We start from the raw sequence: 72,089 nt of genomic DNA, 5'->3' as shown, positions 1-72,089 counted from the left end.
TGATCTTGCCATGTGCTCAAACTCATACTGCCACGATTTTAGGCTAGATGACGTATGCATAATACTTTAAAGTAGGTAAGATGCTTGTGATTACATATAAAAGGCTACGCCGTGACTGACTGACTCATCGTCGTCCAGCGCAAACCACCAACGACAGGAACATGAGATTTCGATTATCTGCTGAATGTACTCCCATGCCTGTTTTCCTCTACAGTTTTTACCCTCTGCAGCTCCCTCTACTACCATGGAACCTATTATCTGATGTCTTAACTGATGTCCTACCATTCTGTTCCTCCCCATTGTCATGTTTCCTATATATTTCTACACTCCTGGAAATGGAAAAAAGAACACATTGACACCGGTGTGTCAGACCCACCATACTTGCTCCGGACACTGCGAGAGGGATGTACAAGCAATGATCACACGCACGGCACAGCGGACACACCACGAACCGCGGTGTTGGCCGTCGAATGGCGCTAGCTGCGCAGCATTTGTGCACCGCCGCCGTCAGTGTCAGCCAGTTTGCCGTGGCATACGGAGCTCCATCGCAGTCTTTAACACTGGTAGCATGCCGCGACAGCGTGGACGTGAACCGTATGTGCAGTTGACGGACTTCGAGCGAGGGCGTATAGTGGACATGCGGGAGGCCGGGTGGACGTACCGCCGAATTGCTCAACACGTGGGGCATGAGGTCTCCACAGTACATCGATGTTGTCGCCAGTGGTCGGCGGAAGGTGCACGTGCCCATCGACCTGGGACCGGACCGCAGCGACGCACGGATGCACGCCAAGACCGTAGGATCCTACGCAGTGCCGTAGGGGACCGCACCGCCACTTCCCAGCAAATTAGGGACCCTGTTGCTCCTGGGGTATCGGCGAGGACCATTCGCAACCGTCTCCATGAAGCTGGGCTACGGTCCCGCACACCGTTAGACCGTCTTCCACTCACGCCCCAACATCGTGCAGCCCGCCTCCAGTGGTGTCGCGACAGGCGTGAATGGAGGGACGAATGGAGACGTGTCGTCTTCAGCGATGAGAGTCGCTTCTGCCTTGGTGCCAATGATGGTCGTATGCGTGTTTGGCGCCGTGCAAGTGAGCGCCACAATCAGGACTGCATACGACCGAGGCACACAGGGCCAACACCCGGCATCATGGTGTGGGGAGCGATCTCCTACACTGGCCGTACACCACTGGTGATCGTCGAGGGGACACTGAATAGTGCACGGTACATCCAAACCGTCATCGAACCCATCGTTCTACCATTCCTAGACCGGCAAGGGAACTTGCTGTTCCAACAGGACAATGCACGTCCGCATGTATCCCGTGCCACCCAACGTGCTCTAGAAGGTGTAAGTCAACTACCCTGGCCAGCAAGATCTCCGGATCTGTCCCCCATTGAGCATGTTTGGGACTGGATGAAGCGTCGTCTCACGCGGTCTGCACGTCCAGCACGAACGCTGGTCCAACTGAGGCGCCAGGTGGAAATGGCATGGCAAGCCGTTCCACAGGACTACATCCAGCATCTCTACAATCGTCTCCATGGGAGAATAGCAGCCTGCATTGCTGCGAAAGGTGGATATACACTGTACTAGTGCCGACATTGTGCATGCTCTGTTGCCTGTGTCTATGTGCCTGTGGTTCTGTCAGTGTGATCATGTGATGTATCTGACCCCAGGAATGTGTCAATAAAGTTTCCCCTTCCTGGGACAATGAATTCACGGTGTTCTTATTTCAATTTCCAGGAGTGTATATATTTACTCACAGTCCATTATTTATACTCATTAGGCTGTTCATTCCATCAGCTGATCCTGTAATTCTTCTTCTTATACTGTACGTAACTTTCAAGAGTAGATATCTCGAAATTCCACTCCAAAGGAAGTGAAACAGGAGACAAAAAGTTTTTGGAAAATATGTTGCTATTAAGGAAATTCTGTAGCTAGAACTGCAAAAATTAGTATTTGGTTTCTTGGTCAGAAACAAAAGAAAACATATTCCAATATTTTTGGAAGTGCAATTCCTAATGGAGTGAAATTGTGGGTGAAAGTAAATCGGTCTTAAAGAGGAATTAAAGCACTTTCGAAACTACTTCTATGAAAACAGATATTTGATTCCTCAGTTAGAAATGAAAAAGTGCACGTTTCAACGTCTCAGAAAATTCAACGGCTGTGGCGGTGAAATACGGAATGGATAGTCTTATGAAAATATTTAATTATGAAACCGTATTTGGCATCTGAACATCTGTATTTGGATTTTCGGTTCGGAGTAAAAGAAGTATGTGTTGCAGTGTTTTTGGAATTTCAGCCAATGAGGGAGTGAAATAGGCGATAAAACTTTTTATGAAATTATTTGATTATATTGAAACAGAGGACGCTGATATTTCACCATAGGCAAAATTGAAACTGGGATTTTTCGAAATCCACCCGTAACGGAGTGAAATGGATTAAAAACCTTTAAGGTAATATTTCGTTATGTTTAAATATTTGTAAAGCTAAATTGGTTAAAATTATTATTTGACATATTGTTGGATGGCAGTTTCTAATGAAATATCACTACAAAAACCCAGAAGATGGGATTAACTAAATCTTTGAACGCCAGCTACTACGAGAATGCCTTTATGGGAGAAGTAAGTACATTTGGAAAAGACCATGATTCTTTGACTTCAGTTAACGTTGAAAGTTTACAAGGTATTGAGATTTGTGGACTAAATCAAAGAAAGTTGTTCAACAGTTACCATAAATCGGCGCTGTCAGAAGAGCACAGAAAAGAAACGGAAACTAGGTACCTTTTGCTTCAGAGCAGATTTGGTCGCTTTCCTATCTCTAGCCTGCCTAGTCCTAGCTTGCTTTCCGACTCGGATAATTTCCTTGTTGACTGGATGTCAAAATATCAAAATATAAGCTGCCTTTCTTCGTTTCATAGGATTTTGACATTCAACAACATCATGATCAAATATTTCTCTTAGCACATTGCCTTCAATTACTTCGAGATGAAACACGACACTTTAGACATCAACTCTCCCTGAAAATGAGTCAGAACAGCGACTTTAAGTTCGTTCGCCTTTCCCGCGATTGATACCTTCCCATGCCACCTGCGGCAGCTCCTGACCTGCAGCAACAAATTGCCCCTCCTCTCCTCTCTCGAACAGCTATTTCCCTACTGTCGCACCTCAGCACCTCGATCTTCCATCACCTCAACGAGAACCATTTGGCAATTTTCTGGGAGCCGTCGTTCGCGCAATCCTACGCCAGCGGACACAAATGTATCTTCCCTCGAGTTGTCTTTTATTCATTCCAGACACGTGCCTACATTCACTTATTCTTTGCTCTCCTCTTCTCCTTTGTTCGACTGACCAGTAGCAAATAAATATTCGTGGAGACGTAATTTCTTCAGCTCTTCTGTATAATCATGTCCCTTCAGAGAAGTTACCGACAACTTAATGTTTCATATTACATAAAAGTATTTTACAGATTCACGTTACCTCCCATACCCTGAAAGTCAATTATATCAACCAATATTATGCTAGGCCCTTGCCTGTCTCTTCTTCCGTGCACAAGTAATATAATGAATCTTCTCCATAACTAAATTGAATTTTCTCATTTCTTATCTGTTTCCACGAATTTCCCTCTACCAATGTTCCATCCGTTGTGCAGCTGCCAACTTTAATAATCCCTTTGGATCTTAACACGTGCAACAAATTATCCTTCCTTTTAGTACGTTTTTTTTACATACTATTATTTCTTCATTACCTTCTCATTCACATCAAAGCAGTTGACTGCTGTTCTAGAAGAAAGATCTTATTCACATCTTTTACAATACATCTGTCTATTATGGCTGAGTCAGCGTTGTAGCTGTGCTTTGCCATATCGGTGTTTGTACACGTGAAGGTAATATTGAGAGATATTCTATAATTTTTCTGTTGTTTTTCCATCTAATAAGCAGTTACTGTTCTGATCCGACGCACAGGCGCGTAATCGAGTGTTTCCATCATCATCAAAGAAATGGTGGTGATGAAGATCACTTGAGAAACCCAGATTAAAACTATGAAATGTTTTTGACGATGTATTAAAAGTTTGTTACTTAAAATGTTCTCAATTTTGGGCGTAGTTCCTACCTAGATGATTCAGTTTCATGCAACGTGTTAGCAGTAAGAACATTCCAACTCTGAAGCGTGATTACTGTAAAATTTCCGTGTATACTTGTCGTGCGTCCTTCATTTTACTCAAAGTATCTGCCTCCCAGAAACTGTTTAGCACCACAAAATATATGAAACTGAGAGGACACCATATATGGCATACCACTACATCCTGAATTACGTTACTTTTCGCACTGTCAAAGAACCTTTACGGGATAGTGATTTTCTTTGCAATCTCGTTTGACGTACTTTTCCAACTTGTTGATCCGTGCACCTCCTTAGTGTTCATCACTACTATCGTGAATTATACTCTCTGCAAGATTTGCGATAAGAATCCCAATTTGTCTGATTGACTGTTCCGTCGTTTCTTGGTAGAATATTTTGAACATTATCAATAAAAAAAGAATACCGGTGTACTACTCTATTGTAATATATTACATCTGTGTTGTGTGTATTATCACTCATAATTCCTATTTCTGTATCTGAAAACAGTGGAAGTACATTTTCCAGCATATGAAATCAACTTTGTCACTTATTTGGTTAAGTTTCGCAGGCTTTCACTTCTGTTTTGATTCCTGTGTCTTTTCTGATATGAAGTAGTAGACCTACGACTCACAGTTATCAATCTGCGCACAAAATTACCTGATAATATTTCTGAAAGGTTCCAAAGTTTGTTCATCAATTCGATTTTGTATTTGCTTTATGGCCAGCACACCACAAATGCGGCACTCGAACACACATATCTCCCTCGAAGTTAGTTCTTCTTCTAATAGCATCAGTTAATTGATGTGTCTCTAATCTTCATCCCATAAAATTTTATGCACTTCGTTATGTCTTCATTTCGGATGGCAGTTCTCGTACTACCTTAAGATCTGCCGCTTCCAAGGAAACTACAACTACGTATCAACTCAAATTTCAATTTCTTAATTATTAAAAATGTAAGAGAGACTCAGTAAATGTTCTCAAAAATTATAAACTCGTTGAAATTAATCGACTAAACATAAAGTTCCGCTAGTTGCAAGAGGAACGATGTTCTTCACGGTACTGCAATTTATCACACACAGTAGTACTACTTTCGGAGACATCCATTCAAGAGGAAGTTTGGTGTTTATTGTTGCGCAACATGCATCAAAATATCGAAACATAGTTTCATGAATACTGACGGTCTCGCTGCCCCAAAGAAGAAACCTTTCACGTTGCCAAAGAGTCGAGTGTATCTGTGCTATGGTGCAACTGAGTGTCACAATGGATTCCACTGGCCTTGAATTTGAAAGGACCTGCGCCAAGTTCACATCTGACCATTCATAGATATCCTAAATCGCTTAAAGCAAACCCCGGTGTGGTTTCTTCTATAGGAGATCGTCGATTGTCTTCCGTATCTGATCTCGTGCTGCTTCACCGATGACAAGACCGCTGACGATACATCTACGCCTACAGGTCTACTCCGCAGCTGACATCAAACAGAGGCGGAGGGGGTTATCGGCTCACTGTCTCACTGTTTCTCTACCGTTCCACCCTCAAAGTTCGCGAGGGAAAACAAACATTTAAATATATATATATATATATATATATGAACATTTAAACATTTCCATTAGAACCCTAATATTTCTTATTTTGTTTCGATGATCATTTCTTCCTATGTATATTGGCGTTCACGAAATATTTTCGCATTCGGCGGAGAAAATTTGTGAAGGATATTTTGTTAATTTCTCACCGCAGAAGTCTTTGTTTTAGTGCCTGCCACTCCAGCGTACTTATCATATACGTGACACTCTCTCACCTATGACACAAAACAAGATGCCGTTCTTTGAACATGTTCTATATCATCCATCATCCTTTTTGGTATGGATCTCATACAGTGCAACACTATTCCAGGTGAGGACGGAGACGCGTACTATGCAGCCTCTTAAGTAGAACTGCTGCATCTTCTGAGAGTTCTGCCAATAAAACGCTATGTTTGGTACGTCTTCTCCACAACATTTTCTGTGTGATCGTTCCAGTTTAAGTTGTTGGTGATTGTAAGACTATTGGAATTATGTAACTTGTAGTGTAAGCGAAATTTAGCTGATTTCTTTTAGTACTTACGTGGATGATTTCACGCTTTCATTATTCAGAGTCAAATGCTATTTTGCGAACCATGCAGATATCTTACCTAATGCATTTTGCAATTAGTTTTGATCTATAATGACTTTACTAGACGGTAAATAACAGCATCATCTGCAAATAGTCTAGGGGGTGGGGGGTAACGTTTATGTACGTTAGGAACAGCAGATGACATGTAACACTTCCTTGGGGAGCAAAAGAAATTACTTCCGTATTTCTTGATGAGTTCCCAGTGATACAAAAATGGCTCTAAGCACTACAGGACTTCATATCTGAGGTCATTTGACCCCTAGACTTAGAACTACTCAAACCTAACTAAGCTGCGACCGTAGTAGCAGCGGGATTCCGGACTGAAACGCCTAGAACAGCTCGGTCACAGCTGCCGGCTTCCCATTGAAGACTTCCAATCGTCCTACCTTGATGTCTAGAGCCCGTTAACTACTTCGGCTACTTATGAAGAACCGTGCAGAACACGTACTAAAAACAAATTACGCATTTTTTACGCGTGTTTTTCGATATCGTTTGTTCCGTCCATTAAATGAGCATGTCATATATATGAAAACAATGTTAAACACCTAACAGCAGAAGCACTGGTATCCCAGGTTTTTTCCTCACTAAAGGTGCCCTCACTGTTTCTGTACGGGAGAGGTAATGAAGTTTCAGTTATGATCCAAATAAAATCAAGCAGCGACCATGAAACTGTGTGATGATGATACTCTTTCGCTACAAATTCACCGTACAGAACGAATGATGTTTCACTAACCATGGATAGTTTGACGGAGACCTTGAATGTAAAAATCTGTAATTTGACTGTTCAGGAAACTTTCCATCTCAAAAATCGTCGTATCTTTGTTATCCTGAAGAAAACATGACATGCAGTCGTTTCTCCATCTAAGGACAGTGGAGGAAGTCACTGGGTGCTGCGTCAGTTAAGAGGGTGAGGCAAAACTCTATAATCCAAAGAAGCGGCATGTGTGATTGTATCCAGTGCAAGACAACCTGGGTATTTTTCTGCGACGCCTAGTCTCGAATGCCTCCTGTAAGTTCATCAATAGAGTTACGCAGAATGCTTCGGTGACAGTTTGGTGCATACAAGCATAATCTGTTAACACCATACCATGGCAGCCCCGAGAAACACACAGCTACAGCTAGCCCAATATAGGTTCGTTATAAATTGTCTTCGGAAGTCGTGAATCCACATGCTTCGAATGAGAGTAAACAGTCGCGGAACCCATAAGGCCTAGAGCCTTCTCATTTTAAAATATCGTGCAAGATGTTGAAAACTGATCCATGATTGACTTTCACCTTTTACACTATCATCTTTGTTACGATACGCCGGTCTTCGAGAAACGGGTCTTCGAGTCCTGGAGCTGCCCTGGGTCTCAACTCGTCTCGTGATTCCTATTAATTGATAGTGAGATGTTCTGCCACTTCGTAATTCACCAGTCAGGTTGTTTTTACCAAATTGGAAGCATCTGCGTCACCTGAACAGTGCGTCGTGTTATGGTCCACTGCGACACATTGCTGCCGTGCACTTTCACTTACTCAGCGAAATTTCTCTCCTTCAATTGCATAAATCAAGTTATTGTAAGATAATGAATCTTATCAATGGACTGTGCCATGTGGTGTAGGCTCCTCTAACGTCATGCTACTATGATTCAGGGGCTTCAGTGTATTTCACAAATCAAATACGAAACATGAGGGTTTTAGATTCCATTCTGGGCACACAGACGTATTTTTCGTTGTTTCTAAAAACGTTTTTAAATAAATATCGAATGGTTCCTTTGACCTGGCCAACGATCAGTTATTACCTTGTTTCACTGTGGTCGTCAACAAAGTCAAACACTCTACAGTGGGGTATCAACAAATAGGTTCTCCATAGGGAGGAATGTGGTCGTGAGGGTGACCACGTTGAAAAATAAGTATGTGGATCTGAAGAACAGAAACGTAGAATGTTAGTAACATTTGTTTTATTTAAAAAGTTTTAAAGGTTTTCACATATACATCAGAACCTTTAGTTTTTAGCAAGTCCCCGTATATTCAAAAAGTTTCAGCCTGGAAGCGTTCGTTCCTTCTGATGCAACGTCTTTACATTATTATTAATGAAGATTTAACGGAACATGATGTCAAGCTGTGAAAAGCCGTCGTGGTTGTACTATTAGATTAACAAAGGTTCTGTCACAGACCGATGTTAATTCTTTCAATTATTCGTTTAAGGAACTAAATAAATGTCTCCATTCTCATCAAACTGTTGAGGAAAACTGTTAACATTTCCGATCTTAGAATGAGATGTCATCTAGGATAACTCAATCCAGGAAAATAAATTTAGGAAAATAACTTTAAATTTGTGTTCCTCTTTCAGCTTTTCTCTGTAGTTTAATCTGTATAAAGGCGCTAGATGAAATATTATTCTACTGAAGCAATTTCAGATGCTACTTAAGCATAAACACTACAGCCACGAAAGTCTGACTTACCCATTTTAACATTTATTTTACACTAATGAAACGCAGAATTTCGGGTGGGAAACTTACTGATGTATCTTGTTAATAAAAATTATAGCGTAATTTTGAACTGAATCAAGTTTGGGCAAATTATGCGAAACTGAATTTTTATGTTTGAGATCAAGTACAACTGCATGCGAAAGCCATCATATAAACACCTGAAGTAATAGATTCCGTTTCACTGCACATGCTATAAATAATATCGCTATTTTTTTTCATTTGAAGAAGCGTGTGTTCGTTTCCATCATTAAAAATATCTCATGATTTTAGTTTATTGATTTACATTGGGAATAAAAGGTTTCAGGGAAAATTCTCACTCTCAAATGCGTTTTTGATTATGGAAAGACAGAGTTGTGTTTCTTGCTGTGTGTGATGTTGTCCATTTTTCTGGTAATGCTACTTTAACGTAACAGGCGTTCATTTTTCTGTAATGACACAAGTTTTCTTGTAGTTACGAGGAAATGGTAATGTATTTTGTATTTACTCTTCTTGAGAGCCCTGGTTCGCAAAATCTTGTGATAGATCGGCAGGCTCCAGGTTAATTATTGTTTTAATCGACCACACTGAACGAAAATAAAATCACAAGCAAATGAGACACAGAGATTTAACGATATCAATCGTTAACTTCCTGCGACAAAATATTGTTTGTTTTCTGATTCATGTTGTCGTACATGTTTCAGTACTGAACGAGAATAAAATCATAAACAAAACAGTTATAGGGATTTCGTGATACCAGTTGTTAACTTCCTGCAACAAAATAATGTTTCTTTTCCGATTCATGTTTCAGTTTTTGTTTAATTAGTGTTGGCAGCATAAGTGATATTTTATTTTATTTCTTTACAAAATTTAAATGAATACAAAGTGTGAATCAGGCAAGTTTTGTAACTTAGTATCTATTGCCTAGATACTATCTATTTTCTAGACACTTCTGTCGGTTGAATATAATATTAAACTACTTTTTAATTTCCTGTAACCGAGTATTTGGTTCATCTACAGAGCTATACTATGTCCCAAAAGGAACGTCGAAGTCCCATGAGATGATAAAAATTGTTGTTTGAAGCATTCTACCCAGAATTGTTTTCGAAGTGAAACATATATATTGTGTATTACAATTTTATTTTGCACCGCACTATTTCTACCTTTCTCATTTACCTTTCTTTGTTGCGTGTTTTCTGATACGTTTAAAAGTAATTAATTTAATTATACAAATTTACAGAAAACTGTTACTTTCACTTCTTGGGGAAGATGTTAATTGAACAATTACGGATTGTCCATTGTTTACACAGAATGCAGTGCACTTCTATAGTGATGGACCACATAAAAGTACGAAATAATAACACTTTTTGTTGCTAGTACTTGATCATAATAAACCCACTGTTTGGATAAAAAGTCAGTTAGTGTTATTGCTGTTTGATTTTTTAGTTACTGATGTTGAATAAACGCGAGCATACAGGTAGAATCTTTTGAGACGAGTTAGTAGGCAGTATCACAGAAGTGGTTGTCCTCATCAAATGTTATAAAGATGCAACATATGTTCACTTGAGGACACATAAAGGGAGAACTCACAGGCTTCCAAATTTTGGTCAGCTGATAAACAAGCGTGAAAAGTTATTAAAAATTTGTAAACTATCCAATACAAATAACAAAAAAACAATTTGAAATAATTTAGAAATAACGATCAAATGTTTCGTGAAATGATTTATCTAAAAGTAGAACAATACAGATTAAAGTAAAATTTGATGCGCCTTTGAATGATACTCGAAATCATCTATAGATGTTTGAAAATAGAATTTCTTTGTAAAACGATGTACTAAAATATTTAAAGTCCCAAACAAAGAAACGCAGCAACTGGAACAACCGTACGTCAGTTGTGTAGAAACAGTAGAATTGGCAGTTCCACTGGAACTGCTCTGTGATTTACGGCTCCAGTTTATTCTGTTTTCTATATTCATAGTTTTTTATCGAGAAAAGTGAGTGACCCCGTCAACACTTCCATTTCCTGTTATTTGAAGGATTCTCTGTTGCAGAAAGGACTCTGTACTGAAAAATGTTTCAGCGTGGAAAGTTTTTAGAACTCTACCAGGGCCCTGGCATTTAGCAGAAAAGAAACGAGCTCTAAGTTTGGTCGAATCTCAAACATCCGCACTGATAGTATGATGTGAATACAAAAGGTAAAACAAGCATTCTGACAGAAAGAAATCAGTACTTACCTAAACGTATGTTTAAGTGTTAAGGGGTTGAATCGGCTGCCAGAGAAGTAGTTATTGGGGTGCATCCATAAACAACCAACTGTCGACTCAAAACCAGATAGACGAACTAGGCGCAATTTAATAGCAGTGAATGAACTAATTCATAAAACTTCAGTGGTTCCTAAAGTATCGAATGGCTCTCAGAATCGCCTATACAAAATTAGGTAGACATTTGAGATAAGCGTTGTTGTCACAAGTAACTACTAAGAAGTGAATGACCCAAAGCTCTTTACAAAGAAAATAACTTAATAAGTCACAAGAACATCTCACGGTAAGATGGAAGGGTAGCAGGCTGGTCGCAGGTGTGACAGTTAAAAGTAGGTGCAACATGTAATGAAGTGTATATTACTCATATTTATACATAAAATAAAATAAACATGCATCATACTAACGTATTCTAAAACTGTGTATTCATATGGCACACATAGGGCGTCAACCTTTGCTAGGACGGTGGTGATCAGGCGGACTGTGGCTCGTTTTAATCCTCACGAATGAGAAATATTACACCACCACAGTTTTGGCAACAAATTATTCTGTGCTAATATCCCGAGTAAAATCTCAAGCTCTCAGCAATTTGTTTTGGAATGATACAATTGACGGATAGGGTTGTTAAATATGACGAATTCTTTGGCAGCATTCGAATGGGAATTTGACATGCTCGCAGTGAGTTGCATTGATTAATTTCTTTCCATTTGATGCAGTACCGATCACCTGAGAACGGGTCCACTAACCAAACACTGCATTTCTTCGATTTAGGTAAACATTGATAATGTGAATTCTCCTTATTCATGAGGCACATATTTTTGTCTTCTGTGATATCATTAGGGAATAGCTTCGTATGTGACAACCTGGAATCTTCATTACTTGCCCGAAGAAAAGCTTTCCTTGGACTAAACTGTCGTTACGTTAGAGTCAGTAAAACCCAGGTGTGAAATCTTAAACATAGCTCAGAATTGATGAAAACGCAATATTAACTCATCTACATCTACTTCTGCGTATATACTCTGCAAGCCACCATATGATGTGTGGTGGAGGGTACCATGTACCACTACTAGTCGCTTTTTTTCTTGTTCCACTCGCAAACCGAGCGAGGGAAAACCAACTGCCTATATTCCTCCGTATGAGCCATAATTTCTCGTATCTTATCTTCTTGGTCCTTATGCGGAATGTATATTGGCGGCAGCAGAACCATTTGGCAATAAGTTTCTCTAAATTCTGGCTTTCTTGTCGGTCTGTTTGGTAAGAGTGGGAGTGGAAGTTAAAAAGGTTTGACGACATCTAACGATGTGTGGAATACGTGAGACATTTGTACACACAGGCGAAGCTGTATGTAGGAAGCTGTTGTATATACGTAAATAATTATTTAAATAAGAAATGTTATCTCAGAAAAATGTTTAAACTCGACTGAGAAATTTACACAAGCAAGTCTAAGAAACAGAAAATTATTTTTTACATGAGGGTAAGTGTTGAACACAACATGTTTTTAATTCAGAAAAAAGTATAATATAATTTCTACTAGCCCCACGCAGGTTTATAACCTCAAATAGGTAGCTTTGAAAAATTATACTTGTAATTTTTTTAAAGCTATAACAATACATGTATGATCTATAACGAAAACTTTGGAGTGCATTCAATACATAATAATTAAAAATTTTTAAGATGATCTGTACGGGTTATAAATTTGTGTGGTACTAGGAGATTTGATTTTATATTTTCGATTCCGTTACTTTGTAGACCGTTACACTGAGAGTACGATAGAAATAGTTTTCTCTCAGCATCACGTGGATCTTCAAACAGCTGTATAAGTTGTTATGAAATAATGAAATGTGTTGTTTTAGACATTCGGTATTTGTATAGGATGTAAGAACCAAACTAAAGGGGCAGGATTTTTTTCATACGGGTGATTATTGGCCATTATGAACTTCGGATATAAGTGACACCATAGATCACCGGACAGCACAACGTCTGTCGTAAGTTGTTGGTATTACTTACTATAAATTTATTGTGACTGTTTACTGTAATGAGGAATGACTAGATAGACAATGATGTACCTTGAGAGCAGTTTGATGTAATATTTGCGCTGCCTATAATTTTGTTTATAGTGAGACAGCAACTTACTTAAAGGCAACCCAGTAGTTGTAAGAATGTGCGACCAATTGTATAATATGGTTCCAGTGTTTGGAGTCCTTATCAGTCAGGCGAAACAACACACGTTGAACAAATTCAGATACGTGCTGCTACGATAGGTATAGCCCGTACGAATGTCTCACACAAATACTCGGGGAGCTTACATCGGAATCATTGGAAAACAACGTTGTTCTCTCTATCGGTACGAAACATCAAATGAACAGGAGATCTACGTCATTAGTGCGAAGTACCTTCAGCCATTCACTGTGAAATGATTGCGAAGTATACATTTAGATACATTTGTAACGTGGTAGTGAGTTACTCGTCGTTAGCAGGAAGGCAGTTATTGTTTACAGTTTACGATTATCTGCAGGTGCTACCTGTGCGTGTCCACTAGATCAGGTAAGGAAACTGCTTCCATAATAAGGGATACATTAATGTTATCTGAACGGTGATTTTACATAAATAACGTTTTTAAATAGCATCTTGTTTGTGAGTTACCACCCACAACTCACTTCCTAGTTAATTAGCTTACTTATGGACGTATCTGTGATGACGACAGGCAGGGCGGAACAAGTGTGGCGGAAGTGGCAAGTGGGAATAAGGAGTGAGAAGGCTAGAGAGCACAATGCGCAGACTACGTAAATATGTCCTTACACGAAGAGCTGTGAGTCCCTACAAGCTACTGCAGTCGATATCCCGCAACGCCTCTGCCTCACTTTGCCTTCGTGAATGTGAGCAAAGGTTGTTTGGAAAGAAGCTGTAAGAGCCGACACCGTAAGTCGCACACAGCAGACAAACACTTTCAGCAGCAGCTGTCCTAACAGCGCCAGAGTAACTCGCGCAAAGCTGCGACAGATCCCATTACTTCCGACAGCTTTAGTCCGGGAAATTCCTGTTTGTTCTCCGTCACGCAGCCAGCCGCGGCTCTAGCCGCTTTCGCCTTCGCCTTTCTCCCGCGATCGTCTAGCGGCGCCACACGACGGCTAAAACTTCACCTGCTGCAGCGGGTGTCACGCCTGTTGTCTCGTACAACACAGGGTTTACAAGACGGTAGGGCCTTTCTAGTAACCACTTCTCCAGACGTTATGTCCTGTAAGAATACTTTCACTGCACTATCTCACATACACACTCGCACACACACATTGCATTATATGATGTATATACAAAATATTTGAAATTGTTTGCCACAAAAACTGTTACCTCACAATCCATGATTAAGAGAATCAAAGAAGATTACATTACACGAGTGGGCAAACCACAGGCAATTCTTACTGATAACGCAACGACTTTCACGAGCCACAGATGGAAGAGCTTTTTTGTATATATATATATATATATATATATATATAAAACGCAACTGTAAAACAGTTGCGTTTTTTCCTCTATTTCTCGCGTTGGCGAGTCCTCAGATTCGTCCTGTTGGGATTGGATACCCATATATATATATATATGTATATATACATACAAAAAAGATTTTTTGGTTTTACAGTTGCGTTTTTTCCTCTATTTCTCGCGTTGGCGAGTCCTCAGATTCGTCCTGTTGGGATATATATATAAAACAAAAAATTTTTGTAGTAGTTAAGAATATCACCTAGTATAGCACTTCTTCAAGATTTAGAGCAGAGCTGAATTTTTTCATAGAGATCTATGTAGATGTATGTAAAAGTGTAAAAGGTACTGTTCACTATCCGCATGAACCAAGGAAAGTCAGTGAACAGTAGGGGGCGGTGTAGTGGAACAGACCCCTCCCCACTGACGCAAATGACGGAAAAGGAAAATGTTTTTTTTTATTCAAATGAAATTACGCAATTAATTATTTAAATTATCATTTTTGTAAATTAATATTGAAATAAATAAATAAATTTTCTTGTAAACGCGATCTTTGGTCGGAAGTAGCGAAGACAAGGCATTGCTATCTCTGACCAAAGAGGTGCAGTAGCGTTGTTAGACGTCCGCCAGTCGAGAGCAGCGGCAGTTGCAATTAAGATCTCTTACTGTGATAACACGTAGAGCAGTTCATAGGAACAGCGATAGTGAGTGATGTATTCTTGTAAATTATATTGACCAGTTTGAAGATTCGATAATGTCAGATTTCATTGCAACTCAGTTTTGTATGGTCGTAAATAAGTACAAGCAATGAATGAATATGAAAAACAGCAAGATCAAGAGTTAGAAAAAAAATCATTTCCATACCTATCTACTTCAAGAATCGGAGAGAGAAAATCAACGGAGACAGTAGCCTGACCAGCAGCTATCAAGAGAAAACGAAGATCTACACGGCCTACTGTAAAATTAGGTAAAAAGGGATTCTAAAAACAAATTCACTCTGTTAAATCTCAAAAATTATCCAAGGTTGTTATTTCTGTAGTAAATTGACCCATATTGTCCGATACGGTCGTGAAAAGTTACATTCTCAATACTGCATTAAAAACAGTTTCTTTTGGCGACTTAGAAAACTTTAATAGACATTTTTTCACATAGAAATAAATTTTCATTTGGCAATTTTACTTCGGATCTAAAATCAGGGGTAGTCTCATTCACGAGTTCCTGTCCCCCTAAACTTTAAAAAATAAACTACCTACCAAAAAAACCAAATTTACTACAAGTGTTAAAACCAGCTGCCATACCGTTGATGTACAGTATACAAAATGGCAATTTCTGGCAGGAATATGCAAGATTCCACACTGATGTTAGCTCCACAAAAGCGATGGGGAATGTATCGACCCTCAAATTGTCTGCCCGGTGGCATGAATTTTAAGTTAACAAATGTTCAAATGTGTGCGAAGTCTTATGGGACTTAACTGCTAAGGTCATCAGTCCCTAAGCTTACACACTACTTAACCTAAATTACCCTAAGGACAAACACAGACACCCATGCCCGAGGGAGGACTCGAACCTCCGCCGGAACCAGCCGCACAGTCCATGACTGCAGCGCCTTAGACCGCTAATTTCAGTTAACAGAGCACTAATAAGACGTACACTTTCATATCAGCCTCTTGCCAGCATGTACTTCAGGCACCGCATGAAATTCCTCAAGATGACATTTCGAGGCTGTGCAACCAATAAAAAAAGCCCAATCTGGTCGGTAAGGTTCATACTTGTTATGACGCTAACCGCGGATATCACTTTCAAATGGAAAGAAAGTTCAATTACTTAATAAACGTTACGTGATTAACATTTCCAAAAAGCCCGATAAATGTCGAACGTTTCATGATTTAACATTTTAAAAACTCGGTCAGCATATACTATCTCATCAATAGCATTAGAACGTCACGACACGCTGGCCTGGCAGTATGAAAGTTGGCAGGGAGTATGTGTTGTCAGTGTAGAAGCAGAGAGACCAGAAATGGGCGGTCAGGAGACCTCAATAACCTCGGAGGAGGGCTAGTCACTGGATGTAAATGACGAGGGGTACACGGCAAGTGCCACAACGCGATTTCCCAGAAACTTTGTTCAGTGGAAAAGGAGTCGAAACCAACGAAACCGTGTCTCGGCTTATCGGCAGGTACTCGACAGTTCCTGAGAAAACAACCGTCAAAGCTTTCAAGGTACTTTAAATGCATTTTACATGATAAGTATAAGACGAAATGGTGACGCAGTGGCGCCATGGCCGGGCAGTTTGGCACTATGTGTTCGTACTTGATTATTATTTTTATGTATGTAATTTATTTACTTATTTTCCTTCCATTTATCTAACCATGTTTGCAGAAGCTTAATACATGAATGTTTCTTGTCAATTTAGGGAATAAAAGTCCGTTTTATTACTTGTAACATTACAACTGGGTTTCACAATAACTATCATTTATTATATAGTACACGTTCGTATGACATTTTCAGTAATTATAATCTTTTTAAACTCTCATAGTATGATATTTCATCATATATCAATTGTTATATTCTTACATTTTGTTTATTCTTTAGCAAGATGTGGTGCATTCCCTTGAATGATACCAATCGTAGAAACATTCGAAAAATAGAATTTACGAACACCACGACCATCGTGCGAAGTGGTCTGCCACGGTTACATTTCTTCGTATGAATTCTTCTCGGGAAAGAAACTTCATTAACATTGGTAATAATTTCAGACGTTAGCAATAACTGCGCTGGAAACCACGCATAACGGATTACCTTTCGGAAAACTGACACTTGCAACTGATAATGAATCAAGATACACTACAGGTCTTTTACCGAAAACTATTTCAAATAATTATCCCATTTTTTTTTAAATTCATTCACCAGGCATACAATTAGCAGAAGGATAAGCGCAACGTTACTTCAATATACGCTAGGTGATCAAAAATATCCAGTCACCCGCAAAAAGATACGTTTTTCATATTAGGTGCATTGTTCTGCCACATACTGCTAGGTACTCCATATCAGCCACTTCAGTAATTATTTGACATCGTGAGATAGCAGAATGGGGCGCTCCGCGGAACTCACGGACTTCAAACGTGGTCAGGTGATTGGGAGTCACTTGTGTCATACTTCTGTATGCGTGATTTACACATTCCTATACCTCCCTAGGCCCACTGTTTCCGATGTGATAGTCAAGTGGAAACGTGAAGTGACACGTACATCACAAAAGCGTATAGGCCGTTCTCGTCTGTTGACAGGCAGAGACCGCCGACAGAAGAGGGTAATAATATTGACCTGTCCAGACCATCACTCAGGAATACCAAACTGCATCAGGATCCACTGCAAGTACTGTGACAGTTAGTCTAGAGGTGAAAAACTTCGATTTAATGCTCATAAGCCACACATCACGTCGGTAAATACCATATAACGCCTCTCTTGGTGCAAGGAGCGTGAACATTGGACGAATGAACAGCGGAAAAACTTTGTGTGGAGAGACGAATCACGGTACACAATGTGGCGATCCGATGGCAGAGTGTGGGTATGGCGAATTGCCAGCGTGTGTAGTGCCAACAGTAAAATTCAGAGGCGGTGTTGTTATGGTGTGGTCGTATTTTTCATGAAAGGGGCTTGCACCCTTTTTTTGCGTGGCACTATCACAATACAGGCCTACATTGGTGTTTTAAGCGTCTTCTTGTTTCTCACTGTTTTGACGAACAATTCGGGGATGGTGATTGCCTCTTTCAACACGATCGAGCACCTGTTTATAACGCACGGCCTGTGCGGAGTCGTTACAAGATGACATCCCTGTAATGGACTGGCCTGCACAGAGTCCTGGCTGGAATCATATAGAACACCTCTGGGCAGTTTTGGAACGCCGAATTCGTGCCAGGCCTCACCGACCGACATCGATACCTCTCCTCAGTGCAGCAATGCGTGAAGAATGGGCTGCTGTTCCCCAAGAAATCTTCCAGCATCCGCCTGCGAGAGTGGAAGCTGTCGTCTAGGCTAACGGTGCGCCAACACCATATTGAATTCCAGCATTACCGATGGATGGCGCCACGAACTTGTACGTCATTTTCAGCCAGTTGTCCGGATACTTTTGATCATGTAGTGTGTATTGGCAACACTCGTGTAGTAATCTTCTAAGGAAATGGGTAGATGAAGGAAAATAACTAAAGTAATAATCGTGCTTCGAACATGGGGCGCAAAACTATGCAGCCAAAACCCATTGTGCCACCACTCCGGTTTAGTTATTTACTCATTAAAACGCGCATACAGTGCGGTACCTCGAAAACTTTCACCGTTGTCTGGGAAACGGTCGAGTAAGTGCGAATTTGCCAAGTAATAATCGTGCTTCGAACATGGGGCGCAAAACTATGCAGCCAAAACCCATTGTGCCACCACTCCGGTTTAGTTATTTACTCATTAAAACGCGCATACAGTGCGGTACCTCGAAAACTTTCACCGTTGTCTGGGAAACGGTCGAGTAAGTGCGAATTTGCCAAGACATGTGTTCGCGTATTTAATTCCAGTTTCACTGAGCGAAGTTTTGGGGAAATCGGATTATGGCATTTGCTGTGTTCTCCTGGTAGTAACAACTCCACCACGGACATTTCCACCCTACTGAAACTACCCAAGTGTACAGTTTGTAATGTGACTTTGAAGTCGAAAAGCGAAGGATCAACCACATCTAAACCAAGACCAGGAAGTAAGAAAGAGAGACCGTCGAGCACTGCGGAGAATGGTTGTAAGAAGTTTCTTGAAATCAGAGTAAGGAATCACTCGCGAGTTCACATGCGCTGCCAGCAATCCATCTGTCACAATGACTGTGAGTAGGAAGTTAAAAAGAATCGAGCACAAAGATCAAGCGGCTGCTCATAAGCTTCATACTACAGCACTCACTGCTAAGCGACACGTAAGCGTCATGAGCCTTATACTTCGGCACTCTGTGCTAAGCGACTCGCGAGGTGGTGCAAAGAGCACCACCACCTGGAGGCGTGTGGCTGAAAACGTGTGACCTCGAGTGGTGAATCTCACTACACCCTCCTGGCAATCCGACGGAAGGTTATGGGTTTGGCGAATGCCTGGAGAACGTTACCTGCCTTCATATGTAGTTCAGACAGTGAAATACAGAGATGTGTTACTGGACGAGGATGCTTTTGTAATTGTATTGTTGTGGCGTTATTGAGATTAAGAAAACCCTAGCGCAAAAGGGTATGAAAACATTTTACAGCACTGTTTATTGCGAACAGTAGACAAACGGTTCGGGTATGATGGCAGTATCAGCACGACAACGCAATCCTGTCATAAAGCAGCGGCTTATAGGCAATGGTTTGTGGAGAATGACATTCCTGAAACGTACTACCCCGCCAAGACCCTGACCTCTTCCCGGTGGAATTCCTTTGAGATGAGTTAAAACGTGGAGTTCGCTCCACGCCCTCTGCGTCTGACATCACCATCTTCTCTGGTTTCGGGTCTTGAGAAAGAATGGGCTGTCATATATTCATATGTTCACACACGGAAAGCATCCCCAACTGACCAGATACTTTTGGTCAGTTAACGTATATACTACCAATGCTGCTATATGATTCAGTAATTGCTCTTGCAGGTAAATGTTATGAAAGGGCTATCATCTGGAGCACATATAAGGGAATTTGCTTAGTATGGTTTAACAATAATTATGTCATCACATGCAGTATGTTTCGTGTTCGCTATTACGTACACCCATGTTCTCCAAAGTGTACTACATCTGAGAACATAGTAATTTTTATGCTGTCCTAAGCATTTTGTGTTGTGCCTCTACCAGATGCTAGCGATTTTTTCGAAACTACTTTCAAATGTAGGGATTAAATCATGTATCAGCTATAGTGATAAAAATTATATCGTTTTTAATTTTTCCAGTGGCTTCATAGGACATCTTCAGGACAACTTTTGGTTCATACATTGCCAATAATATTGCGTAATATCACAGAACATTTTGAAAAAATTGTGATGTAGTTGATATGTACTGAATTAATTCCACTCTTGGACTTTTATTTTAATTTGTAACTGCTTTTCTGCTTTATATCGGGTGTTGAAAAAACGTAGTCTATATTTTGAGAGGTAGTATGGCCGAAAAGAAAACAAAGAAGGTCCAGTAAACATGGATGCGTAACTGAAGGGCGATAGGCACTAGCTCACCTTTGTTATTGTGAAACGCCTCTCTGTGATTCAGGCTCTTTGCTACAACAAGCGACGTAAAGGGAGTAATATAGAAAGGACTAACCAAATGATAACAAATTATTCTATTACGAACGACCTACAGAATGCAGTAAGCTAATGGCACATTCCTCTGTTATTGTCCATGTAGACAACGTGCTGTAACATCTGGCACCGATGTTACTGTAAATCGTACTCCCAGTTCTGGGTGTCTAGAATAATAGTGTTCAATTGTGCTGATTAATTGCAAAAATAAAACTACCATGTAAAATCATTTCACGAACTTATCAGTAGATAAACTGATCCCATTAGTACTAATGTATGCATTTATCCAGAACTATTAAATGGCCGTGCGGTTCTAGGCTCTTCAGTCTGGAACCGCGTGACCGCTACGGTCGCAAGTTCGAATCCTGCCTCGGGAATGGATGTGTGTGATGTCCTTAGGTTAGTTAGGTTTAAGAAGTTTTAAGTTCTAGGCGACTGATGACCTCAGAACGTTAAGTCCCTGCTCAGAGCCATTTGAACCATTTGAACCAGAACTCTGAATACAGTTTACAGTAAGAACAATATCAGAAGTTTACCGCATGTATTTTTGGACAACAACAGAGGTATTTGTCCTCAATTGTGTATTGCTTTCTATAGGTCGTTTGTAATAGCAATGTGCTTGTAGTAGAAGAGATGTGTTTCGGGGCTGCTACGGTCGCAGGTTCGAATCCTGCCTCGGGCATGGGTGTGTGTGATGTCCTTAGGTTAGTTAGGTTTAAGTAGTTCTAAGTTCTAGGGGACTTATGACCTAAGATGTTGAGTCCCATAGTGCTCAGAGCCATTAGAGATGTGTTTCACGGTAGCGATGATGAGCAAGTGCTCGCAGCTCATCATGTTTAAAGGATGTTCTTGTCTTGTTTTGGTCCATACTACCACCTATGGAAATATGAATACTTTTTTACTCCCTGTATATTGAACAGTAGGAGAGAAAGACTTTATCCTTGTCCTAAATTTTTTTAGATTTGAACTTTTCCGTTCTTACATTTAACTCTTGCTCTTGTAGGTATTGTATATTACCATCTATTGCTATAATGCAGACCTATTTTCCCGAGAATTTCGAAAAGTTGCACCGTTTATATTGTGGAACAATTTTTGTAGATCGAAAATACGATTCTTGCTACCATCATCAAACCAAGTGCAACGTCAGAACTGCTTCTCTGGTCCTTTCACGTTTACAACAGCCAAACTGATCGTCGTGTAACAGATTCTCAATTTTCCGTTCCTTTCTCCTGTGTATTATTCTTATCAGAAACGCGCATATGTGATCTGTTACGCTGACAGTGCGATAGTTCTAGCACTTATCCCTAGGGATTATTGTGGATGATGTTTCTCCGAAATTCTGGAGGTCGTCTCCAGTCACATAGATTCTACACACCATCTTGAATAGCCATTTTCGAGCCTCTTCCCCCAATGATTTTCGAAATTCCGAAGAGGTGTTCCCTATCTCTTCCACCTTATTTGACAGCAAGTCTTCCGAAGCTCTGTCGAACTCTGTAATACAGGATCGCCTGTGTCTTCCATAACGGCTCCCTTTTCTTCTTCTACAAAACTACCATCACAGAAGCCTTCATACGCAATCTATGCTCTGCATTTAACAGTGGAATTTCTTTTGCAGTCGCTACTTTGGTGGCTCTGCTTTTAATTTCACCAAAGGTTACTTTGAGTTTTCAGCAAGCTGAATCAGTCCTTGTGAAGACATTTTTTGCTATTTTTTGCCTTTTTCATACAGCCATTCCACCTGGGCTTCCCTGCACGACCTAGTGAATTTCCCCGAAAAAAGAAATGAGCGCATGGCATTGTTGGCCGGGAGGCCCCATCCAGGGCAGTTCGGCCACCGAGTGCAAATCTTATTTCAGTCGATGCCACATTGAGCGACTTGCGTGCCGGTGAGAGGATGAAATGATGATGAGGACAACACAATACCCAGTCCACGGCCGGAGAAAAATCTCCAACCCGGCCGGGAATCGAAACCGGGCCCGCAGCATGCGCGGGAAGCACGTAACCGCCCAGCTAAGCAGGCGGACAGTGACTTTTGCTGAAACTTCCTGGCAGATGAAAACTGCGTGCCGGATCGAGACTCGAAATCGGGACCTTTGCCTTTCGCGCACAAGTGCTCTACCATCTGAGCTACCCAAGCACGACTAACGCCCCGTCCTCACAGCTTTACTTCTGCCAGTACCAGTACAGATGGTATAGCACTTGCCCGCGAAAGGCCAAGGTCCCGAGTTCGAGTCTCGGTCCGGCACACAGTTTTAATCTGCCAGGAAGTTTCATACCAGCGCCCACTCCGCTGCAGACTTAAAATCTCATGCTAGAAACATACCCCAGGCTGTGGCTAAGCCATGTCTCCGCAATATCCTGTCTTCCAGGAGTGCTAGTTCTGCAAGATTCACATGAGAGCTTCTGTGAAGTTTGGAAGGTAGGAGACGAGGTACTGGCAGAATTAATGCTGTGAGGACGGTGCGTGAGTCATGCTAGGGTAGCTCAGATTGTAGAGCACTTGCTCGCGAAAAGCAAAGATCCCGAGTTCGAGTCTCGGTCCGGCACACAGTTTTAATCTGTCAGGAAGTTTCATATCAGCGCAAACTCCGCTGCAGAGTGAAAAACTCATTGTAGTTACTTTTTCTGTCTTGTTACAATTTTTTCATATTCATGTAGATAATACATTCTACTCTAAGAATCCGTCGTTGCACTTTCTAGTCTTTGTCTGGTTCAGCGACAACTTATTGCTGGGTGTCAAATCGGCTGTCCCACTAATCTGCCCCTCCATTTGGTATTATTCATGTCAGCATCCTTTGTTTCGTTCTTTGCATGTACAATCAATATTTATCGTTCTTCGATAGCTCCAAATTTCAAATATCTCCAATTTCTCCTTTTCTGTATATATGATGGTAAATATCTGAGATCCATAGAATGCAGCACCTCCTTCCTCAGCTCATTATTAATATCCAAACCTTTACTGAAGAAACCATCCATTATCTGCGGAATTCAGCTACTGCAATCGTCGTTGCTTCAACCATACTGTGTTATCTTCCTAGATAGGAGGCTTCTCTCACTCCTTCTACAACCGTACCATTCCCAGTTTTGATTTTGTAATAGTGTTGGGGGAGCGGACCCCATTAATTACCTGGACTATCATCATTAACTCAGGGTGGCATTTTCAGGACGATGGATTGCATGGTACCAGGAATACGGTCGAGAAATCGGAACAGTTTAGTTAGTAAACAGATTCTTTACTCTGCAGAACACTCGTACAGGAGTTGATGGCAGTGACTCGATGACATGTATTGACACCGAAACACAGATCTGCTACACAAATAGTTGATGAAACATGCATATCAGTATACCTCTCGTATTGACCCCAAGTATTTATTATATTTCCTTATTCCTTTTTGAGCGTTAAGCAATTTTCAAAGGAAGGATTACCTATTGTTACAAAATATCATGTCAATGTTAATCTCATGAAGCATAAGTGCGTTTCAGCTTCATGTGATTAACTCTGATGAGATATTTTGTATCAATCGGAGTTTGTTCCTTGGGAAAAGGCTTTATTCTGAAATGCGTTAGGATTATGATAATTTGTTCCGATCGTTAAGATCAGCCGTCAATTGACCTCAGTTTCATTTCCATATGTTCGGTGTACTGGGATGTAGTGGGCGTCTCCCCAATTCTATGAAATACGTACTGCCATTAAGACGGATCCAGTGGTCGGCGAGGCCCCCGCGGCCCCTCCTGAGCTCACGAAACGACCGAATCTGCACATGGTTCACATACCTCTCCCACACAACGGGCTCCCCGTAGCTTGGATTACAGGAGCGTGCCAACACTCTCAGCCTGAAATACAATAATATTTGTTGTCGAGACGAGTGTTTTAGTGTAAGAGCACTGGTTACCTCAGCATAGGAAATGATAGCGTGTTGGGTCTCGGCCGCGCTTTGACTGATGTGTCAGCGAACCGGCAGCGTTGGATGGTGGCCTCACCTGTAGGTAACAGGCGGGTTCGTGCTATACAGCCAGCTACCCTGTACTCCGGCTGTCGGTCAAGCGTGTGTTACACTCGAGTTCAGATCCCTAAACCAAGACCACTTGGAGACGCCCAGAGGCTGGATGAAATCAACTTGGAGGTGCCTCCTCTTGGTGGCTGCATATCGAACCCCGGAATCATGAGATTTAGGATCGACAACAATGTCTCGGAATCGATAGCAGTCAAAGATGGAATACTGCTAGGGTCTGAGTAGTATGCATTTGTAGTGGCTCTGCCCAACTTTGTTGCGACCAGGTCCCCATCTTAGGTAACGTAGGAGACCGAGGCAGAGCAGCAAGTTTAGGTTGCCGTTGTTGCTGTCTGGTCTATCGCTCTATACTGTTCACGAACATTCCCGCAATGGGAGCTGCATTTCACAGTCACGCCTCTAAACAGACTGTGAATTCTTCACCGAGATGTGTTGTTGCAACGATGTCAAGCAAGGCCATATTCTCCTTTCTGCTGCTCGTTATCACCTTCCTCTCATTTTACGCTTAATCCATATTCTGCATTAGTTGTAAATATGTTGTCCATCCTTTTCAACAGGTTTTTACTGCCATTGCCAGATGGGCTCGTTCACATGAGAACCCTAACATCGATATCTGCTCGCACTGTATCTTTTCACTTCTTTCGAAGTTATTTTTCACAGTCTTCATTACTTCTTTGACATTCGAGTTGGACAATAATCGAATGGGACTCTATGTTCTAGAGAAATTGAAAAGGTTTGTAGAACATGTATTTCCGTTCGATTATTGTTCAACTCGTAGGTCAAAGACGTAACGAAGACTGTTGAAAGGTAATTTCGAAAGAAGTAAGAAGATACAGCGCGAGCAGATATCGAGGCGGAGGTTCACATACGACGTAGCCATCTGGCCATGACAATAAAAATCTGTTTAAAAATGTACAGCGTATCTGCTTTTCAATTTGTAAACATCACTGATACAGATAAGCATACTGAAGTGTCGAACGAAAATTTTTACCAAGCCTGAGATTCGAAACTGGGTCTTCTGTTTACTAAGCACATGCGCTGAGGCCTACGCCACCCTCTCACAATGTCTGTGGAGCACTGCACAGACAACCTTAGCATGCATGAATGGTAATTCGGATTGAGGAGGGATGCATGCTATGTTTGTTCGAACTGTTACGCAAACCCACTGGTGCCAGGATGGCGTAGTGCTTGGAGCATCTACCGAGTGAGCAGGAGACCTACGTATGTTCAAATCCCGGCCTTGGGACAAATTTCATTTGAGAATTAAGTCTGCATACAAGCATCGTGGATGTCTGAGACTTGAAAATATTTCAGGAAACACACAGTTTCATTGGATTAAAGCACCATCACTTGGGTTTCAGGCAGGATACTCCGTTTTGTTTGATCCTGATGTGCTATGCGAATACAGTAGAGAGGCTCTGCACTGGTTTCAGTTTAGGGGGAATACCAAGTGCACTGTGGCGTGAATGGGAGGCGTGTTAGGGTAGTTCGTGCAGATGTACAAAGTCACTGTTAAAGGGTGACATGGTGGATAGTACATCTGCCCAGTGAGCAGACCCGGTTTCGAATCCTCAACTTGTAAAAGCTTTTATTTGTCCCTTCGTCTGCATATAAGCAACCTGAACAATCAATGGTGATCAACTCCAACCTTATTTCTTTTTTTAGGGTAGATTATGTCTGCGATAAAATATGATGAGCTAAAACATTATGACCGTACATCGCAAGAATGAGTAGCGTAGAGGACACTTGACATGGTAACAACAGTTTAGTAGAGGAACAGAGACGGATGCGGAGTCATTCTAGCAACGATATAGGGCACAAATGAGAGGTTCAATGGCATACGTATCTTTGAAAAATGAGAGATCCTTACTGTCGATTCCCTGGACATGAAGAGCACGACCCGTTGTGCGTTTGCTATTGCCATTAGTATCTTTTTTTCTAGGAAGGTGAAGCCACTAATCGGCAACAAGTTGTTGGCCGTCCACGGCTCATCACAGAATGTGGAGGTAGAAATTTTGCCCACCCAATAAAGCAGCATATGTAAACACTCTCATCCCCACACGGTGTTCATCATGGAGCATGGCAATAGATGACCATTGTGTGTTCCCCTGTTGACCTAACGACATTATTTTTGATTACAACCAGAGAGGCCATTGTTCACACTGAACAGCGGATCAGAGGAAACGCATTGCCTGGCCATATGCGTCACGTTCCTTGTGCTAACTGGTGGATAGGTGTATCCACATGTGACATCATCTATTTGCACAGCTGATCAAAACATTATCTCCAGGAGGGGACTGCAAAGGTGCAGGTGACCAGGAGATTGAATAATCAACGAAAGGATAAAGTTATACGAATCAGGGGGTGGAATATCAAAAGCTTGAATGTGGTAAAAAGATAGAAAATCAGAAAAGGAAAATTGCAAAGGTACAATCTAGTTATAGTAGGGGTCAGTGGAGTGAAATGGAAAGAAGTCAAGGATTTCTGGTTAACAGCAGATAACGGTGTAACGGGGTAGGATTCGTTATAAATAGGAAGGTAGGACAAAGAATCTGTTACTGTGAATAGTTCAGTATTAGGGTTATTCTTATCAGAATCGACATCAAATCAACACCGACAACGATAATTCAGGTATACATGACTACGTTGCAAGCTGAAGATGAAAGAAATTGGGAAAGTATACAGGGTGGTCTATTGATCGTGACCGGGCCAAATATCTCACGAAATAAGCGTCACACGAAAAAACTACAAAGAACGAAACTTGTCTAGCTTGAAGGGGGAAACCAGACGGCGCTATGGTTGGCCCGCTAGATGGCGCTGCCATAGGTCAAACGGATATCAACTGCGTTTTTTTTAAAAATAGGAACATCCATTTTTATTACATATTCGTGTAGTACGTAAAGAAATATGAATGTTTTAGTTGGACCACATTTTTTGGTTTGTGATAGATGGTGCTGTAAAAGTCACAAACATATGGCTCACAATTTTAGACGAACAGTTGGTAATAGGTAGGTCTATAATTATAATTCATAACGTAGGTACGTTTGAACATTTTATTTAGGTTGTTCCAATGTGATACATGTACCTTTGTGAAATTATCATTTCTGAGAACGCATGCTGTTATAGCGTGATTACCTGTAAATACCACATTAATGCAATAAATGCTCTAAACGATGTCCAGCAACCTCAATGCATTTGGCAATATGTGTAACGACATCCCTCTCATCAGCGAGTAGTTTGCCTTCCGTAATGTTCGCAGATGCATTGGCAATGCGCGGACGCATGTTGTCAGGCGTTGTCAGTGGATCACGATAGCAAATATCCTTCAACTTTCCCCACAGAAAGAAATCCGGGGACGTCAGATCCGGTGAACGTGCGGGCCATGGTATGGTGCTTCGACGACCAATCCACCTGTCATGAAAGATGCTATTCAATACCGCTTCAACCGCACGCGAGCTATGTGCCGGATATCCATTATGTTGGAAGTACGTCGCCATTCTGTCATACAGTGAAACATCTTGTAGTAACATCGGTAGAACATTACGTAGGAAATCCGCATACATAGCACCATTTAGATTGCCATCGATAAAAAGGGGGCCAATTATCCTTCCTCCCATAATGCCGCACCACACATAACCCGCGAAGGTCGCTGATGTTCCACTTGTCGCAGCCATCGTGGATTTTCCGTTTCCCAATAGGGCACATTATGCCGGTTAACGTTACAGCTGTTGGTGAATGACGCTTCGTTGCTAAATAGAACGAGTACAAAAAATCTGTCATCGTCCCGTAATTTCTCTCATGCCCAGTGGCAGAACTGTACACGACGTTCAAAGCCGTCGCCGCGCAATTCCTGGTATATAGAAATATGGCACGGGTGCAATCGATGTTGATGTAGCTTTCTCAACACCGACGTTTCTGAGATTCCCTATTCTCGCATAATTTGTCTGCTACTGATGTGCGGATTAGCCCCGACAGCAGCTAAAACACCTACTTGGGCATCATCATTTGTTGCAGGTCGTGGCTGACGTTTCACATGTGGCTGAATACTTCCTGTTTCCTTAAATAACGTAACTATCCGGCGAACGGTCCGGACACTTGGATGAAGTCGTCGAGGATACCGAGCAGCATACATAGCACACGCCCGTTCGGCATTTTGATCACAATAGCCATACATCAACACGATATAGACCTTTTCCGAAATTAGTAAACTGTCCATTTTAACAAGGGTAATGTATCACGAATCAAATACCGCCCGCACTGGCGGAATGTTACTCGATACCACGTACTTATACGTTTGTGACTATTGCAGCGCCATCTATCACAAAGCGAAAAAGTGGTCCTACCAAAACATTCATATTTCTTTACGTACTACACGAATATGTAATAAAGATGGGGGATCCTATTTAAAAAAAACGCAGTTGATGTCCGTTTGCCTTATGGCGGTGCCACCTAGCGGGCCAACCATTGCGCCATCGGGTTTCCTGCTTCAAGCTAGACGAGTTTCGTTCTTTGTAGTTTTTTTCGTTTGATGCTTATTTCGTAAGATATTTGGCCCGGTCACTATCAATGGATCACCCTGTATATAAGGAGACTTAAAGGGTAATACAATACGTAATGGGAGATGAAAATTTAATATTCGTTGGGGACTGGAATGCTGTTGTATGGGAAGAAGTAGAAGAATAGATTACAGGAGAATATCGGAATTTGGGAATTCGTGGCAAAGTCTTATGGGACAAAACTGGTGAGGTCATCGGTCCCCAAGCTTACACACTACTTAGTGAAACTCAAGCTAACTTACGCCGCTAAGGACAACAACACACACACCCATGCCCAAGGGGAACTCGAACCTCCGACGGGGGGGGGGGGGGGGGGGGAGCCGCGCGAACCGCGAGAAGACGCCTAGACTGCGGGCTAGCGCGCCCGGCGAGAATATGGGCTTCAGTTAAGAAATGAGAGAGGAAAAGGCTGATTGCGTTTTATAACAGCTTTCAGCTAGTAATAACAAATTCTCTGATTCTCTGTTCAAGAATCACAAGAGAAGGGGGTATATGTGGACAAGACTGGGGGGATATGGGAAGATATCAGATTACGTCATGGTTGTTTGGAGATTCCGAAGGCACATACTGGATTGTGAGGCGTACCCAGGAGCAGATATAGATCCTGATCGCAATATAGCAGTGATGAAAAGTAGACTGAAGGTTAAGAGATTAGGCACAAAGAAGTCGCTTACGGACGTACTAAGGAAAGACGAGATATGCATGAAGTTATCTAAGGCTATAGCCACAATAGTAACGAGTAGCTCAACAGACAGTACAGTTGAAGAGTAATGGACATCTCTAATAAATACAATCACAGAAGTTGGAAAGGAAACAAAGATACAAAAAACTTAAGTGCGAAGAAACTATCGGTAACAAGATATATTTCAGTTGATCGACGAAAGAATGAAGTATAAAAATGTTCAAGGAAGCTCAGGAATACATAAATACAAGTCGGACAAGTCGCCGAGGAATGAAATAAATGGGAAGTGCAGAGAAGATAAGACGAAATGGCTGCATGAGAAATGTGAAGAAATAGAAAAAGAAATTATTCACCAAAGGACTGTCTCAGTATATAGTAAAGTCAAAATAACCTTTGGAGATATTAAAAGCAAGGGTGATAACATTAAGAATACAACGGGAATTCTACTGTTAAGTACAGAGTAGAGAACTGGTAGGTGAAAAGACTACATTGAAAGCCTTTATGTGAGGGAATATTTGTCTGATATGATAAAAAACATACAGGAGTCGATTTAGAATAGATAGGTGATCCAGTATTAGAATCAGAATTTAAAAGACCTTCGGAGGACTTAAGATCAAATGAGGCAGAAGGGGTAGATAACGTACCATTAGAATTCCTAAAATCATTGGGGGGGGAGTGGCAACAACACGTGTGTTCACGTTGGAGTGTAGAATATAGGAATCTGCAGAAAAAAAATGTCATTCACACAATTCCGAAGACTGCAAGTGCTGGCAAGCGCGAGAATTGTAGCACAATCAGCTTAACAGCTTATTCATCCATGTTGCTGACAAGGACAATATACAGAAGAATGGAAAAGAAAACTGAGGTTGTGCTAGCTGACGACCAGTCTGACTTTAGGAAAGCTGAAGGCATCAGCGAGGCAATTCTGAAGTTGCGGTTGCTAATGGAAGCAAGGCAAAAGAAAAATCAAGACACGTTCATAGGATTTTTCGACCCGGAAAAACCGATTGACAGTGAAAAATGGTGCAAGATGTTCGAAATTCTGTGAAAAATTGGGGTAAGCTTTAGCGAGAGTCCGGTTATATACAATATGTACGAGAGCCAAGAGGAAATAATAAGAGTGCAAGAACGAAACGCCCGGATTAAAAAGTGTGTAAGACAGGGATGTAGTCCTTCGCCCCTAGTGTTAAATCTGTACATCGAAGAAGCAGTGATGGAGATAAGAGAAAGTTTCAGGAGTGGAATTAAAATTCAAGGTGAAAGGATATCAATGATACAATTAGCTGATGACATTGTTATCCTGAGTGAAAGTGACGAAGAATTACATGATCTGCTGAATGGAATGAACAATCTAATCAGTACAGAATGTGGACTGAGAGTAAATCCAAGAAAGACGAAAGTAATGGGAAGTATCAGAAATGAGAACAGTGAGAAACTTAACATCAGGATTGGTGGTCACGAAGTAGATGAAGTTAAGGAATTATGCTACCTAAGCAGCGAAATACCCAATGACTGTCGGAGCAAGGAGGACATCAAAAGCAAACTAGCACTGGCAAAGAGAGCATTCCTGGCTAAGAGAAGTCTACTAAGCCTTAATTTGAGGAAGAAATTTCGGAGAATGTATGTTTGAAATACAGAATTGTATGGAAGTGAAACATGGACTACGGGAAAATGGAACAGAAGAGAATCGAAGTATGTGAGATGTCCTCCTGCAGACGAATGTTGTAAATTAGGTGGACTAATAAGGTAAGGAATGAGGAAGTTCTGCGCAGAATCGGAGAGGAAAGCCATATGTGGAAAATACTGACCAGGAGAAGGGACAAGATGATAGGACATCTGTTAAGACATCAGGGAATAACTTCCATGGTACTGGCTGTAGAGCACGAAAATTGCAGAGGAAGACAGCGATTGGAACACGTGCAACAAATAATTGAGGAGGTAGTTTGCAAGTGCTACTCTGAGATGAAGAGTCTGGAAGTGCTACTCTGAGAAGAAGAGGTTGGCACAGGAGAGGAATTCATGGCCGTCTGCGTCAAAGAAGTCAGAAGACTGATGACCCCCCCCCCCCAAAAAAAAAAAAAATAAAAAAAAGCTATCTCTTACCAGCACACGGCTCCTCCGTGTTCCCGTGTTCTTCACAGCGATCACTCAACATCCTGACGCATTTTTCACCAGTAAATTACCCTGCAAGGCCTGGTAAAGACCCCAAAGACGAACGATACTAATTTTATCTGACAGCTTTCTAACCTGTCACCGATAACTGAAACTCTAATCATTTACATACCAAGCGACAGTGTGTACGTGTGCAATGACGACATCTGTTAATGTTATTTGGTTGCTTCTTTTCAGGCATTGAGTTAATCAGGTGATCATAATGCTTTTGTGCATCAATGTATTATTTTATCTCACATTATCGAATCGTTTTGTATTTGCAGAAGCGTAGTCAAATACTTCTTCAACCTAGCTTCCACTTATAAGGAGGATCAGCATTGCCTGTCTGGTATCTGTTCACTTCCTGAAAGTGAACTCATCTCCGTCCACCACAATTAAATTTTTCGTATCTTTATTCTGTATGGTAGTTTGGTCACAGTTTTCAACTATTACTTCTCACAAGAGATCGATCCAACCCTACATGTCGAAACATGCATTGACAGTTTCTGTACAGGAAGAATAAACGTTAAGAATGACCCTTCCAAAAATTTAGCTGGTAAGACGCACTGCAAGTATTTTTTTAACTGAAAACTGCCAAATTCATAGGGCACTGGGGGCCGAACCGCATAATAACCCTGGTTTCGGTGTGGGACGGCGGTGGAATGGGAGGATTGCTGTCACCTGTTGAGGGGTTGTGAACCACTGAGGGCTACGGTGGGACGAAGCCTCTTTGCCATTTCTAGGTCCCCGTTTAAATACACGCAATACACAAGTTCAATAGTTTGTAAAACATACTTGCACTGCGTCTTATCAGCTAAAATTTTGACAGTGTGTGTCTTTTATTTTTTTCTTCCTGCATAAAGAATTTCAGAGTGGGTTTCGACACATCTGACTGGACCATTCCTTTGTCAGTCTAATCGTCCTATAGTTCTCTCATGTATCTAGATACATTTTCTTCACTAACGCGATGATAGTAGACTACTATACTGTAGATTTGATTAGAAGTCACCCGTTTCAGATTTTTGTCGAGAAGTAACTTCCTATTTTCCACACCTTCCACATATTTAAGTAATTCTGAAGGCATATTATCGATTTCTGCTGACACGTAAGAGGTCTCACCATATTACTGTATCACGTATTTCTTACACGCATTTACCTTAAGCGATTTACGGAAGTCAAAGGTGACGTGTATAATGTGTTTATTAGTGAAAGACTCGCGCCTTTTTCAGTACATTTATATATTTCTCTCATCTACGCTCGTATAGTTGGTAGGCATTTTGTAGCATTTTTAACTTTAATGGTCTAAAACATTGGCTTCCTATTTCGTCCTTGAGACTGTCGTGTTTGCGTCTTTCACCCTTAAGCTAATGTCTTGGCGTCTCTGCATCTATTTTCACTTTACCCGCAGCTTCTTGCCTACTCTTCAACTGCAACAGTCTCTCTTGCTTAGGGCTTTGGCAACTGGCCAGACAATTTCCAGTTCTCTCCACTCTGTCCTAAATTTTTAGTTGTCCATTTCTTCATTCTGTCCTTCTCTTTATCCTTCTGAATTTCTGCCTGCTTTTCATCGCTACTTGTCTGTAGTCTTTGTTAAGCCTTCCAGTAAAGAAATTGTTTTTTGATTGAATGACTAACCATAAGGTATCCCAGTTGGTATCTTTCTCTTTATCCTTCTCTTTTCCAATCTAATTGTCTTTCATTTTGGATGATAATATCCTCAACATTTATTGGAAACCTATGACAGGTGCTAGGAGAACTAAAACCGTCTTCTGACGGTCCGTGACAATGCACTTGGACGATGAGTTGGTGACGTCACAGTGTGCAATTTCACCCATTACATTGCGGTGCGTGCAATAAAAAATCTTACGTCATGTTTCTGCGTCGTGGAGAGGACTGTGGCCAATGAGACGCGACATCGGTTTACGTGAGTAGCAGAATATATATTTATTGGATTTTCCTCCTCACAGAGTACGTGGTAAGAATATAAGGTGTTTAAAAGTATCAGAAAATTAAGGGCCTCTCGAAAAATCGTTTTAGCTGCGATCTTTTATAATAAAATAATGGGAAACAAATTACCGGTTGTTAAAGGCTTCCTGTCATTGGTGTTTTTAGTGTTATCACTTGTGTTCTTCGAAAGTACACCGTTTCAGTGACAAGGAACAATGGTGATCTGTCAAAAGTGCCATTTTTGGTACAGTTTGCATATTAACTATGAAATAGACATTTGTAGATACAGTCTATACATTGATACCTGGTTGCTATGTTGAAGCTGTAGCGCAGTTGATTATTGAAAGGTAGCAGGTTGGCGTTCATCTCCGTCCAGATCTATTGCATCTTACATTTTCTAACAGAGTCCGGTTTTTTTAATGCATTTAATCAAACTATTATGTCATAAATCGACATTATTTATGATAAAATAATGTATTTGCTGCAATTCTTGCTGCGAAGGCCGACAACTTGACTGGAATTTTTTACCTCAGACCATAAATCTTAACATGACTGCTAGTCTATGTCTGGAAGTAAACACAAGTTACACACCGGAAGTTTTCGCTATTATGAAGCTTTCTGTAAAATATACGCATCTGTATATAGGTTTCTGGTCAGTTTCATGTATTGGCGATTAATATCATTTCCACTGATGGTTACCAAAAAATGGTTCAAATGGCTCTGAGCACTATGGGACTTAACATCTGAGGTTATCAGCCCCCTAGAACTTAGAACTACTGAAACCTAACTAACCTAACAACATACACATCCATGCATGAGGCAGGATTCGAACCTGCGACCGTAGCGGTCTCGCGGTTCCAGACTGAAGTGCCTAGAACTGCTCGGCCACACCGGCCAGCGATGGTTAGCAGTTTACAAAAATTCTCCGCTTCCATTCGAATGAAATTACGATACGAATCTCGATCTTGAAATATATGTCATGAAGTACGTTATTTCAGAGTGTTGGCAGTCAACGCGACATCGAGAATATGGATATTACTCGTGTGTCAACTGACATTAAACACTGCACTTTAACCATACTCAATTTAGAAGAGAAAATGGGATGAAAATTAATTTACGTTAGCGAATAATTCCTACTAGTATGTATCTTACATCATTGTACAGCATTTTGTAGTGTTCCTCTACCAGCAATTCGCTGTTCAAGCCATTTACGGCTCCAGAATCTTCTTTGCAATTTTCTCCGCTCTTCTTTGACAATCGCTAACTGAATTAATACAGCTATTTTATATGCAGCCATTTTCGTAAAGATACTGTGGAGTTTTCGAACCGAATTAAGCCGACGACGGCCACTGGAGAGCGCTGAGAGCGGAAATCACGGTAACCGACTCGTCCCGTGTGCCGGCGGCTCTGTCTCTCGTGATATCGGATATCCTGTCCGCGTTGACGACGAGCCATAGCTCCCTCGTCCCTTGTGTGAACCCACCTCATTCCGTCCTTGTAGCCAATATAACCGGTTTACAATGGATTAGGCAATTGAGTATATTACATAGTCTCTTTTTTTCGGCTATTAAATCTATTAGAATTTGAGAGTAATGGAGATATTCATAATTACAATTCTAGAAGGGAGACTCATATTCGCTTCCCACTGGTGAATTTATCTCTTGCGCAGAAAGGAGTGATATGCACAGCTACAAAATATTTCGACTATCTGAGAATGGAAATGTATAACAAGAAGATAGCACAGGTAATAATGGAAACCGACACACTTGTGAAGTATACGATAATCAAAGCAAAGTTGTTCAACTATTCATTACTGAATTTATATTGCTTCACTTCCTTTCTCAGTACTTTCATCTCCCATTATTTTTCATCCAAACTTGTCTATGGTGAATGCATCTGTCCATCGTCTGATGAGAATTGCTACTCATCCACGTGCCCCCCTTCCACATACGCACTTCCTGGTACTTTTCCTGTGCAAGGGGCACTGATGAATTCATTGTTTATCGCCCTGACACAACAGTCATCATCGTTCCCATTCTCTTGCATGCATCACCAAATTTACGCCATGGTCGTCTGTGATTGCGTCATCTAATCATGGCTATCCGGGCTACACGTCGATAAAAACAAAAACAAAATGACTTCTCCTTGTATTTATGGCACCTTGCGACTTAAAATACTTAGAACTGAGCTGTGATAATGACCTTTTGAACATGTATCCTTAAATTCAAAAAATTTTTATATTTAGTTTATCCCTAATTAATTTCATTTTTTATGGAATGAGGGACACGAAATGAAGCGTACGGTGGCAGGTCATGAAGATTACTACTTTATTATAATGCTGACTTACAATTTTGTAGTTACTATGGTTCACGTGCGAGAAAGACATGAACAGCTTTACCATTCCTGAACTTTTACTGCACACTTCCGAGTGAGATGGACCATGATAACCGAAGCATATTCTTCTGCCGTACACACTGCTAAGAGAAGACGCGCAGTGAGAGTGCACTTCCAACACTGGGAAAGAGCTCTACAGTCGCGCCATCCCTCACGGACTGCTCTGCCCCACTTCCTGCTGGCCCCAGGTCCCCGTACATTGCAGCGAAATCCCGTCGGGTCACTGGAAATGATTCCCTGCATTTTCCCTCGGGTATATCTCCGACACCGTGAGATAACCCAGAAAAAGCAAATCTCGCTCCAGGTCGCATGCCACTTGTGACGCAGGAGGCACTTCGTTCCTGTCTCCAGCTAACTTCGTACCGCCGTGGCGACGGAAAACCTTAGGGTGAACGTTTCACTTCGTTACTCTCAGCGTCTCGGAATGCGCTCTAGATGTATGGTCGTATTTCCTTCAGACAGAGCTTGTCTACGAGAATCCACAAAGATTTACGAGCCTCTCAGGAGCGCACCACCTCGTCGACGAATAATGTCCGCACATTACCTTTCTGAAGTTCAGAATCATGATCTGTAATCCTGGTATGAAAATTAATGTGTTTGGGCTTCTTGAGTCACTGTCATATCCCACTTCTCTACCATTCCACCGACAGTGCGCGAGGGCACACGAACACACAGGAACACACGAAACTGTCGACTTCTGTGTTGTATACAGGGTTGTCATGAGATAAATGTCGCCAGTAGTTTGCGGTAGGTGTATCGCCTTTGATTAATAAGTAGTCCGCCTTGAATCAAATATTCGATCCAACCCATTGCTTAGATTTGTAACAAAAGTCGTCACTAATGGTGGATGAAGAGTAAGGAGTCTCCTTCGTTCCATCAACAGCAAAAACAAAGATCCCGAAAGCGTGGACAGTTTCTGGACACACTATTTCCCCTTGCTTGGGTGACCAACAGCATAAGGAAGCTGAAGCCTGTAGCTGAAAAAATGTTATGAGACTCGCGCCATTGGCAAACATTCCGGATTTGTTCCCTAGTTCGATCTCTGGAAGAGGCTGCCAAGGCGGAGGTAACCACACGAACCAGACTGAATAATCAACAAAAGAGTAACACCCTACGAGGTGGAGGGTGGAATGTCAGAAATTTAGAATGTGGTAGCAAAGTTTCCAAAGAGAAATGAACAGACTCAATCCAGATATCGTTGGATGTCAGAACGTCAGGTCTTGCCCACTCATCTCTTACAAGGTGCCTTAAGGATGCTGCTTTCTCGGTTAGCTATACAAAAATTCAAGCAAATCACATTAATGGTTTTTATTACAATAAAGTGGACGGACAATATTTAACTTTGGTTTACAACGAGTTGTTGCAAGCGATGGGGGACATGGAAATAACTAATGCCCTTCTCTATACACAGTGTCCATAGAAGCAATTAATATAAGGCAGAAGTCTTAGTGTAACACTTAGGATGAGGGCTCTTCTAATTCGGGTCTGCTAATGCCGGTCTACTATTGTCGGGTCGAGGCTCCTTTTTTCGCTTTTATTGTAATTTCATGCCCCTGCCCCATATGGGCAGGAGAGGGCTGGCAGTGGCACAGTCTGCCTCTCTTCAACCGAGTGGCTGTACATACACATAAAAAGGGGGAACTCGTACATAAAAGGGCGAAAAAAGGGGATATAAGAGCACAGAAATGGAGATAAGGGAAGTTAAAATATACACTAACACAGGTACAGGCACTGCAGAACAGTTAAAAAATCGACATAAAGCTAAAAAACACAGCTGGCAATTCATGGCACACTTAAATTACACTGGAGTCAAACCCAAGCTGAAAGTCAGCCACAGTACAAAAATCACACATAGCAGGAACCTTAAAAAAACCACTGAGAACGATGGACCTCTCACGAAGGATAAAAACAGTAGGTAGGGACCTGCGAAGGACTGGAAGCTGGAGAGGAGGGAAAAAAAGAGGAGGAAGGTGCGGTGGTGGGGCTGGGGTGGGGGAGGGGGGGGGGCAGGAGGAAAAGGAAGGATGGCAGTAGGGGACATACCAAGAGGCAGGAGATTGGCAGGGCGGGAAAGGAAGAGCGAAGACAGGGCAGGAGGGAGGACAGACACACAGAAGGGGGATGCAGGAAAGTGAGAGGGTGTAGGAGGGAGGAAAACCGCTCAGGGGAAGGAAAGGGGGGCAGAGAGCCCTGAGGAGTAGGGGGGAAGGTGGGGCTAGAGATGGTAGGAGGGGTAGAGCTCATCATCTGGGAGGGGTAGTTGCTGGAAGTTGCATTGGGAAAGGAGGTGAAGGGTGTGGAGATGGAGAGACTGCAGGACACAACGGTAAAGGTGCGGCAAAGGGATAGGGGTGGAGAGGAAGGGGGACACCATGGGGATCAAGTTGGCAGACGATGTACAGGATGTGGATGTGTTCAGCGAAAAGAAGATGTTGGAAGGGGATGAGGTCATAGAGGACGCACATGGGAGACAGAAATTGGATACGGAAGGCGAGGCAGAGAGCATGGCATTCCAAGATTTAGAGGGCTTTATAGAATCTAGGAGGGGCAGAAATCCAAGCGACACTGGCATAACAAAGGAAGGGGCGGATCAAAGTTTTGTAGGTGTGAAGGATGGTGGAAGGCTGTAGTCCCCATGTCCGGCCAGACAGGAGTTTCAGGAGGCGGAGTCTGATGTAGGCTTTGTGGCCGAGGCTGGCAGTAATGGTGCTTATATTCTCTTCTTGTAGGGCCTCTTCTGTTCTGGTGACGTCCTAGTCAGCATGCTATTGGCTGATGTCTCATAGCCCTCTCTGCTCTTGCTTTCTTCTCTTCCTGCTGCCATTTGTCAATACACCAAAACACAGAGAGGTGGAATGGAAGGAAGGTAAAGAGTTTTGATCAGACAAACATAGGGTAGTATCAATAGCAGCAGAAAATTCTATTATGGGAGTTGGATCCATTATAAATAGGGACGTAGGATAGAGAGTGAGCTACTTTGCAGAGTTCAGTGAAAGGGTTATTTTCATCACAGATGACATCAAAACAACACCAGCAACAACAGATCAGGTGTACATGCCAATATCACAAGCAGAGGATGAAGAAAGGGAAGAGAGAAAATGTATGACGATACAGTATATAAAAGGAAAGGATAACCCAGTAACCATGAGGTTAGGAATGCGGTAGTACAGGAAAAAAAATAGAAGCCACATTTAAGAGGAAAGAGTGGCTTGGTAGTAGACATGAGACAGGAGAACGACTAATTGAGTTCTGAGGTAAATTTATCTATTAATAGCAAATACACTGTAAAGAAAGTCGTAAGATAACTACATATATTTGGAAAGATCGCGGAGACAGGAATATTTTAACTGTATTATACTACCGTCGGAAAGAGGATATGAAATCAGATGTTGAATCGAATGGCGCACCCAGGAGACAATACAGATTCGGATCACAGTTTAGTTATGATGAATATAGTACTGAAGTTGATGATGGTAGACTGAAGTTTAATAGAATCATGTGGAAGGCTCAGTATGGAAAGAGGTGCAATACTGAAGTACTGCAGTGTTTTAAGTTATCTAAGGCTGTAAATACTTCGTAATGAATACCACAGTAGGGAGTTTGTTGAAGAGAAATGGACATCTCTACAAAGTGTAATCATAGATGTTGGATAGACGAATATAGGGACAAGGAAGTAATCTCCGAAGAAACCTTGGGGTAATGGGAGAAATATTTCAACTGATCGACGAGAGGGAGGAGGGCAAGAATGATCAGGTAAATATAGGTATACAGCAATTTACTCCACTTAGGAATAAAATACGTAGGAACTGAAGGAAGCAAGGTGATATGACTGCCAGAAAGTGTGAAGAAATCGAAAGAGAAATCGTCAGCGGTAGTACTGATTCGACAAAAAAAGTCGAAACAATCTTCGTTGATTGATTGGCGACTCCATGGAGTGTCCTGTGCACCACGACCAGATAATGGATATACTTGGAAGGAGAGACAGCATTGGTCGTATATTTTTTGTTTTAGTAACCGCAAAATCGATTTTCGGTCACTAATTGACCATCCTCAGTGCTGTAATATACAATTTAAATTGGTAGGCACTGGTGTCAACAAGCTTAGAGCGCTCTAAGCTTCTTGACACCTGTGCCTACCAATTTAAATTTTATATTACAGCACTGAGGATGGTCACTTAGTGACCGAAAATCGATTTTGCGGTTAATAAAACAAAGAAATACGACCGATGCTGTCTCTCCTTCCAAATCTTCGTTGATATTAAAAGCAAAGTTGTCAACATGAGTGAATTGACAGTTTCCCTGTTAAACGCAGAACAGAGAACAGAGAGACGGAAAGAGTACACTGAAGACCTGTGCCAGGACGAGATGTTTGATGACGTGATAGAAGACGAAATGTGGGTCCAAATGGAAGACATACGAGAGCAGGTATGTGAGTCAGAACAGAAGTGTGGAAGACTTTTCATCACATAAGGCAAATGGAATAGACAGCATTCCTATACAATTTCTAAATCTTTTGCACGATGTCGCGAACAAATGACTATCGGATTCGTATGTAGAAAAAAACTATAACTATGTAATCAATCAAGTCACAAAGACAAGGTACAGCTGCTAGTGGCTGTAAAACATTTGGTAATAAGAATATTTTAAACTGTACGCTGATTGTACACTCAATGTCGTTGTATCGAAAGGTTCTTCTTGTCGCTTGCCGTTAAACAAATTGTCATTCAACGGCGAACGTTAACAACAACAGGAAAATTCGGGGAGCACTACAAGAAAGCCACGGTACGAACCCGCTAGATGTGAACTTGCAGGTCAAGTTGACAATATACCGTTTAACGGTGAACACACGCGACCACAGGCGGATTCAGACTGTCAAACGGTGAGCATCGCTCTACCAGCAGGCAATCTCGTCGGTTCAACCTTGCGGGCAGCAAAATAAATAGCAAACAACCGGCACATACTAGCCACCAAGAGTCTAGTCTGCGTGAGGCAGCTTCGAATACCAACGGCCACAGTTTCACAGACCAAAGGCCACAGTTTAAACCTACACGTCCTCTTTAAGGAGGGGGGGGGGAGGGGTACTACACGTAAGGAAAGAGCAATCTTACCCCAAGAAGCCGGTAACTCGTCCATACAAACGGCAGAACATCTGGCCTCCAGGCACATCGCTCACCGTCCTTCTGGACGAGTCGCAACACAAACCGCGACGAGGCGTGGCTTCCCACCTCAAAACAGCTCACCGTACGATACAATCCCGCTCACGAAACGCGGCCGTCCACGCGGGCCGCCTACCACCAACTGCCCGAACGATAGTACGTCCTCTCTCTCCGGAAGCCGCCAGGGATGGCCCGCTAAGCACCGTGACCCCTCTGGCGATGCGCCAGAGAAAGGAGAGCACCGCTCACTGTTGACAGTTAAGGCGATTGAAATAATAAACAGTTTACTTACTTTTCTCCATTTGTCTCATTTTCATTGGACTTCCAAGCTTCGGCAAAATATTCACCCATTTCCGCCTCCGAAAAGAAAGCAGTGTCGAATAGCCTATATTCATCTTAAAATAGAGGAAAGTGTTCGCTATAATGGCGATAAATGCCCTAATTTATTTTGATTAAATATCTTCCAGTAAGTGTCACACCAAATGTTTGGTTAGTGGAAACACCACCTGGATTTCCTCAGGTGCGAAAGAATTATTGCGGGGACCATTCCGGGAATGCAACCTCAGTTCCATTGTTGGCCGAACAGTTAGAGGTATCCTGGATACCTCTTGTGCCGAGTATGGAAACTTCATGCAACCTACATGACGATAAATTTGACAGTTACATGCGACGACAAGCTTTACACCTTTGAGATGTAGTGCTGGATTGCTGCAAATTAAGTGGACATATAGAATTCCGAAATTAGGTTCTCCCCAAAGCGATTGAGAAATCAAATATGAGGAAAACATGAACTAGACAAAGTGTTCAGATATTAGCCAATAACTTTCAAGTTTTTGGAGGGTGTCTCAGAGGATAAACATTGTCGGGAATGTACACTCCTGGAAATGGAAAAAAGAACACATTGACACCGGTGTGTCAGACCCACCATACTTGCTCCGGACACTGCGAGAGGGCTGTACAAGCAATGATCACACGCACGGCACAGCGGACACACCAGGAACCGCGGTGTTGGCCGTCGAATGGCGCTAGCTGCGCAGCATTTGTGCACCGCCGCCGTCAGTGTCAGCCAGTTTGCCGTGGCATACGGAGCTCCATCGCAGTCTGTAACACTGGTAGCATGCCGCGACAGCGTGGACGTGAACCGTATGTGCAGTTGACGGACTTTGAGCGAGGGCGTATAGTGGGCATGGGAGAGGCCAGGTGGACGTACCGCCGAATTGCTCAACACGTGGGGCGTGAGGTCTCCACAGTACATCGATGTTGTCGCCAGTGGTCGGCGGAAGGTGCACGTGCCCGTCGACCTGGGACCGGACCGCAGCGACGCACGGATGCACGCCAAGACCGTAGGATTCTATGCAGTGCCGTAGGGGACCGCACCGCCACTTCCCAGCAAATTAAGGTCACTGTTGCTCCTGGGGTATCGGCGAGGACCATTCGCAACCGTCTCCATGAAGCTGGGCTACGGTCCCGCATACCGTTAGGCCGTCTTCCGCTCGCGCCCCAACATCGTGCAGCCCGCCTCCAGTGGTGTCGCGACAGGCGTGAATGGAGGGACGAATGGAGACGTGTCGTCTTCAGCGATGAGAGTCGCTTCTGCCTTGGTGCCAATGATGGTCGTATGCGTGTTTGGCGCCGTGCAGGTGAGCGCCACAATCAGGACTGCATACGACCGAGGCACACAGGGCCAACACCCGGCATCATGGTGTGGGGAGCGATCTCCTACACTGGCCGTACACCACTGGTGATCGTCGAGGGGACACTGAATAGTGCACGGTACATCCAAACCGTCATCGAACCCATCGTTCTACCATTCCTAGACCGGCAAGGGAACTTGCTGTTCCAACAGGACAATGCACGTCCGCATGTATCCCGTGCCACCCAACGTGCTCTAGAAGGTGTAAGTCAACTACCCTGGCCAGCAAGATCTCCGGATCTGTCCCCCATTGAGCATGTTTGGGACTGGATGAAGCGTCGTCTCACGCGGTCTGCACGTCCAGCACGAACGCTGGTCCAACTGAGGCGCCAGGTGGAAATGGCATGGCAAGCCGTTCCACAGGACTACATCCAGCATCTCTACGATCGTCTCCATGGGAGAATAGCAGCCTGCATTGCTGCGAAAGGTGGATATACACTGTACTAGTGCCGACATTGTGCATGCTCTGTTGCCTGTGTCTATGTGCCTGTGGTTCTGTCAGTGTGATCATGTGATGTATCTGACCCCAGGAATGTGTCAATAAAGTTTCCCCTTTCTGGGACAATGAATTCACGGTGTTCTTATTTCAATTTCCAGGAGTGTATTTTACACATAAGTATGGGTATTATGTGTAACTGCTGCTCTGGGATGGAAGACCATGATAGGAAATCGTGGCGCGTCGCATCAGAAATGTCACAACTCTGGCGAGAAACCAAAAAGCAAGAGAATAAAATAGTAACTATTGAGTCATTCTTTATGGCCACTATCATCAGCAAACTTCCAGTCATCGTGTGTGTCTTGCAAAACCCACTTCGCAGTTCCCTGCTGAGCCGAAATATTATGACCACCTAATTAATAGCGTCTTGGTCCATCTGTAGAACAAAACATAGCAAGTGATGGCTTTGGCAGATTTCCGGAGTTATATGGCCCCAGATGTCGAAGCACAGGTAATGCAAGTACCGTAACTTGCCTTTTTGTGGGCGCAAAGTTAGCACAGTATAGTGTCATAGATATTGTTCGCCTTATTTAGATCACACGAATTAGCTGGGCATGAAATAAACCTGGGTTCACCATGATGCTCCTCAAATCAGTGTAGCACGTTACTGACTTTGTGACATGGACAGTTATCCTGCTGAAAATCGTCATCGCAGTTAGCGAGGAAGACATCAACCATGAAGGAATGCAGACAGACTGCATCAACGCCTACAGCTTCCATGGTTGTGGGAAGAAGCATAAAGAAATGTAGATGGAGGACAACAACGCCTACAGCCGCCATGGTTGTGATGGAAGACACCAAATGTGGAGGAACGCAGATGGACTGTAATAACGTCTACAGCGTCCATGGTTGTGGGAAGACATCAAGCGTGAAGGAACGCAGATGGAATGTAATAACACTGACAGCTGTCATGGTTGTGGGGAAGACATGAAGCATGAAGGAATGCAGACGGACGGTAGTAATGATCACAGCTGCCGTGGTTCCTTTAATTCCTCCCAAATGCGTCGTGGAAAGCCAAGTAAATTATCGTAGTAGCACGTTTACCCCCACTGTCCTGTGACCGTGGCTTGGTGTGCATCTGGAGGTGCTGTTCGGCAGGATGACCACATATGTGGACACGATCGTCGACTTGGTATAACAGAAAGCGCTCTTCATGAGACCAGGAGACAGGTTTTTACTAATCCACGATCCAATTTCTATGTTTCTGTGCCCACGGCATTCGTAATTGATGATGCTGTTGGGTCAATAGGGGAACAAGTAGGATTCGCCTGCTGCGCACTCCCATGATCAACAATACAGGGTGGACAGTGCGCCCCGAAACACTTGTGGCTGCACCAGCATTGTACTCTGTTTTCAGGTCTGCCAGAGAACTCCACCTATCCCGTTTTACAGAGTAGGCGAGCATCCACTGTCCCCGTTTAGTGATGAGGTGTGCACACCAGTAGATAATCTCCTGTGCGTGGTTTCACGGTCCTTCAACCACTATGATGGTCACGACGAGAGCATATACGCAGCCGAACATCTTCGGCGTTTCCGAGATGTTAATTCCATGGCGCCCAGGCCCAAAGCATTTGCACTTTACCACAGCCGCTTATGTCAGTTGTTTTACCCAACTGTGGCCTGTACCGTCACTAGAATTATTTCCTGTTCCTCTCTTCTCCGTTTATATACCGGGTGATCAAAAAGTCAGTATAAATTTGAAAACTTAATAAACCACGCAATAATGTAGATAGAGAGGTAAAAATAGACACACATGCTTGGTATGATATGGAGTTTTATGAGAACAAAAGAAAAACAGAGTTCACAAAACGTCCGACGGATAGTGCTGGACAGCAAAACGTCAGTGACTGCGCATGACAATCATGCATAAAAGGAGCTGTCATGAGAGAGAGAGAATCAGATGCGCCAGCAGTCGCAGCATGTTGGCGTTACCTAAAAGGCGCTTTTAGTGAAGCTGTATTATCAGAATGGGGAATGTGCTAGTTCAACGTCATAGGAAGGGGATTCGCCATAGGAAGGGGATTCGAACGGGTAAAGGTCCGTTGACAAATGCAGCTGTGGCGAGAATGATTTCGAAGTTCGAAGGCACGGGATGTTTAGACGATAGACCCCGTAGTGGCCGACCGAGCACAAGGCATAATGCTGCTGAGATATTCAGGAAGAAATGGAGACTGTAGCGGGTTCGTGTATGCACAAGGAAGTCAGCGCTCGTGCAGTCGCACGTCGCACCGGCATTCCATACGCTACTGTTTGGTTGGCAATGAGGCGTGCCCTCCGATGCTATCCGTAGAAAATCCATCGGCATCATGAACTGTTACCTGGCGATTTAGTGAAGCGGAGGACATTTGCGGTGTGGGCGTTTCAAAAGATGGCGGAAGATGAGGATTGGTTGAGTAACGTGTTGTGGACCGACAAACCATTTCACGTTCCGAGGGTCTGTCAACGCCCACAACTACAGAATTTGGGCTACCGAAAATCCTAGAACTGTCGTGGAAACTCCATTGCACGACGAGAAAGTCACGGTGTGAGTTGGATCTAACACATCTTCCGTTATGGGACCTTTTTTCTTCGAGGAAATGCGTGATTCTGGTTTTGTAACTGCTACCTTGACGGGTGAGAGGTACCCCGGTATTTTAGAGAATCGCATCATCCCCAGCCTGGCTGATAAACACCTGCTGGAACGTACGATGTTTATGCAGGATGGTGCTCCACCCCATATTGCTAGACGCGTGAAAGATCTCTTGCGCACGTCGTTTGGTGATGATCGTATGCTCAGCCGCCACTTTCGTCATGCTTGGCCTCCCTTGTCCCCAGACCTCAGTCCGTGCGATTATTGGCTACATCTACATCTACATTCATACTCCGCAGCCACCCAACGGTGTGTGGCGGGGGGCACTTAACGTGCCACTGTCATTACGTCACTTTCCTGTTCCAGTGGCGTATGGTTCGCGGGAAGAACGACTGCCGGAAAGCCTCCGTGCGCGCTTGAACCTCTCTAATTTCACATTCGTGATCTCCTCGGGGGGTATAAGTAAGGGGAAAGCAATGAATTCGATACCTCTTCCAGAAACGCTCCCTCTCGAAACCTGGACAGCAAGCTACACCGCGATGCAGAGCGCCTCTCTTGCAGAGTCTGCCACTTGAGTTTGCTAAACATCTCCGTAACGCTATCACGCCTACCAAACAATCCTGTGACGAAACGCACCGCTCTTCTTTGCATCTTCTCTATCTCCTCCGTCAACCCAATCTGGTACGGACCCACACTGATGAGCAATACTCAAGTATAGGTCGAACGAGTGTTTTGTAAGCCACCTCATTTGTTGATGGACTACATTTTCTAAGGATTCTCCCAATGAATCTCAACCTGGTACCCGCCTTACCAACAATTAATTTTATATGAACATTCCACTTCAAATCGTTCCGCACGCATACTCCCAGATATTTTACATAAGTAACTGCTACCAGTGTTTGTTCCGCTATCATATAATCAAACAATAAAGGATCCTTCTTTCTATGTTTTCGCAATACGTTACGTTTGTCTATGTTAAGGGTCAGTTGCCACTCCCTGCACCAAGTGCCTATCCGCTGCAGATCTTCCTGCATTTCGCTACAATTTTCTAATGCTGCAACTTTGGGGTTACCTGAAGTCGCAAGTGTATCGAGATCGACCGACATCGCTAGGGATGCTGAAAGACAACATCCGACGCCGATGCCTCACCATATCTCCGGACATGCTTTACGGTGCTGTTCACAACATTATTCCCCGACTACAGCTATTTTTGAAGAATGATGGTGGACATATTGAGCATTTCCTGTAAAGAACATCATTTTTGCTTTGTCTTACTTTGTTATGTTAATTATTGCTATTCTGATCAAATGAAGCGCCGTCTGTCGGACATTTTTTGAATTTCTGTATTTTTTTCGTTCTAATAAAACCCCATGTCATTGCAAGCATGTGTGCCAATTTGTACCTCTCTATCTACATTATTCCGTGATTTATTCAGTTTTCAAATTTATACGGACTTTTTGATCACCCGGTACTTTCCTAACGTGCCATGTGGTCTCATAGATGACAAGTATACAGAGCAGGCAACTCACACTGCCCCGTACCCGAGGTTGGTCTAGCTGCCCTTTACAGATGTAAGCAATGTCAGCATTGCCAGTGTCCACGTTCGGCAGCAACGCGCGCCCCGCCGTGGGGCTGCGAGGTGACGGTCCGCCGTGGTGTGGCGTCGCCGGCGCGCCAAGGTATTGAGCGGACGACGCGGCGCCGGGACCCTCTGCCAGCAGACACAGCAAAGCGCCGCCACAGGCAGGGGCGCCACGGCGCTGCCACTGGTTGACGGCAGCGCCTCCAGTTCAGAGCGATTTCTTCTGTAGGAGGGGAAGTGCTGTTCTTTGGTACACTTTTCAGACTTCTGTTTCTAGCCAGTTCTGTAACAGAAGTCTAATGAATTTTCTTATTCCAATTTGAAATGATACCACAAAAATTAGAACTTTCAAATAGTCCAAATGGCTCTGAGCACTATGCGACTTAACTTCTGAGGTCATCAGTTGCCTGGAACTTAGAACTAAGTAAACCTAACTAACCTAAGGACATCACACACATCCATGCCCGAGGCAGGATTCGAATCTGCGACCGCAGCGGTCCCTCGGTTCCACACTGTAGCGCCTAGAACCGCACGGCCAGACGGGCCGGCTAGAACTTTCAAGGTACCATATGGTCATACGACTAGGAACAAATATTCGACTGAAATTTAAAAACGTTGCAACGGAGAAAATCTTTGAAACTTCCTAGCTGATTAAAACTGAGTGCCGAACCGAGATTCGAAGTCGGGACGTTTGCCTTTCACAGGCAAATGCTCTAACGCCTGAGCTACCCACGCGAGACTCCCAACCTGTCCTCACAGCTCCACTTCCGCCAGTAGCTCGTCTCCTACCTTCCAAACTTCACAGAAGCTTTCCTGCAAAGATCCCGAGTTCGAGTCGCGGTCCGGCACATAGTTTCAACGTGCCAGGAAGTTTCATATCAGCGTACACTCCGCTGCAGAGTGAAAATTTCATTCTGATGAAATTCTTTGTCAGTACTGTATTAATAGACAATCTGTTATGTTCTAACTCTGCCACACACCTATAGCAAGTAAAATCAAATCGAGTAGAAGTATCATCAGAAACTAATTATAAGTTAAACACATTTTGTAATAACATTCATTGGGAACTAACATAAAATTCCATTTTCAAGAGAGATAAAATTTTTAAGATATTAACGAAACTCAGTTAACTTGCAAGTGTCTCTTGTTCGATGGCAAAACACCTTTTTCGTTTCAAGGTGCAAGATGGTGCACGACCGACGAAATATGTTATTTACATACGTCTCAGAATATACAGAATTTTACTCGTCATACAATATTGTACCCTAAGAATAAGTAATGTATTCCAAATACCTTTAATAGATTATTCTGCACTGTGTATAATCCGAAACTCAAATGCAAACGCTGTGCAAAACGCAATCTCACGTCTAACAACCAAAATTGTAGAAAATGGCGGAAACTGCTTATGTCGGTCTGTAGTTCGCAGTACAGCATTGGATTCCAAAATTAGACACCGGACTGAAGTACTGACCAAGAAACATACTGTCTTCCTAACTGCTTCTAGATAACACACTCTCGCCTACTGTATTTTCTGATAAGATAATCATAACCTTCATTTGAACGGTTATGCGATTGCTTGTTGCTTCTTTTTCTCTCGTCTGAGTTGCCTTATAAAATGACTTATAAAATATCCGGATAAGTGTTACCAGGACTCGCGCGCTGAGTTACCGATGACGATATTGGCATGATATCAATAATCAGAATTCCAAAAATTTCGAGGAAGCTTTAAAATTAATTTTTAAGTTTAAGTTTTTGTGTTATTTCGCATTGCCTCTTATAATTTTTCACTAATTTGATTAATTTAAGAGATAAATTAACATGTCGTCGTAACTGGCAATTGCAGATGCGTTGATTTTGTCTGTTCCCGTCCCTGGTGCGATTACTGCAAAGATTTTACATAAGTCTTGGGAGAAAAAAACGGTCCAGCCAGCCAGTAAGACTATTATCGAACTGTTCCCTAGGACGCTTCAATGGATATTTCATGGAGTATCGGAGCCTCATCCCAAACAACAGAAGCGAAATTATTCGTCAGTTACCAGTATTACTTTCCTCTGAAACGTATCAGACGATTTACATGTCGTAGTCATCGAGTATCGGGTGGCCATACGCCTATCACCGCTAGATAGCAAGGCATCGTTTTCACGGTGTCAGGGGTTTTCATTTCATCGTAGCTAAGCCAGTTAGCACGAAATATTTGTAAATGATACACGCAACCTAGCTTCTGAAGCGCTCTACATTTTATTGACAACCAGAGCAAAATCCTTACAATAGTTTCTGATATTTAAAACAGTTAACGAATGCAATGTCAGACTGTAATGACAAAAAAAATGTTTTTCTATGATATAATGACAATTTACCCGAGGGGGAACCTGTTCCCCTACCGGGCGCGTCCCCAGGTGGCGGATAGGGGAAAGCTCTACAGATATGTAGGGTAGGTGGGAAATAAAATACAACCCGTGGACCAACACAGGACCAGAAATCCAAAGGCGACTGTCTCACATTGGGCGGTCTTTGGTCAGCGTCTGTTCCCCAGGTTAGGGGCGGCTGGGAAAAACCTCCAGGGCTAACAACCGTGGTTGTAAATTTGTGGCTCGAAGAGTCACCCCTTACATAATACTATCAATCATGGAAGAGTGTAATGTGAAACAAATTACCCCAGGTGGACAATCCATCGCACCAAGGTGCGCAAGCAGACTATCGGATTCTGGGGAGTCTGCAGCATTGCACAGAGATGAATCGGGACATGATAAGACATCAAGCAAATTGAAATGTAAAAAAACAAGTTACATAGCTACTTTCAATGTAAACTCTCTTTTAAAAACAGGAAAATTAAAACATCTTACAGATACCCTCAAACATCATAGAATACTCATAACATCACTACAAGAAACTCGATTCATAGATGAAAACAATTTTGATTCCGGAGGTTTCAGAATATACAAAGGAAAGGTAGGCTAAAGAATAATGAAAAACACACCCCACCTCGGAACGGGCTTTATAATAGATAAAAGTATTTTAGACTCCATTATCAGCTTTCAATCACAATCGGAAAGACTCTCCACACTCACTTTTAAATCTGCTAATAGAGAATACACAATTGTGAATGCACATGCCCCCATAAATGAAGACAATAGGAAAAATAAGGAAAAGGTGGAACGTTTTTGGGAACAACTAGATGACGCGGTGCAAAAGATCCCAGACAAACACAACATCATACTTACGGGGGACTTCAATGCTCAAGTAGGAAAAGAGAAGAAATACAAAAATATTGTTGGAAACTACCCAGCGCACAATAGAACTAACCAAAATGGAGTCAGATTAGTAGAACTCTGCCAAGCGCATGGCTTGATCCTGAAATCCACAGCCTTTAAGAGACTACCCAGAAAACAGAAGACATGGACCTCACCAAACCCACACTTGGGTGAATTTCAACTTGATCATGTGGCGATAAAATGGAAACACCATACAGAAATACAAAATGTCAAAGTACTCAGAGGAGCAAACTTGGATTCTGATCACTATCTTTCTAAAATAAAACTCAAAATTATCCCCAAAAGGAAAGATAGAAACAGTAAACCCAAAAGCAGAAGATACGATCCAGAAAAGATAATGAATTCGAAGGAGTTTCCCCTCGCGACTCAAGATATAAGGAACCAAAATTGGGATCAAATGAAGGAAAGCCTACTAACCAAAGCTGAACAAATAGCACCTATAACCAAAATCAAAAAACACGCATGGTGGACAGAGGAATGTGACAAACTTATTGAGCAAAGAAAGAAAGCATGGCAACAGATGCAATCTCAGAAAAATGAATATAATAGGCAAAATTTCCTGAGTGTAAGAAAACTAGTGAGTAAAAACCTCAAAAGAATTAAAAAAGCACAAGAAGATCAACTCCTTTTGCAGATCAACGAAGACTTCAACAAAAACAAGACTAGTAGCTTTTACAGAACTTTTAAACAAAAAATAACCAAGTACAGCCCACCGACACTCCAATTACAAGATAAAAATGGTAATATTGCACACAACAACAGGGATAATTGCAAAATTTTGAGGTAATATTTCAGAAACCTTCTCAACTGTAAAGAACCAATTGAAAAAATGGATTTCAGCAACTCAACTTCAACAAGTCCTAACTCAGAACCACCCACCGTCGAGGAACTACAATCAATCATTTTGAATCTCAAAAACTATAAGGCTTCGGGAGAGAACCAAATTACAGCTGAACTGTGGAAAAATGTCAATAGAAATGCCATAGAATCTCTCCAAAACATATTTGAAGAAATATGGAAAACAGAAAGAATTCCGGATGAATGGAAGATGGCCCTCATTCACCCAATTCATAAGAGGGGATCCAGAACAGACCCCAACAATTACAGAGGGATTTCGCTCCTTGACGTAACATACAAAATACTGTCTAAAGTCCTTTTGAACAGAGCAGAACCCCAGCTAGACTGTCAACTTGGAGAATACCAGGCAGGCTTCAGAAAGGGAAGATCCTGCCCAGAACAAATTCTAAACCTCAAAAATCTTATGGCCTACCAAAAATCGAGAGCAAAAGCGTATGTCATCACATTCATTGACTTTCAAAAGGCGTACGACTCCATAGACAGGGAATCTCTAATCTCCATATTAAAAGAATTGAACCTAGACAATAAAACTACAAACCTAATTAGAGAAACCATCACCAACACATACTCCAAAATTAAATTTATGGGAGAACTCTCAGACCTATTTGAGATAAAAACTGGAGTACGACAAGGTGATGGACTCTCTCCATTGTTATTTAACTGTGCCCTAGAAAAAATAGTAAGAGAATGGAACAAGAAAATCAATAGTGGAATCCGACTAGGAACAAAAAACAAAGGCATCAAGGTTAATTCCCTAGCATTTGCAGATGATATGGCCCTACCAGCTGAAACATGGGAAGAAGCCAAAGAACAGATCCTCGAATTACAGAAACAAGCAGAGAAAATAGGCCTTAAAATTTCTTTTGAAAAAACTAAAATAATCACAAATATAAAAAAGCCAATGAAATATCTTAAAGTAAGAGACCAAAAGATCTAAATTGTTAAAGAATTCAAATATCTTGGTGAATGGATTTGCTGGAACGCCCTTGAGAAAAAAGCAATAGAATTAAGAAGAAACAAAGTTGAACTAGCCTTTCAGCTTACTAAAAATACTTATAATAAAAAGTCCCTCTCATGGAATTCAAAAATAAAACATTACAACACTGTCATTAAACCAGAAGCACTATATGCAGCTGAGACATTATCTATCACTAACCATGGCCCAATTGAAAGGCTAGAGATCAAAGAAAGAAAAATATTGAGAAAAATTTTAGGCCCCAAATTTCATAACGACAAACTAATTCATACCAAAATTGAAACACTCTACAAAACCACAGAAAAACTTTCGGATACAATGAGGAAAAGAATATTGAGTTTTATGGGCACATTCTCAGAATGAACCCAAATAGACTTACAAAAAGAATGTTTGACTACTTCAGGAATAAAAAATCCAAACCAAATTGGTTTATCCAAACAGAGAAAGACTTAAGAGAACTACACATCACAGAAAAAATGCTCACAGACAGGACCGCAAAAATGATAAGCAAAGACAGAAAAGAGGGATTCCAGCTCCAAAATAGAAAGAAAAGAACGATTGTCATCTCTGATGAGGAAAGAAAAGCAAGATCAGAAAGAATGAAACAGTACTGGGCGAAAAGAAAGGCACAGAACACACAGAAGTGATTGATTCAACGTACCCCAAAGTTGGGTGAAACGAAGAAGAAGAAGAAGAATGACAATTTAACAAGTTTCGGACTTTTTACTTGTTCTGCAAAACCTTGATTCTTTTCCAATTTTATTTCTAGGTCGGGTGGCCTAGGGACAGCGTTTTCTGTTAGTAATCAAAATTTTCTGGATCCCCGGTGCGAAAGACGTCACCACTCAAATTCTGAATAAAAATCATCAACATTGGCGGCCGAAGCCTTCCGGCATAAGAAGTCACCCTTATTCTGTCAACGGCCTTGGGCGAGAGGAGCGGACAGGGCACTTCTTGACTTTGGGGCGGAAAACTGTCGCTAAAGGCGGAAGAATCAGCAATGATCAACTGCGTGAGGATGCAGAAGGTAATGGAAAACATAGCACTAAAGACACATAATGTGTATGTATCCATAGCATATGTGGCCTGTGATTGAGAAAATGTCATGACAACCTCTTCAGTGGCAAAAGATTCCGGAATAGGAGAAGTGACCACGAGAAAAAAATTGAATAACCAACGGAAGAAAAACGTTCTACAAGACAGGGCGTGGATAGTAAGAAGTTTGATCGTGGCAGGGAAGCTAGAAAATCTGAAGAGGGAAATGCAAAGGCTCAGTCTAAAAGTAGTGGGGGGTCAGTGCACTGAAGAGGAAAGGAGACAAAGACTTGTGGTCAGATGAGTAGAGGGTAATATCAACAGCAGGAGACAATGATACAACGGGAATAGGGTCGATTACGAAAAGAATGGTAAGGGAAATGGTGAGTTAATGCGAACACTTCAGCGGTAGGGATATTGTTATCGGAATCGACAGAACTGTAGTTAAGATATGTATGCAGACATAGCAAGCTGAAGATGAAGAGACAAAGTATACGAGGATACTGAACGGCTAATCCTGTTCATAAAGGGAGATGAAAATCTAATAGTCATGGGGGACAGAAATGCAGTTGTAGGGAAAGGAGTAGAAGCAAGGGCTACGGGATAATATGGGCTTGGTACTAGAAACTAGAGGTGAAACACTAGTATTGTTCTGTAATAAATTTCCGCTAGTAACAGCGAAACTCTACTCAAGAACAGAAAGGAAAGATATACTTGGTAATGAGTGGAATCAGATACTGGATTGTAACGCCGTGGCCTGAGTGAAGAGGAGCGCTTGAACTCTGCACCCCCCCCCCCCTTCCGCTCCAATTAAATGCGACACAAACATATTTGAGGAAGCGTATGTGTCCTGGCGGCAAATGTATCGATAGGCGCGTGCAGTTGGCAGTAACAGCGTGTAGCGTGTAGCGGGATGTGTGCGTGCAACACAAACCAGCTTGGGTTTCTGGAGCGTGCTGAGGGCCTTGAGCCATGTATTCGGAAGAAGTAATCACAGCGGTGCAGGAAACGCCTGAATTTGGCAGTTTAGTCACTCTCAGTATAAAAGTAGGTCGATTGGAAGGAGGATATGGAAAGGAATAGCAGTGAAGCTTAATATTAACAGCAAGTAAATATCATTTGCTGTTAAGCTTAAAGCAAAATTTCAATAACCAAGAAGTTGTTTAATTGAGTTTTACTGACATCAAGGTAACTGTGAGTTTTTCCTCTGGCGATATAGTTGATCTTTTTCAAAACGTAATCAAATGTGAACCATTCTCTTTCATTCATGGAATTTATCACAATCTACTCATAAACTCTCACAAAATTTATTAAACTCTCCAAAGAGTTCTCTCTGTTTCACTAGAATACTTGGTCCTTCCTCACAATGAACAGATAGACTTTCAGACTGTTGCAAACCGGTCATTATCAGTGGGACTACGGGCATGCGCAGCCCCTGCCTGTCTTCCACTCACACCACAGGATTGACGTGCACAGCTGGACTAGTGCCGTCAGAGGGTCACTTAGAAGATGAAACTGCGAGTCATGGTCTCCAGCCATGAAAGCAGATTCCACCTGCACGCAAGTAATGTTCGTCTGCGCGTGCGACGTAGCTCTACTGAGCGCTTTCTCGTAGAGTTAGCCGGACGGGGTGGCCCAGCGGTTCTAGTCGCTTCAGTCCGGGACCGCGCTGCTGCTACGATCGCAGGTTCGAATCTTGCCTCAGCCATGGATGTGTGTGTTGTCCTCAAGTTTGTAAGGTTTAAGTAGTTCCGAGTCTAGGGGACTGATGACCTCAGATGTTAAGTCCCATAGTGCTTAGAGCCATTTGAACCACTTTCTAGTAGAGTTAATTTGTCCTAGACACACTGGCTCCAACACATGCCGTATTGTCTAGGGTGTGATAAACTACAACTCTCGCTCACCTTTGGTGGTTCTGAAGCGGATAGTCAGTCTGAGATATATGAATACGCTGATCTGCTAGAACTAATCCTGTCATAATTATGTATTTTTTAACAACACAATTTACATGCAAGCTTATGGTCTTACAATGGGCAGCAGTTTGGCAGGAATCCTTGCAGATATTTAGATGAGTGAAATAGAAAATTAATTATTCAGGTCAAGATGTTAGCTGCATGCCATGTTTATGTACCAGGTTATACACGTTGCTCAGAGTGGCGACCATCTTGATTCACGACAGCCTGGAGCCGCATTAGATACCATTTCACAATTATTACCAACACTTCTCGGGCGGTTGACCATGGAATGTTCAGATGCCGTGACACAGCTCGTGCACTGCTTGAATATCGCTCATTGCGTCCAGCATTTCAACCAATGGGGTAGTTCCTTTTTCAACAATTAATGGCGCGATTGGGCGTCAACTTCTCTCAGGAGCAATTCCTATATTGCCAGTTAATTCAAACTTCTGAATCCCGTTTTTCAACCCCGGTGCAGAAAGAAGTCCCCTGCGTATTCTTTTAATTCATCGACAATCGCGAAGAGCAACAACACTATTGCTGTTTTGATAAAACAGCTTCACAAGTAAAGCGCTGTTCACCTTGTATGGATCCATATTGACTGTCTGCAACTGTGATGCGCACTGACGCTTGTTTCAGCACTACGTCGCGATACCAGCACAGGCACCTAATGGCGAGTCATGACACAGGCACCACTATCAACGAAAACCCTGCAGCCCACAATCAGTACATCCTTCCTATAAAGTTTGGTACCCATACGGTAAATAGTTTTCCGTCTCCACTTGTTGAAGTAGTGAAAGTTTAATTGCAGCCACCGTATATAAACGAACTGCTGAGGCATCAGTCGGTCCCTTGTGTTGACAGTACGAAGTCAAGAAATGGGTACACTTCGTTACAACCCAGTAGCAATAAATCAGAAAATAAACATTACTGCGGTGGTAACATCCCCAAACCGAAAGCTAACTTTCGGTATATGACGGATGGAACATCAAGTACTACGAACATTTACTTATCCCTTTTGCCTGTCCAAGCGGCAAATGGTGCTTGGGGAAAACGACCGTTGCCAAGCCTCCGTATGAGGTCGGATTTATTTCACTTTCCAGTGGTGGAAGTTCCGCGCTGTGTCTATGTGGCAGAAGCGCTGTTACTTGACTCGTGCTGAAACGTTCAAGCTACGAATTTTGACAGCAAACCTCTCCAAATTGCTCAACTCCTCTCTAGAATCTTCTGGCAGTGGGATTCGACGAGCGGACGCGAGAAAAAATTCTCCTCTCATATTTGAATATTTGGCTTCTCCACATATAATCAAATTTCATAATAAAAGTTAAAGCTCCAAGACTAGTGAGCAGTAATTAGGAATCGGCCACAAGGGAGTAATGTATTGGAGTAAATATTGTTTTATGGGTATCCTACAAGAATCTCATCCTTTCATCGGGTTTTCCTACGACTTTAAATCTTTATAGATGGTTACTAGCATGTATATTGCCATACTTACTGTTACTGCTGGTGTTTATCGATAGCGTGTTATATAACAGAATGGTATATGAGTACCTTTTTTTTGCATCGAAGTTGAGCTACTGGTTGACGCAACAAGGACTGCTGTTCCGCTGATTTTCCTGCATATTCTTGCAGCTGATGTGTTTACACCAGCTCTGTACAAATCAGTTTAAATTCAGTTTCTGTTTATTTTAGTTGCGTGTCTATAAATCTAGTTTTAGAGCTTCGATGCACAATTGGTTTCCTCAGATGGATATCCTGGTGGCACAATTTCCATTTAAGTTAGATGTTAAAACAAGCACCCACGTTCCTAAACTTACAGTTCAGTGCGCCTTTTAAACGACCTAGATGCGACATGTAGCTTCTTCAGTGCTCTGTTTGGAGTCACCTCAAGTTATGGGTTCGGTGACATAAACACGATTACTTCGGCACTCACACAAAAAGAAATCGGATGTGAAATCGAGAGACTGTGAGGCCCATTTCCGACAAGCAGGAAGACTGTTCTTCAGTTCTTGCACAACGTCGTGCGAGAATGTGTCTCAACACAGGTACTTTAATGTCAAGACTAACATTTTTAAGGAGAGCACCTAAACTGTCGACGATAAATGCTCGACTAGTCTCAGTTGTCAGAGGACCTGTGAAGCGGTGTGTACCGATGGTTTCGTCTCCATGATGTATCCATCTACGATTTTCTGTGGCGTAGTAACACGTATTATAACGGCTCTCTGCATCATAATTTGTTAAGACGTATTCATCAGAGAACGTAACACTTCGTAAGGCGTACAGAGTGGAACTACTCATGGGCCTATTCACGGAATTGGACTCCCCAATTGAAATAGTTCCCACGCCGCATTTGCGCCGGTGACGGGTGGTAAACGACCTACAGACTTCCTATAAAGTTTTTTCTGTCACACAGCGACAAGTCTCCTCAATGCCCGCTTGAAGTCAGTTTCGAATAGATTGTAGAATGTATCATCACATCGCAGCATACAAGGCAGGTCACAATTGACAAGCAAACAAGGTTTGATCTGCCACAGATATCATCGTGGAATAAATATAGCACACATATCCTACAACTACGTTCACGTATTGTTGATACTCGGTCAATAGCGACAAGGTGCCTATAAAGCAACATGGTTTATGCCGTGAGGTATGCTGTTCCAAAGAGCTCCAGCAGCCTTAATATGTTTGCATGCTGTACAACGACTTCAGGAAACAAGCAGTTCGAGAACGCTCTGTAGAAATAGACGATTACTAACAAGAAGGGAAGTTATTAATATTTTTCTTTTAGCAGCAATACCCAACGATCTTCATGTCACTTACGAGAAGTTGAGAGATTGCAGGGCACTCTCACTTCTGATCCGGTGTTATGCCACTTCATGATCTTAGGGAATATGATCCTTATTATCATTTTGACTTCATATATCATAATGATGGTGGGCAGTAGTTAATGCTCTTGCTTGCGTGCTCTAGGGAAGGAATAATAGTAAGCTTTACCTGCATTCAGAGGAATAGGGTGCCGATTTAAACAACTGCAGTAAAAGCGCACGGCGACGGTGAGCCGAGGGAAGCGCGTTTATCCTGTGGAGCCTGGGAGGAAACATTTCTGGACGGCCGCGTTCCGCAGTCTCATTGTGCAGGCACGTTGGTTGGCGCCGGTCGGGAGGCAGCCACATCCAGGTAGAGTGATTAGTGCCGAGAAGTCGCCGCTGCAATGGCCAGCGCATTGTAGACCGGCAATAAAGCAGAGGATGGGCCCTTCTTAGCCAGGAAGCTGACAAAAGAACTGTGAGCGTTCTGCGAATTTCCGTGGGACAGGGCCACTGGCGCCCATACGTCCAGACTCTAAGTATATTTGTGAAAGCATGACGTTTTTAGCAAGTTTATGGTCTTTTTTGGAAACTTTGAATTGGACGCAACAGGCGACATAACAAGCTTTTATGGAGGGATGCAGTTCCATCCTGGTCATGTTGTTACCAAAAGACACGGCAAACGCATGGGAAAGAGGCCGCGAAGCTGAATTCTTTTTTCCTTTTCTCCCAATTAACTTTAAAGTCTGATTGGTCAAATCAGTGTATGCAGAGCAAAGGCCGCTCTCCCGGCCTCGAATACTAGGCTCCAGCTAGGCTAGCCATACTAGGCTAGTGCTCAAGGAGGGGGGGGAGAAGTCTAAGATGTAAATGTGCTTTGCTACTGAGCTAAGGAGGAAGTGGACAGAAAGTCTGATTGGTCAAATCAGTGTATGCAAAGCAAAGGCCGCTCTCCCGGCCTCGAATACTAGGCTCCAGCTAGGCTAGCCATACTAGGCTAGTGCTCAAGGAGGGGGGGGGGAGAAGTCTAAGATGTAAATGTGCTTTGCTACTGAGCTAAGGAGGAAGTGGAGAGAAAGAGAAAAGAGGTCACTCTTGTACTGGTGCTTCGCTAGTAAAAAACTGCAGGTCTCTGCCTAAACGGTGAGACTTGTGTCCTTCGATAGTGTGCCACTTAGAGCCTGTGCCAGTCACCTTCTGAACCATCAGAGGTACTGCTTCTAGCATCAGGCACACAACGAGTGATGCGTGGGTGTACATATTTGTCTTTAATCGGCCGTGTAAACATTTGACAAATTCCGTCACGCACAGTCTTGGCACAGAGTCAAAATGGTTTGGCAGACCAGTAAATACGTCCACCTACACACTGGAATTCACTTATCTTTCAGAGGCTCATAGGAAAGTAGTGAATTCCGAATTAACCGAACGCGAGACCACATACTTGCACTTTTCGGGTGCGCGCCATTAATAACAGATTCCGGTCATCCATGACTTTAGTCACCGAACGCATCGTGGTGTGCCGCCCTCGCCAGCAGGAGGGTACGTTATTCGCTGCTATGGCGTATGGTTCCAATATATGTTTCTCAGCACGCTGTTCTTTCGAACCATATTTTTCTCTTTGGAATGGTAGAATCTAGATGCTTGATAGTGGTACAGTTTTTGTGCCATAACCTGGATTCACGTGCGTGAAGTCAGATAAAGCAATTAGTGTTCCAGTTAGTGTCGTGTGTCGATCCCCAGCTGATCACTTTGTCCACCATAGACCCCATGTTAGTAAAAGTGTTTGTCAAATAAAAATGTTGATGTGATGTTTCTTTAGTCATTTTTGTTGTCTTGTGACTTTCAGGATGAATAAACCTATTGTCATTTGGATCCCAACTTCTCCCTGAGTTCTGATTACAGTACCTTCCCATTTTATTATTATAGTCGAGATCTGAAACATAATTAGAAGGATTTCAAAGTCTCTGCAGCCATTGATAGCATCCTTAAATCTGGGTGACGAATAGCATATGGCCATGAATTTCACCCAGACCAGCTGTCACTCTCACGATAGCTGCATGGGAACAATTTCGATCAGAGAGTTTCTGCGGATTTGCTGGAAGTATCTTAACTCCAGATACCTTAAAATTTATTTTGTTGTTGAAATCACGTTCACAAATTATGGTGGAGTGAACCATCATAATATACATCACTCGGCCACAGACAACATTGGATGAGTACATCACGCTGATCATCAAAGAAAGTGGACCATTAACACGTGGTAGGGAACCATTGGAGATGAAATTATAGGTTCACACTATATTGTAGGTCCGTTTAAAGGGAAGATTTATCGAGCTTCTAGTGTCAACAGTATAGATCTACTTTAAAGAGTTTCGCTTGACATTAGAGGGCCGATGTGGATGCAGCATGATGGTCGACCAGCCCATTCCACTTGAAGGCGTGCAAAAACTTAACAATGGATTTTCTGGAACGTGTATATGTCGTTGTGGTTGTGTCTACAGAAGATGGGCAAAATATGCAAACCCTCACAAACACAACATATTACCATGCCAAGTGCAGTGTAGGCAGATAATTGTGGTTTAAAAAAGCATCTAGTAGCCCCGGAATAGATATCTGCACATATTGGTTGGTTTTCAGGTCAACCCTATACCGCTAGTCTTGCCAAATTGTGGCAAATTCAGATAACGATGATGCAGGTGGATAGTAGGCCTACCCACCTTTGCAAAAGCAGATCGCAAGAGCTCATCAGTACTGAGACCAGGTGACTATGGTGGGCAGGGGAAATTCGACAATTCATCCCTGTTCTGACAAAACGAGTTCTGGAAGACGCAGACTAAGTGAACAGGGCCGTGTCATTTAGGATTACAGCATCGTTATTGGGGACAAACATTGTACCATGTGATATACTTGACCACTTGTAACGGTCACGTAGTCCTTGGCTGTAAAGCGACCTTTAACTACACACGTACTCCGAAAGCGATGGAATGGTGTGTGGCGGATGATATCCTGTACCACAACTATTCATTTGCTTTCCTGTTCCATTCAGAATAGAGAGGGAAAAAGATTGTCTATATGCCTCCTTGCGAGCCCTAATCTCTCTCATCTTGGTCGTCCAAATGCAGAATGTACGAAGGTGGCAGTAGAATCGTTCGAGAATCAGCCTCGGATGCCGGTTTTCTAAATTTCATCAATAATATACCTCGAAAAGAACGTCGCCTTCCCTCCAGTGATTCCCATTTGAGCTCCGAAGCTTCTGTGTAGTGCTTGGCACGTTGTTCAAACCGTCGGTAACAATTCTATCAGCCTACTTCAGAACTGCTTCGATGTCTTCCTTTACTCTCACCTGCTGCGGATCCCAATCACTAGAATAACACTCTATAATAAATCGCACTAGGGTCCTATATGCCGTCTCCTTTACAAACGAACGACAATTTCCTAAAATTCTCTCAATAAACCTTGCAGAGTATCCACGGGGCCTTTGAATATCACCTTTTGGTTGATCGGATCATCAATGAAAACCCGCCTTGCTTCACTCTTGGGATGTATATTCTAGCATAAATTGAAAACAATGTGAAAACAAGACACATCCGACCAAATAACTTTGTCATTGTTGCATTTTCCGATTTGAACACATCTCCACCATATTATACCATTACGTGAGACTACATCGTATGAGTGATTTTAGAATCTCAGATCGCTCTCCAATTCCCTGCTTCTGGAGATCCCTCCGTGTTGTTTTGGTGTTGATAGGGTTCGCGATTGCGACATTTGGTTCTGGAGTGCCTTTGCAGCTGTTGTCCTCGGAAACAGGAGAAGAGTGTCAACCGGTATTTGGGCAATGCTGAGTGCAACAAGCTAATGGAAACGACTTTAAGGCTAGGTCGGTAGAAAAGTCACGCACAAAAAAAAGTCTTTCCACTAGGCAGCAGTCATGGGGATGGAGTAGGCCAAATGATACAGGAAAAATTTGGTGTGAAACACCAAATATTAAAAACATCGTGAAACCTAGTGGCAAGCTTAGCCAGATGACGGAATACGTAAGGGCCTTGCCCAGAGATTCTGATATAGAGTACCAGGTATATGCAGCAGGAAGAGCAGTAGACGTCCTGGTTGGTAACTTAGAATACATCATTAAAGAAGGAAAGAGAAGTAGCAAAACCACACGCTCATGTGGTGCTTAAAAAGAAATAAATGATAAATTTAGACAACATAGTCTGTGGTGAAACACCGACCTGATGCTATATTTAAATCAGAATGAACATTCGAGACAGCAATAATATCTGTTTATTTCGGATTATGTGAAACTCATTTTGTGAAATTTTGGCCCGATCGTGGTATCACGAGAAACCGAGGAGCCACCAGCACCAGCCATAGGGGGCCAAAAATTCTGAAGATGGCTTTCATATAAGCCGAAACCTGTTAATAAACAAATATTATTGCGATCTTGACTGTTTATTCTAACTTAGAAATAGGTGACCTTCTTGTAATCATAGAACATGTGAAAAATTCTGAAGTAATAAATCCTCTCTGCCTGTCTGAACACAACTTAAATACTAGGGATTACAGATTAGCCTCAGTTTATTGCACAGTTAAAATCGAAAAAGGAGGAGTTACAACGTGTTAAAAATTTGGACACAAAGTAAAAGAAATCGTTTTTACTTTCGTCAGAACCTAGATGCACGTACTTATGAGTTGTTGCTGCATAATACTTCTCTGCTAACTGTAACAGTATACAGTTTCCATCTAGGAAACTTTCTGCTACTTATGAAAAATGTGAACGCATTACTGAGATATGTCAGACGATAAGAAACAGTTAGTACTTTGTGTAGATTACAATGCAGATTTCTTAAAAGTACAGACAGAGGAAATAAACTACAAACATTATTGGGCGTTTCAATCTAATTTCACTAGACAATTTTTCAGTTCGTTTGCAACAAGATAGTAGGACACTGACTGCCAATATTTTTTATATCATTACTCATACTGTAACAATTAATGTATCTGATTGTAATGCAAAAATAATGGAAATAAACACTATGGCACACTGCAGTCATGGGTTATGCTCATACTAAAAACTCGAGCTTATTTATCTGAACAGAATAGAATGTTTTAAGAGTAATTAAAGATGTTGCATGGAATGAGATATATGAGTATATGAACAGATGCAAATGTCAGATTCAGTTTACTCCATCGTAAATTGGTGTCAGTATTTGTAAGTTCTTTTCCTAAAAGGGTTTTCTGAAGATCCGATAAAAAATAAGTGATGGATAACAAATGACTTAAAATCTCATGTAAGAGGGCGAAAGAAATTTAAATATGATCCAACGTTACTTGAGTACTACAAAAAATACTGTAATATTTTAAGGTGAGCCATTAAAACGTGAAGAAGTATGTACATCCTGACAAATTTTACTAATGCACATAATAAGATTAAAACTCTATGGGATATTGTGAAATGAGAGAAGAGACCGCCAGTGAGTGTACAATAAACTATAACAATTAAAGTAAATGCCAATTTTGTGACTGATAGTTCACAAGTTGCGAGTACATTCAACAATCACTTTCTAAATGTAGCAACAAAAAGGGGGGGGGGAATCCTTCAGTTACAGAAGCAAGAGAATTTGTTAAAAATGGCATTCCACTCAACTTCAAGCAATTAGAAGTGTCATCAACATCTTACTATGAAATTAACAAAATTTTAAAAATTCTAAAAATCAAAAGCTTGTGATGCGTTGACGAAATTTCAGACACAATTCTAAAAATCTTTTCCACTTCAATGGCTGGCTGGGACAACATTTGTTAGAAGTGATTTCGAAACGAAAACTGTCTCAGTTGCAAAATAATACTTATTTAATAAAGCGTTTCAGCCTTTTGGGTCATCATCACTCACCTTCAAAGGAAGAGAAATATTAATACCAATACGGGCAATGGTTGTATCATGCACCTCCACAACGAAGCAATTTTAAAAACGGCATAAGGGAAAACTTACTCAGTATTCTGCAAATAAACAGTCGTCAAAAATCATTTAAGACACGGCTTTGACCAATAAGGGAAAGGCAGCAGTAAGAAACTTTGAAAGTAATAGTTAAGAGGGACAAATAAGTACAGTGAAACCAGAGCAGCAAACGCAAACTTTACCCTAAACACGACAATATCCACAGACGTAGAGGCGCCGAAACAGTACCACGCTTACAACTCTGCACATACGCGGTATCATCTGTGTATAATGCAGTAGTTTCCTCGAAACAGATATGTAAACATAGACGTCGAACTGCAGGAAAAATACATGCTGCGTGAAGGTTAATGTGGGAAAACTAGGCTTAGCGCAGATAGACGCAACATAGAAACTACAGCTTTTAAGATATGACGAACAGTTATAATAGAGGTCAACGGTAGAAACTACAGCCTTTTAAAAGGAATTACAAACCAAGGAAGAAATGTAAGTAAAAGCAAAACATGCTGAAGTGCAGTTTGGATATATAGGAAGAAAGAGGGCGTATATTTAGTTACGGAAAGCGTATGCACTAATATGAGCCACCTGGTAACATAAGATGTAATTGTCAGGTAGGAAAATAACTATAATGAGGAGTACAAGTAAATAAATAAATGTTTAAATACTGAGTAAAGTACAAAATCCCCAACGGTTGTACGAGTAACGCAAGAGCAAGCAGCATTCATCCAAATAGCAATGAAAGACAAGTTAATTTACTGAAAACAACCTTAAAAACCACACAAGATCATTGTGGCAGTCAGAATGTGGTCGAAAGCCTCAAAGTAAAACGAAAACTCCGCCATGCCCTTCCCAAGTCTGTGGCCTCACGTGCAAGTGATAAGGAAATAGAAGGGGAGGAGTAACAACCTCGTAAAAAACCGGGGCTGTATTGAGCTGAGTGATAGCACTAGGTTTACAGTGAAGACTTCAACGGTAGTAAAGGCGGAAGGAATAGGTCTTGGAACGGTGGAACTGGTGGAAGAAACAAGACAGGAAAAAAATCCACAATGCGTCTGACTTGCAACAAGCTGCTAAATGATCAGCGTCTGTTCACCAGACGTACAGTAGGTAACATATTCGTTAGAGCTAACAACCCTGAGTAGTATCTTTAGGTGACTTGCTTCCGTAACTCGACAAGAAAGTTACAATGGAGATTGTACTCCATGGGGCACCCAGTCTCGCATTACCAAGAAAATGAAAAGTAGAAATTCGGATTCTGGGGGACCTACGACATCGTGTAAAGAATGAGTCGGAGCGTTCTAAAAACTGTTTTAGACAACAAACCCACAAAATTAAACACAGAATTACACCGAGCCACTTTTAAGGGAAATCCGTTTTAAAAACAGGAAAACTTAAAACTGTAAAATGTTTGTAAAGGGAAAACATAATGATGACAGTAGTGCAAGAAACAAGATTTCCTGATGAACACTGCTTCGATTAAGAAGGATTAAGGATATTTACGGTAAAAACAGGAAAAGGGTTATGAAAAAACTTACTCTCTCATTTGTAACAGGTTTCACAGAAAACGAAACGTATTAAACTCAGTAATATCAATTTATGGAAGACCTTCTACATTAACATTTAAATCTTGAAAGAAAGATGAAACTATTTTAAATACACATGCTCCATTAATAATAAAAACAGAGCACCGAGACAGCAGACTGGAAATTTTTGTCGAACTGTGTCAAACGCCCTATATCACATTTCATCGAAAAACACAGTCGTACTACTTGCAGACTTTAATGCCGGGACTGGAAAAGAACAATTAAATAGTATGACAATTCCCTGCACATAAGAGACAACGCCAACGGTGAAAGAGTCTTAATCCTAAGCAGGCAGCCTGCTACTAAAATCTACATTCTTCAGAAAACATCCCATAAGAAAATTACCAAAGGTATCACCAAACCCGATTTGTGATGAAAAACATCTCGATCAAGTTGCTATAACCAGACACTCTGCAATGAATGTTTCAAAGTAAAAGAGCGACGGCTTAGATTCAGACAACTGCCTGTCTGCCATAAAATTCAAGGTCAGACGAATATTTAACAAACAGAAAGTTTGACATACAGAAGTTACCTAGTGAAAATAGTTATGATATGCAATTGGATAAACGAACACCTAAATGTTCAAAACAACTTCAAAACGGGATTATATAGACTGGAGAAGAAACTATCTCTCTTAAAATGAAATGGAAACATGCTTGGTGGGATGATGATTCTGATGGGTTATTTGCATTGAGGCTCCAAAGAAACTGGTACAGGTATGCGTATTCAAATACAGAGATTATATAAACAGGCAAATACGTCGCTGCGATCGGCAACTTCAATATGAGGCAAGAAGTGTCTGGCGCAGTTGTTAGATCGGTTACTGCTGCTACAATTGCAGTTTATTAAGATTTAGGTGAGTTTGAACGTGGTGGTATAGTCAGCGCACGAGCAATAGGACACGGCATCTCCGAGGTAATGATGAAGTGAGGATTTTCCCATACGACCTTTTCACTAGTGTATAGTGAATATCATGAATCCGGTAAAACATCAAATCTCCAATATCCAGGAAAAAGAGCCTGCAAGGACGGGACCAACGACGACTGAAGAGAATCGTTCAAAGTGACAAAAGTTCAAACCCCCCCAAATTGCTGCAGATTTTAATGCTGGGCCATCATCAAATGTCAGCGTACGAACCATTCAACAAAACATCATCGATATGGGGTTTTGGAGCCGAAGGCCCACTCGTGTGCCCTTGATGACTGCACGACTCAAAGCTTTACGCCTCGCCTGGGGTCCGTCAACACCGGCATTGGATTGTTGACGACTGAAAACATGTTGTCTGGTCGAAAGAGTCTTGTTTCAAACTATATGAAGCAAATGGATGTGTACGGATACGGAGACAACCTCATGAATCCATGGACCCTACATGTCAGCAGGGGACTGTTAAAGCTGTGTAAGGGAGTGGGGTGTGTGCAGTTGGAGTTATTGGGACCCCTGATGCGTCTAGATACGATTCTGACAAGTGACACGTACGTAAGCATCCTCTCCGATTACCTGCATCCATTCATTTCCATCGTGCATTCAGATGGACTTGGACAATTCCAGGAGGACAATGTGACACCCCCACACCTTCAGAAATGCTACAGAGTATCCTGGGGGACACTCTTGTGGGTATAAACACTTTCGCTGGACACCAAACTCGGCAGGCATGAACATTATTGAGCACATCTGGGATGCCATGGAATGTGCTGTTCAGAAGAGATCTCCAGCCCCTCATTCTGTTACTAATTTATGGACAGCGCTGCTGGATTCATGCTGTCAATTCCATCTAGCCCTACTCCAGACATTAGTCGAGTTCACGCCACGCCGTGTTGAGGCACTACTGCATGCTCGCGGGGCCCTACATAATATTAGGCAGGTCTCTGGGTCTTCGTTGATCAGCGGAGAGGAGTCTGTTTACCACCAAAATTGGCAGCTGTGAAATTCTAAAAAACGATTCCCCACTTTGCACTGGCGTTTGGAGAAGAATGACGTTCTCCACGCCGTCAATGAGATACAAGTGAATCTACCGTCAACCTACCGTACTTCGTACGAATGGCCTCTGCCTCACTTAAAACTGTCTTACCCTGAAGACACTGCAGCGATCATGCGTTGTCGTCGAATCAACACTTCGGTCGTCGAATGTATTTTCAAGGTCTTCTTGCGTTTAGACGACAGAGATCTGACGAGGTTTTTCTGACACAGATATTATAATCACGGAGCAGATGAAGTAATCAGCATGCGAAGGAGAACTACTTATCGGTTTAAATGACTTTCCTCTCGACTTATGTGCAGTGCGACCCTACTTTCAGCTGCACGGAGGGAGTTGGCAGGCATGTACCAACTGCAGTTTTTCAGAGTAACTGCCTTGTCAGACTTCAGCACATACATGTATGACAGTGCAGCAGGCGCCACAGACAAAAATGGAGGGAAGCCTGTGAAATTTTATACTATGAACTTACTCACGAGTCAAGCCGCGCTGCCCATGTCGAAATGGCCGACAAACACTTAGCAAATGCTCAGAATATGGAAATTATAAGGACGAGAGATCACAAGAACTATGCACGTGTTGGGAGGTCAGTGGTATACAATAAGTAGATGGTACATTTTGGGAGGATCAGCATGAAGTCATCAATAAAGCATCACAGGCACAGCCTCCAATTCAAGCAATCGCTGTGCTTTGTGATCCCTGACGCCAACGCCCTGGACACAGACCTGCCATCCAAACCAGACGTCCGGCTGCTGCTGTAAAGTGCCTGGGAGCGGCTCATTCGTCGCATGGCACCAAGTCCACAGGTATCGGATTCAGCAGTTGGAGCAGGTCTGGTGGAGGTGGCTGACGTCGGCTGCCTGTTGACTCATAATCTGGAGGTGACTGGCATGACCCTCACGTCGCGGAGGGTGGGGCCCTACTGCGCATATTCCTTATAAAATCAGCGAGTATTTATTCTGGTTAGTGATAAGTCTGTTATCCTGGTGCACAGCTTTCATCCACGTACGAAATGATACCACGTTGATGTAGACGCCCTGTGGCCCACGCTGCAATTAAGATGCATTTATGCTACGTCGCCAGGATTGCATGACACGGCTAACCCCGTCTCGTGGCAGGTAAACAAGACTGTTTATGAAATCTACATATTATTAGCTCAGCGCCCCTCGGCTGCCCATGGTTTTCAACACAAGCGTTGCGATGTTGCTATTTCCCCGATCGTGTCCAAAATGTATCTGTGGCACTATAAAATACATTAGTTGCGTGACAGGAAGAAAAAATGTTTTCTTTAAAAAAATGAAAATATTTGCGGTATCCCTCTTTAGAATAAGCGCCACAAAATGAGAAACGTTTCTTACCTTTATCCATCTAAATTAATATTTCTTTCAATTATTATTTTCTAAATTATTAAGAGAAACACGTTATCTAATGTCCCTGTGTATCATGAAAAGAGACGAATGCTTAGCTTTCGCTTCGAACGCTCCTGAAGGTACTTTTGCGGGTAAAAGTCTCTCCCCGTTCTGAACGGCGTGACGATTTCTGTCTTGTACAGAGCCATGAGTCCACTCACAAAGCTGCTCCAACATTCTGTGAGCCTGTTTTTTGTTCATTAGGTGACAGTGTGAAACTGTGTCGAAGCATCTTGAAAGACAAGAAACACGGCACCAACCAAAGCGATGTTCTCATCTGCACTCTGAATCTCACGGGCGAATAGAGCGAATTGAGTTCACAAGATCACTGTTCGTAGTATCCATGTTGGTTCCTGCTGAGGAGGATTTCATGCTCCAAGAATGAATCAGTAACCGAGCAGGCTGATGTCAACCCACAGTTGTGTGCATCTACGACGACGTTTCTTGAAACCGGGAGTGACCTGCGCCTTCTAATCAGTCATTCGCAACCCTTACTTTCCCTCAGTGATCTAAGAGAAACAGTTTGCAAAACGAGAGTAAAGCGTAATCTAAGTCGAACGGTAATCTCATCAGGCCTTGTTTCCTCCCCTCGACTGTGATATCTTCGTTGTCTTTCCATTCTGCGATCATTTATCTCAATATTTGATATTTTGGCCATCGAATAATAATTGAAGTTACGATGAACTAATTGTGTAAGGCTGAACTGTGTACCTCATACATATCTGCTTTTTTCCGTTTAGGGTCCAGAACGATATATAGACGATTTTCATACCTTTGATGACTTAAGATAAGGCGACTAGTTTGTAAGGCATTGCTTTCTTTGCGTTCATTTACGCGTCATAGAGATTTTGGTTTCATAAATACCGCAGAGTAGTCACTGTCACGGTTTCATAAATACCTCAGAGTAGTCACTGTCACACACGTTATACTCCTTTTTTCCTCTTTTCAACTGCAATCTGAAAAAAGCGACTCTAACTAAAGTCTAGCTATGATGTGCAGACGCTCGCGACACTACCAAAGGAAGGCACCACGCAAAGTGCGACATGTGTCTCATAGGGTGCCCTCCTTTCTCTCTCTCTCTCTCTCTCTCTCTCTCTCTCTTTCTGTCTCTCTGTCCGACGGAACTCGCAGCAGCCATGGAGCCTCAGACGGAGTGTGTTGGCGTGTAGCTTGTCTCATGTTTTATTCGCACCCCAGCGCGCCTTCTGCTTGCAGAGCATCCTGCATACAGCCTGAGCGCGAAGAGAGGGCGCAGTTTGAGTGACAAAAGTACGAAAGTGCCCCTGCTGGACTGCACCACTACCTATACAACAACACATTGACAGATGCAATATACCGGGAGACGCTAGTTCTTCTTCCACAAGGGCTGGTGAAAGGAACTGTTGTGTCGTGTGCGATTGCATAGTGTTCAGACGTAGGCATTTATATACCACTCCACTTTCCATCAACATGAAATTTGTACACGCACCACGATCGTATTATAAATATATGAAATTTTTGTTGAACTGAATTGAGATGGATGAAAATATTTAAAAATCAGTGAATATATTTAAACCATGATAAGGTGGCATCGGACATATACTTTGAGAATTTCGTTGCCGTAAGAAGGAGGTTCGTGGGCCACGTGATTTCTGAGCTAAAATGAGATAAATACTGAAAATACAGTTTACATATAACGTTGAAATTTTAGGATAATGGATTAAACAAATAACGAAATCACAATAGTGTTAATCATAACTATTATTACTGAAGTGCACTATGCTACTTACATTGGGAATACAATATTAATCACTAGTGATATGTTGATTGTCCGCACGTCGGTATCTCGTCCGTGCGCAGTGGAAATTTCCTTATATGATTACTAGTATGCGCGAGAATGCGCCCTGCAGTACGCAGTGAGTTTTTATAAAATTAAAGAGTTTAAATTAGAGCGGCCAGTCTAACGCGCGAGGCTCTCCCTCGACTCCATTCCAGAACAGATAACAGAAGAAGTAATTAACAAAACAACTAGACATCCTTTCTGCGTCTCACCAGCAATCACATGCGACCGCGCGCAAGATAACTTGCATTGGCTTTCATGCTTTATTAAAAAGGGTTCTATGATTAAGAAAAAATAGATTTACATGCTATGGCTAAAAATGTGCCTTTAAAGTAAGGAAAAGGTACTCTACCGCCACTGTAAGTGGTAACTAGTGAATGAAAGATATTTGACAGCACGTTCCCAGCATAATGCTCGAAACTGCAGATCGATGTTTCGACAAGTGAAGCACAGTTATAATGGAACAAAGGATTTCATGGTCAGTACTTACGCATACTTA

Source organism: Schistocerca cancellata, chromosome 6, assembly GCF_023864275.1.
Source record: "Schistocerca cancellata isolate TAMUIC-IGC-003103 chromosome 6, iqSchCanc2.1, whole genome shotgun sequence".
Classification (NCBI taxonomy): domain Eukaryota; kingdom Metazoa; phylum Arthropoda; class Insecta; order Orthoptera; family Acrididae; genus Schistocerca; species Schistocerca cancellata.
Note: the sequence above shows the minus strand (reverse complement) of the source record.